Source organism: Eurosta solidaginis, chromosome 3, assembly GCF_040869045.1.
Source record: "Eurosta solidaginis isolate ZX-2024a chromosome 3, ASM4086904v1, whole genome shotgun sequence".
NCBI classification, from domain to species: domain Eukaryota; kingdom Metazoa; phylum Arthropoda; class Insecta; order Diptera; family Tephritidae; genus Eurosta; species Eurosta solidaginis.
Window position 1 is genome coordinate 224,650,613 of NC_090321.1, and position 72,089 is coordinate 224,722,701.

The 72,089-nt window shown below is 36.5% G+C and overlaps 1 protein-coding gene across 1 annotated transcript; it reads left to right on the forward strand.

Annotated features, from left to right (window-relative positions):
• The first annotated feature begins 13,953 nt into the window (after window positions 1-13,953).
• Act57B (Actin 57B) lies at window positions 13,954-17,401 on the forward strand. Its single transcript, XM_067775286.1, has 2 exons — window positions 13,954-14,110; window positions 16,221-17,401. Exons 1-2 carry the CDS (start codon window positions 14,071-14,073, stop codon window positions 17,309-17,311), a joined length of 1,131 nt encoding a protein of 376 aa, XP_067631387.1. The 5' UTR covers window positions 13,954-14,070; the 3' UTR covers window positions 17,312-17,401.
• The last annotated feature ends 54,688 nt before the right edge of the window (window positions 17,402-72,089 follow it).

Below are 72,089 nucleotides of genomic sequence, written 5' to 3' on the forward strand. Positions count from 1 at the left end.
CAATCGCAAGCAATTTTTATGTGTATGTTTATATGTATATTTATATGTAGCTTGTCGCCGTGACATAAGGACAGAAGAATCATGCAAATATTCAAACGCATGGAGTTTTCATATTTGCCTTTTCATTCCGATGAATTTAACCGCGGTTGAGCCAAACAAACAAACGCCTGAATTGATTATATTCACGCATGCAATAAGTTGGTTGATTTTAAATCAATGGCGATTATGTTCGTTTAAGCAAGTTGGATCATTGAACACGATCATGTTGCCGAATGTAATCGAACGTTGTTGTGTTCGATTTTTGCAGTTCATTGATACAACCATACAAATATACAAGAATTGCTCGTTTAAAGCTATAAGATTAGAGTCTGAATAAAGACTACTCCGTAAGCTACAGCAATCCAAAAACAAATTTAGCGAGAAGAGTAAAACTGCAAATGCTTGACCGAGGGTCATACATCAACTTCCCAAAGTGAAAGTTAAGTATGGAGCCTAAAAAATTATTATGTTTTTTTTAGCATTAGTGAAGGTTCTGTATTCATTATTTACAGCATCAACAATTAAAACTAACTCTTAATATAAGACAATGAAATACCCTTGTCTAGATCTACTCGTGCAGCTGATTTTCTACATCATGTTGTGATGATTTTGATGACTAAGCGAGTTATTGTATTAGGTTCGTTTCACAGATTTGTTAAATAAAATGCCAGCAAAAAATGTGTACCAATTGTTAGCTTTATTTACCACTATAAATAATAGTAGTATAATTACAAATTTATCGACTTTAAATGAAAATGGGCATCCTGCGTTGGTTTAATCATGCTTAAATGCCCTGCGAGTTTTTTCATTATTTCTACAAGGTTCTGGCCCTTGCGTGTATCACAGTCTCGTATAATTTCGTCTAGTTATCTCATATTCAACTTTTACTCATATCCGTGTTGCAGGCCTGTTTACGTATCTTATATCCGATCCTTCAATACGTCGTTAGAAAACTATGGTGAGATGAGTTCGGAACGGCAAAGCGAATTTTGTGTTGAACACAGAACAAATCACTTATGCCAAGTGAGGATACAACAGCTACAACGAGAAAACACTTGATAATTTTGTTTTATATTAAATTAACACTTTATCCCGTAGATATTTATACTAATTTTGTGTACTCGCACTTACGCTCTCATATGAAATACTTTTTCGACCTCGTATAGACAAGAATAAGAACAAAAGGCGCAGTATCGAAGAAGAACAGTAAGTGCTTTTATAGGAGATTTATCTCGTTTGTTACGGAGCAGCTTCTTCTTCTATCCAAGCTTGGTCGAAATTACCTTGACAATTGGCAATCACATCTTGGTTAGTTCACTGCTATGGAAACGTTATTTTCAGCCTCCTCAGTAGTGGTTGTAGTTGTCGGTTCATCTGCGATCTCATTTGCTTAGGTATTGCCGTGCCCTGTTGTGCAAATATGCGTATGTTTTAAGGTGACCGATGATGTTCACCATAATTTCAGATTTTATTACTGCTCATTCTAAGGACTTCAGGCACCCTGGCTATCATTAGAGATCGTTATGTTGATGAGGAAAATAGAAAATGAAATGAAGTACAATGTGTTATAAATAAATAACAAGCAGATTTCACAGATATCAGCTTCTAGATGTGAAGAGTCTCACTCTGCCAGAATATAAAAATAGTGCACGAGTGATGGAGCATTTTCTCGTTATTAAAGCTTTGCATTATGAGTAAATTTATTAAAATTGCTATTCATGTGGATATAATGTAGTTATGTATAACGATTAAACGATCATAGTATATCACAGTGACAACTTTGAAGAAATTATTGTAACTCACTGGTTACAACGACCTCTTGCTCTCAATCGTAATCAAGTTTACAAATAGTAGCATTCACAGATTCAATCGCAGCACGCGGTACAGAAGAAATTAACTTCTGTAATATATCTAACCAGCCTGTGATTTTTTCTGCAAATAAGGCCCGGTTTTTCAGTACAATTTCAACTCAGTTTGTCAGTTAAACTAAGCTTAAACTTATTCTGCCGTTTTCTGTTTACTTTAACTGAACTTTAAGCTGAGCTTAAGTAGCCGATCAAGCATTTGGGCTTGGGTACTATAAGAGCTCATGTTGATAACTAGCTTGTTGTTACAAAACAGTGGCTCAACTTGAGAATCATAGTATACTCAGAAAAGAGGGAATTTTTTATAAACCAAAAATGCCAATGCCAAAGTTGGAAAATGATAGTTCCCAACTTGTGGTTCTTTGACTGGACTCAAGTGTAAGATTCCAATACTACTGTATTTTCACGAAAACAAAATAAAATATTTATGATTTATTTTTGATAAATTACCCTTTTTTCTGTTATCAATCAGTCGTTTATTTTTCACAATAAATATGTAGTTGTTGGCTTTGGTGGTACCACCTTGGACATTTTTTTTTTCAACTTCACCTCAATTCGATATCCAATGTAGGATATCAACTGGAGAAACGTGTTGAATATTTATTTGAGAACTGTATATTTCTCAAAATCTATCGAAGGTTGGATAGTAATTTGAAAATGCTAATGTCTATAAATTTTCCAAAATTTCTCAAAGGTTGGATAGTGATTGGAGAAATAAGTTGGATATCAACTTGATAACTATCTGGTTTAAGAATAACTAGATAATGATATTGGATATCACCTCCGGAACTAGATATATATTTCGCTGGAGAAATATCTTTTAAATGTTTGTTGGATAAGCAAAATACAGCTGTTGTCGTATCTACAAATTATCTAGATAATAAAAAACCAATGTTGCCATACAAAAAAGCCTACCCCAAAAGCGGTCTTCACAGTTTGTGACTGAAAACTGCTCAGTAGTTTAACTGGAGCTTAAATTTGAGTACAGTTTAAGTAAACTTAATTTAAGCTTAGCTTCAACAACTACAGAAAACCCGGGCGTAAGTAGTACTAGGTGTCGAAGTAAACTGTAACTTGCCCATATATCTACTACCTTTTGCGACATCTAGCAGTATATACCAGTACAAATCACTGCTTCATTTACTCACATTTTTCGCAGCCAAATATGTTTGCTCTAACGAGATCTGTAAATGAGTTATTGTGATCTGCATTCTATATCATATTGCGTTTCTGTCAGTGTTCAGTCACAGTGAAGAATAAAAATCGTTTTGACTGGGAAGTCAGAAATCACTGTCACGATCACGTTGTTTCTCAAAATTCACGAGATCTGCCAACTGTAAAGCTAACATGAAGTTACATTCAGCTTGGAAGTTGTGCTAATATTTTATGAAGTGATTAAAAGTTATTTTTGTGCATGCATTATCGAGGAATTATCAAAATCGTCACAGTAGCAAAATTCGTGGCCCTAGGAAAGTGTTGCAGCAAATCGAGTAGGTTGAACTGGCCGGTCCATGAGGACCTCACATAGACTGAATGAATTCGTAGTGTTCAGCAAATCGAGTAGTTTCTGCAAATTTCTACATCACCTTTTGTTTACAAACAATTAAAAGAAACGAATCTCCCTATTTGAGCACTGGCTGATCTGCAAATATTTGAAGAAAAAATCCGGAAAATGTATACTCGTTGATGTGAATCTGAAAAACATCAATGCAGTTTGGCATGTTGGGAAATCATTCTCTTCTCTGTTTTAATCATTTATATGAATGTATGGATATATATGTTGGTATCCCAGCAAACACAGTTTCTAACGTTAGAGAAATATTGTAATTTTACATTAGAATTCTAATGTAGTTCTCTAATGCAATTCAAACCAAAAACTAGGTTAGAGAACTAGGTTAGAATTCGACTGTGAAACGATTCGAATAACACTATAAATGCGATTTTATGATTATTGTCACAGTTATCGATTATTTGCACGACATGATCACTCATTCTTAGTGTCATACAAACAAAATAAAAATAGTGGAAATATTAAAAGTTGCGAAATAAGTTTTTTTATTTATTATAATAAATACTAGTAAGTGAAAATGAATCAAAAAAGGTTAAAAAAGGAAAGCGAGCAGACTATTGAAGGGCTACTTGAATGGCATGAAGAAAACGCTTCCTCATCCGTACCTCAAACCAACGCTGAGCTCAATCTTTAAGTACGTTTTTAATTTATTATAATAGAAAAAGCCTTTGAAATATGTTCATTCTTAATACATAAGATTATAACCAAATAAACTTATTTGATACAATCACCCTTATTGTCATTGACGTCGTCGTTTTTTTTCAGTCGACGTCACATCGTATCGACGTCGTCGTCACTTCGACACCAAGTCGGTATTGGCTAAGCTTGTTGAGACGACGACGACAATTAATCGTTAAAACGAAAGGAAGATATACCATCTCTGCCATTTCTGGATCAGCTGTTCGATTTTTTTTACTATTTCTGTATCTTTTTTCGCGATTTGAGATTTGTTTAAATATTTCATTTCAAGATTTTACAAAAACGTTTTATTATGAGCTCTAGTGACGAAAATAATAAAGAGAAGCTTAGACTTAATAGAAAAAAATCAGAAATAACTCCGACTTTTTCTATCCCAGCTGCAAGAACCTCGAATTGTTGCGCACTCGTTATTTTCATTTTGATTATCTAAAAAAACAATGCAAATTACATATTTATATATTTAGTGAATTAAAAAAGAAATGTTTTACTTTAAATTTTCCTTCTGTCGGCAGTAAAAACAGCTTCGATACAAATGGCGTCGTGTGAGGGCGGCGACGACAGCAAATTTGCTTAGCCAATACAAACATGTGTCGACAGTCGTCAATAGTTATCGAAAACGACGATGGCAATACCGAATTTAACACGTCGTCGTGAGTCGTCGTCGTTCAGTGACGACGACGACAATGACAATAAGGGTGAATGAAACAATGAAAATTTCTCTGATTTTAAATAATTGAATTTAATTTCGCATCACTTGAAAATTCTCATTAGAAACTCATTAGAATTTGACGTTAGAAATCGATTAGAATTCTAACCCTTTTCTCGATATCGAGAACGAAGTCCCCTTTTTGTCGAGAATGCTATAATTCGCGATAGTTTCGCAAATCGTCCTCTAACCGTCTACCTTAGCGAAATACATTAGAATTCGATTCGTCTTCTAATCGTTTTCTAACCTAAATGTTTGTTGGGATATTTGTATGAATGTATGTAGTATGCACCCTCGCCTATTTCGGCAATTTAGCTATAGTAACGCGGTTTTCATCACTTCATTTTTTGATTTCAAAGGTATTTTTATTAAGTTGCCATTTATGTACTTTATTTTGCTGCACTTCATCACCAATTGTGTAAACTCTTTTATGTGTGAATATGTATCCATGTGAACGAGCTTTACATTTTGTTTAGCCTGTGTCAGGGATTAAACAATTCAATTGTGGCTAATTGGCGGTGAGAACAGAGATTTTCATTGGAATTTAGGAAAATCTATAAATAAGGATTGACTCATTTTTGAGAAGAAACAACGAAAAATGTGTGAATGTGGAGGAAGGGTGTGATACGTATGAAGGAACATATATGAAAACGAAATATAATTTATTTTCCGGATTTACACGAATATTTTGACTATATTCTGTTTTTCTTTAGTACTTTAACTAATGAGGTTTTAGGTCACTGATTCCACATACAGGGTGTTCTAAATTTACGTTTCAATACTATTATGATAGCCATACACCTCAAGAAACTATAAAGGACTGCAACGAGTAGGGCCTTTATTGTTAGGCAGTTTGTCCCCTTCTACCCGTTTATTGTTACACCTATAACCATCTCTTGCTCTCTCGATTTAAGACTGCCAAAATCCATTGCCACCTTGCCTACTCCTGACGTGTTACAATTGCTTTCCTTTAGACTTCTCTTCCAGGTGCGCAGCTAAAAACTGTCTATGCACCCTGATATTTCCCTAATTCCGTTCCATTATCTTTCACCTGCTTTATATTAGGAGGATGTACTGCTAACCCACATTCGTAGAATGAGAAACTTGACCTCCCATCCAATCCTGCAGTGTTACACTCACAGACAGCTCACAAGCAGAGCCCACCGACTCCACTATTCCATCCCTATTAAGACCCTAGCCATCGTCTTCAGCGCTCTCTTCACTCTCTGCTTGTAAAGCTATTTTCCGACTACATCACTTCGACCGTCCACTACAATAGCACTTTATTAAAATTGTATTGAATAGGAAGAAAAATGACCACCCTCCATTGGACCCTTTTGTGATAAGGCAATAGTTGCTGCCGTAGGAAGCCCGGTATTGGCAAGCCTCTGCTAAAATACATCAAATATATCCCTTGGCTGCAAGTCATTCAATAGGCTCGGTCCGCATGAAACCCTGAATAAGTAGAGTTGAGAGTTCACCGACATCCCACCGCCCTCCTATGACACGGACAAGCATAGATACCGGATTTCAAGCCGCTCAGCCACAAAGTCGGACGATATGGATTTCGCTAAATACGCACAGCGCCGACAAGGTGCCTACCCTAGTGAGGAATGTGCCTGCTTAAGTAAGGGGTAAATTTATTTCGAACAAAAACAACTTCCCCCCAGCTTTACTATATTCATCAAAATCTCATTGCACAAATTTATTGGATTTCCTTTTCAAATGACCCGTGCCTATCCAAATATTTTCAAAAATTTCAAATGATCGCATTCAAATATCCACAACAACATAAAGCAATTAACAACGCAAACAAATTGAAATAAACGAAAATTCAATTGAAAGTAGTTTCCCAACCAATATTCAACAATTCAGTCCAATATAGAACAATAGAAATTAAATCCGTTTCACAAATCACTAAAATATTTTCAAAGGCAACGGTCAACTATTCTCCCAAGCAAAATAAATAAAACAAGTAAGGAAGGCTAAGTTCGGGTGTAACCGAACATTGCATACTCAGCTGAGAGCTTTGCAGACAAAATAAGGGAAATCGCCATTTAGCAAAATGAACCTAGGGTAACGCTGGAATGTGTTTGTATGACATGGGTTTCAAATGAAAGGTATTAAAGAGTATTTTAAGAGGGGGAGTGGGCCATAGTTCTATAGGTGGACGCCTTTTCGAGATATCGCAATAAGGGTGGACCAGGGGTGACTCTAGAATGTGTTTGTACGATATGGGTATCAAACTAAAAGTATTAATGAGGGTTTTAAAAGGGAGTAGCCCTTAGTTGTATATGTGAAGGCGTTTTCGAGATATCGACCAAAATGTGGACCAGGGTGACCCAGAACATCTTCTGTCGGGTACCGCTAATTTATTTATATATGTCATGCCACGAACAGTATTCGTGCCAAGATTCCAAGGGCTTTTGATTTCGTCCTGCATAACTTTTTCATAATCTTTTTACTTAATATGGTAGGTGTCACACCCATTTTACAAATTTTTTTCTAAAGTTATATTTTGTGTCAATAAACCAATCCAATTACCATGTTTCATCTCTTTTTTCATATTTGGTACAGAATTATGGCATTTTTTTCATTTTTCGTATTTTTCAATATCGAAAAAGTGGGCGTGGTCATAGACGCATTTCGGTCATTTTTTATACCAAGATAAGTTTTGTAAAGATATATCGATTTTGGCTCAAGTTATCGTGTTAACAGCCGAGCGGAAGGACAGACGGTCGATTGTGTATAAAAACTGGGCGTGGCTTCAACCGATTCCGCCCATTTTCACAGAAAATAGGTATCGTCATAGAATCTATGTCCCTGCTAAATTTCACATGGATTGGTAAATTTTTGTTCGATTTATGGCATTAAAAGTATTCTAGACGAATTAAATGAAAAAGGGCGGAGTTACGACCATTTTGATATTTTCTTTTATCTTTGTATTTTGTTGCACCATATCATTACTGGATTCGAATGTTGACATAATTTACTTTATACTGTAAAGATATTAAATTTTTTGTTAAAATTTGACTTAAAAAAAAATTTTTTTTAAAAGTGGGCATGTTCGTCATCCGATTTCGCTCATTTTTATTTAGCACATATATAGTAATACGAGTAACGTGCCTACCAAATTTCATCATGATATCTTCAACGACTGCCAAATTACAGCTTGCAAAACTTTTAAATTACCTTCTTTAAAACTTTTCTAATTCTCTATTTTGAGTCATAAGGTCAACGCACCTACCAAGTTTCATCGCTTTATCCGTCTTTGGTAATGCATTATCGCACTTTTGCGGTTTTTCGATATCGAAAAAGTGGGCGTGGTTATAGTCCGATATCGTTCATTTTAAATAGCGATCTGAGATGAGTGCTCAGGAACCTACATACCAAATTTCATCAAGATACCTCAAAATTTACTCAAGTTATCGTGTTAACGGACGGACCGAAGGACGGGCATGGCTAAATGAATTTCTTTTTTCACCCAGATCATTTTGATATATAGAAGTCTATATCTATCTCGATTAGTTTACGCCGTTGCGGATTACCGTTATGCGAACAAAGTTAATATACTCTGTGAGCTCTGCTCAGCTGAGTATAAAAAAACTCTGAATTGGAAAAAGTAACTCTTTTGGATCAACCCCATCACAGCCTCAACACAAAAGTACGTAAATGCTAAATAACAGTAGCAGCCTCACATTACCAACAACAAAAGCTGGGAAAATTTCAAATTCGATTGAAATATCACCCACTCATTATTGGCATGATTAGGCGACAAATTGGCAAAAGGGGTAAAGTGAATGGCACATCTGAAACGATTGAAAAGTGCAAATACAAAGTGAAAATTCATTGAAAGGCTAAGCGGCTAATAAGCCTACTAACATTCAACACAATTCAACATTCAGTGGCTTTTGCATATTTTTGTTGTAGAGCGGTGATTATTTGAACTAATTTGGTTGATTGACCATCATTGACCATTAGTGACCACAAATTATTAGGAATTATGGTTTAGTTTCACACCTTTTGTTGCTACTGTAATAGGAGATAAATAGTGTTGAGGAAAGAAGGCAGCTGAAAAATTTTATATTTTATGCATATTTACTTTTATTGGGTTGCCCTTTATTTATGGAAACTTTGTTTAGAGTCAGCCCTCTCAGGACTGTAGCAACGAAATGGAATTATTTCAGAAAGCTGAGCAATCAGATAAGCCGATGAAATATAATATAAAACAAGAATTTAAGAGTAGCTGAACATTTGCCAAACGGAGGTATTGAAAAAGGGAAAAATTGGTCTAAAAGCTATCTCCTTTTCATTAGAATGCATTTTAGTAAAATAATATACGTTTGGCCATTCTCAGTAATCAGTTGAAAACTAAATAACGAATGCAGAGATAAACCGTTTTCCTTCAGTGGCTATAGCCAATGCAATTCCCGCAAGCCGGTTACACCTGAAAAACATTATTAAAAATACAACTGCCTTATTATAGATTAACAGTCCCAAAGTAATCCAAAAAACTCTCGAATCGGTACTTCGCCGGAGCGTCATCTTTCATTCGCATAACATGGCTAGCCAGCGCAGCATCCGCGATCAATTATTAAAACTTTAACTTGTAGCTTCATAAGCGGGTTCCGATTAGAAGATATTTTTGGCCTGATTACCATCGTTCATTAGCATAACATGACCCATCCAGTGTGTTCGATGTGTTTTCATTCGATGGACTATGTTGATTTCTGCATTAAGCTTGTACAGTTCATCATTAAATCTTCTACGGTACTAGCTGTCACTAACTATTCTATCGAATACTTCCAGAGATTCCTCACCTAATGTTGTCATTGTCTATGCTTCTGCATCCGTACGGTACGATAAATGATTGGTGGAGAATGATCTTTGTTTTTGCCGAGAGAGGACTTTAACATTCATTCGCCTACTTAGTCCAAAGTAGCATTAGACACATATTATGTGGGGACAGCTCCTGAGTTATCGTTTATGAAAAAGTCAAAAACACAGATTCGACTTTTATTTTTAATTTTTATAATAAAAGTCAACCGTTAACTATTATTTTTGACTTTTATTGTAAGAGTCAACTTCTAAAAGTTATTTTTCGACTTTGTTCAAAAAGTCTAAATATATAAATAATTGCTGATGTGAAATTTTGAAAATATCTATTTAAAACTTTTCCTGGTTTATTATACGGTAAATTTGCCATGCTAACAAGCATCGTTGCTGCCGTATTTATTTATAACTTGCAATCCCTTATACGATTTTTGCTGGCAATATACAAATTTACAATGTTCCATTTTATCGATTACAGAATTAAAATAAACCAAAAGTATGTAAACATGCCCCACTTAGTTATCCAAAAATATATGTACTCTAAATATATGTATGTACAAACATTAATATAGCGCATATGTATGTATGTTTATCCGTATACAATGCGTGCGTGCTCTATAAACTAGGTGTATGCAGTTTTTTTATAGTTTGTATGTATGTATTTAGGGCTGTATGCATAAGCATCTGTTGAACATATTTCCAGAAAATTAAGCGCATGAGAATCACGAGCGATTGCCAACTAAAAAAAGTTTATTTTGAAGCTATAAGCGGTATTGCCTAAAGCACGGCTTATGCGCCTAATTGTAGGCAAGACTACACCTTAGAATGTCATCTTAAAATGATTGATAGTGGAATGAATTTCAAAGCCTAATGAGATGAGGGATGAGTATTCTCGCTTTGCCATTATTGGCAGCAACAACACACTTTTAAACAAAAACAAAAAAATAAAATATTTGACCAGATTATTTGAAATAGAAGCGGAGCGCACGCTTCGTGTATCCTTTCAAGTTTGCGCTTAAATTATTGTAAAAGGATCTCTTTCTGAGAATAAAGTTGAATTAGATTTTTGAAAAATTTAATATTTTATTATGAATCTCCTTAGAATTTGCCGATGCCACAACATGCGACTGTGTAAACAAATTTGCGATTCACTACCAGCAAATCGTGGGTTAAGCAGAATAAAAAAATATCACATAAAAAAGGTTGATGGAAATCAATAAACAAGAAAGCTAACAGACACAACAACAATATTGTTAACTAGCTATTATTCAAAATTGGCAACACTAAAACTCAAAAAATGCGCATAGATGGTAACACTGTCATGACCAAAAATAGCAGTGTTTAGCATACAAAAAATCAGCGCCAACAACAAAGCAACATCATCATAAATTAAGGTGCTGAGCGCCTAACACAAACACACGCACACATGTATACATATACATAATATGAAAATATTTCCTGCATACGGCAAATACAACACAATTGTAAAATAAAGCACAACAGTGCGTGAGGGTAGCTAAAACTGAGCGAGAGAAAGCATGCAAAATGAGAGCATCACAAAATAAAATTTTTATTAAACATTATTTGAAAATTTTAAATATTCGAAAATAGATCATTGAAAATATTTTTGTTTAGAAAGCGACCGAACTAACCGTGAAGCAAAGCGCTTATGAACGCGCAGAAAAGAGATAGCGTCTGAGTCATAAATTGCACTATATGCCCCCGCATGTTCCACACACAGAATCCACACAAAAAGAGAAAAAAAACTTTTATGCGCAAAATAAAACTATTTCAAAACGAGTAAGGAAAGCTAAGTTCGGGTGTAACCGAACATTACATACTCAGCTGAGAGCTTTGGAGGCAAAATAAGGGAAAATCACCATGTAGGAAAATTAACCTAGGGTAACCCTGGAATGTGTTTGTATGACATGGGTATCAAATGAAAGGTGTTAATGAGTATTTTAAAAGGGAGTGGGCCTTATTTCTATGGGTGGACGCCTTTCGAGATAAGGCCATAAAGGTGGATCGGGGGTGACTCTAGAATGCGTTTGTATAATATGGGTATCTAATTAAAAGTATTAATGAGGGTTGTAAAAGGGAGTGGCCCTTAGTTGTACATGTGAAGGCGTTTTCGAGATATCGACCAAAATGTGGACCAGGGTGACCCAGAACATCATCTGTCGGGGGCCGCTAATTTATTTATATATGCAATACCACGAACAGTATTCCTGCCAAGATTCCAAGGGCTTTTGATTTCGCCCTGCAGAAATTTTTCATTTTATTTTAGTTAATATAGTAAGTGTCACATCCATTTTACAAAGTTTTTTCTAAAGTTAAATTTTGCGTCAATAAACCAATCCAATTACCATGTTTCATCCCTTTTTCCATATTTAGTAAAGAATTGTGGCATTCTTTTAATTTTTCGTAATTTTCGATATCGAAAAAGTGGGCGTGGTCATAGTCGGATTTCGGTCATTTTCTATACCAAGATAAAGTGAGTTCAGATAAGTATGTGAACTAAGTTTAGTAAAGATATATCGATTTTTCCTAAGGTTATCGTGTTAACGGCAGAACGGAAGGAAAGACGGTTGACTGTGTATAAAAACTGGGCGTGGCTTCAACATGATTCGCCCATTTTCACAGAAAGCAGTTACCTCTCTATGCCTCTACCAAATTTCACGAGTATTGGTAAATTTTTGTTCGACTTATGGCATTAAAAGTATTCTAGACAAATTAAATGAAAAAGGGCGGAGCCACTCCCATTTTGAAATTTTTTTTTTATTTTTGTATTTTGTTGCACCATATCATTATTGGAGTTGAATGTTGACATAATTCACTTATATACTGTAAATATATTAAATTTTATGTTAAAGTTTGACATATAAAATTTTTTTTTTAAAAAGGTGGGCGTGGTCGTCATCCGGTTTTGCAAATTTTTATTTAGCTCACATATAGTAATAGGAGTAACGTTCCTGCTAAATTTCATCATGATATCTTCAACGGCTGCCAAATTACAGCTCGCAAAACTTTTAAATTACCTTCTTTTAAAAGTGGGCGGTGCCACGCCCATTGTCCAAAATTTTACTAATTTTCTATTTTACGTCATAAGGTGAATCCACCTACCAATTTTCATCGCTATATCCGTCTTTGGTAATGAATTATCGCACTTTTTCTGTTTTTCGAAATTTTAAATATCGAAAATTGGGCGTGGTTTTAGTCCGATTTCGTTCATTTTAAATAGCGATCTGAGATGAGTGTCCAGGAACCTACATACCAAATTTCATCAAGATACCTCAAATTTTACTCAAGTTATCGTGTTAACGGACAGACGGACGGACGGACGGACGGACGGACATGGCTCAATAAAATTTGTTTTCGATAATGATGATTTTGATATATGGAATGCTAAACTGAGTATAAAAATTGTTAGAAAAAGCAAAAACAATTACGCTGGCGATTGAGAAGAAATTTGTAAAAGAATTTGCCACAAACTTTAACACATACACATGTAGACAACAACTCCCAGCACAAGGCGCTCTCTGGAGAGCAATTGATGATGCGCTAGCCTTACCTTATACGGCGCTTTCGGAGCTCCTATAGTGGGGAGTCAAAACAAATAGCATGGAATGTGTGTATATGTATATGTGGGTGTGCGTATGTATGCACTCAATGATGCCGAACTAATAATGGGAGCAAAATTTGTGAGCGATCGCTACATAACAACAAAAACAAACGAGATCGAATAAAAAGCAATCATAATCATTCGCCGGAGTATTTATCCGATTGTTAAGAGTATTTGATATATGATTGTGTGTATGTGTTTGTATGCCGAGTGGGTGCTTTATCGCGCAGGAGCACAATCGTACGTCGTTATTGACTCAAAAGCGGAGGCGATGACGTTGTTGAGCGCGCAAGGCGATCAATCTATTTTTAGGCGTCTTCGTTTTGTAGAAAATTCATGTAAACACAACGAAGAGGAATTTTTTTATAATTGCACAGGTATTGGTGTTGCTGCTTTACAAGTGAGTATGTGTATGTGTATGCTTGTACGTTATTTGTTTAATTTGCGTTGGTGGCGAAATCTTCGTACCCGTAGGAGCTTTGCGGGTGTTAGTGACGTGTTTCTTTGCTGCGCTTCGGTTTTGTTTTTGCTTATTTTTTGTATGCCGAAGAATTTTTTGGATTTCTTAGATGATCAACTATGAAATGTATAGTTTTTAGTTGATTGGTATAAAATCGGCTGGCCATAGCCAAGGCACTTTAGTCAGTCAGTTGTGTTCCAAGGCGTACACATTTGCCATATTCCTTTGATTATTTCTTCTTGCTCGTGCTTTTAAAAACACAAAAACTCAGACAAAATGTGTGACGATGAGGTTGCTGCTTTGGTCGTTGATAATGGTGCGTGAAACAACAACAACATACAATAAGCAAATTTTGGATAGCAGTTTTCGAAAGGACTAACGCGTTTGCAGCAGGATGTGACGAAGGAGGTTGGAAGTGTAGTGAAAAGTGAAATTTGAAAAAAAAAAAACTAAAATTAAAATCAAAAGGGATTTTGATAGCGAATAAAAAAAATTGATGAGACCAATTTGGATGATCTAGATATGAGAAAGAATGCAGCTACTCGCTAGAAAATAGGGCGTTGGCAATGGTCAACATTGCATAATATTTTTATTTTTTTGGAGTGACCTCATTTTCTAGGAATTTGGAATAATAAAGAGTTTTCCCAATACCGTAAAATTTGATGTGGAAGGTTGCAAGGCCAAAAGTATTTGAAAGATATTTCAACAGTTTTTTTAAAAAAAGAATTAAAAGTAAAAAAGCTTGTACGAAAAGGAAATAATAAAATTGTTTTAAAATACATTTTTTGAAAATTTATGCAGAAGCCGCCAAATTTAATGTGGTACGATGAAAACACAAAGAATTAAAAAAAAAAGTTAAAATTAAAAAAAAATTACGATAGTTTAAGAAATATCAAATTTTTTTTTATAACTTTTGCAAACCAAACACATTCTAAAAAAAAAAATGTATAGTTGAGTTAAAATATTAAAAAAAAAATTCCAAACAAAATAATTTTTTTTTAAACACACATAGTTAATTTCTTCATATCTTAAAATGAAAACAGTTTTAGAAAAAAAAAATAATTTTGAAGCAATTAAACGTTGAAAAAAAATCTAAAATTAGATTTACGAAAATCATAAAAATTTAATAAAAATTTGAATACCGGTTATAAAAGGTGCGAGATTTAAAAAATTAAATTCTGAACAAAATAGAAAAAATAAAAAGAAAAATAGTCGGAAATATTTGATAGCATTAAATGAAAATTCTTTTCTCTAAAACTTGAAATTTTAAATTTTTTATTTACAATTACGTAATTAATACAACTTTATTAATAGATTCGAAAATTTTGAAATCAAAATAAATAATTTTCGAAAAAAGATATATACAAAAAAAATAAAATCGCATATTTTTGATAAAATTGAAAAACAAAAATTAATTATTTTTCTCCAAAATTTCTCTCATTTTGAAAAATTACCAAAAAACAGTTTTTGTAAAATAATTTGCATATTTGCTTGATTGAGGAGAGTAATACTCTGAAAACAAAAATACTTCGGAAAATAAGTGGAGGTCACAAGAATGAGAAAGAAATAAAAAAGTATTGAAAAGAAATTTATAAAAATTTGTAAATACATATTAATGCATTCTTAGTAAAACAAAAAGCTGAAAATAATTAGCCAAGTTGATCAATTTTGACGAATAATTAAAAAACGGAAAGCAATCTTTTATTTGAAAAAAAAACAAATTCTTCAAAAAAAAATTAGTTTGAAAAATGTGAATTAATTTGAGTGTGTTATTTTTTCTTTTCAAAATCAAAAAATTTCCCTAAAAAATAACGGAATAGTTTTGCAAAAAACTTAGGGTGGAACGAATTTTAGTTTTTATCTTGATAGCCTTATGAAAAACAGAAAATATTTAAACTAGAATCTCAAGTTAGGGGGGCCCAAAAACAAAAAAAAGACAGTATTTTAAAGAACTTAGTTTTCCTAAAATCATATTTTCCAAGAACAGTATTTTCGAAAATCCTTACTTCTGAAACGCCAAATTTCGGAAAAAAATATCGATATTGACCATAACATGAAGATGGAAAAGTCAAAAAGAAAAGCAAAGTAAATTCCATATAAAAATCATAGATATGGTTTGCGAAAATAATCCTATAGGTGGCATTCAAGAAAAACTAAAGTTTTAAGAGATGAAATTTTTTTTTTGGAAAAGTTAAAAGTAGGGCGATTTTTAATTTTACGTTATGTTAGTGCGCGCAATTCGCTTCGCAAACGGATATCTTCCATTTACCAAATTTCGCAAAACACACTTTTCACTGCACCGAAAAAATCTACGCCACGTCACCCCTGCACCAAAAAATGCTTAACAATCAATCGCACGTCGACTTTTTTTTCACATAAACTGAATTAACGCACGCTATTGTTTTCTCTTTCCGTTTCATTTACAGGCTCCGGCATGTGCAAAGCTGGTTTCGCCGGTGATGATGCGCCCCGTGCCGTCTTCCCCTCAATTGTAGGTCGCCCACGTCATCAAGGTGTGATGGTCGGTATGGGACAGAAGGATTCATATGTCGGTGATGAGGCACAATCTAAAAGAGGTATCTTGACTTTGAAATACCCCATTGAACACGGTATCATCACTAACTGGGATGATATGGAAAAAATCTGGCATCACACTTTCTACAATGAATTGCGTGTTGCCCCAGAGGAGCACCCAGTCTTGTTGACTGAAGCCCCATTGAATCCAAAGGCCAATCGTGAGAAGATGACCCAAATCATGTTCGAAACCTTCAACTCACCAGCTATGTATGTTGCCATCCAAGCTGTACTTTCCTTGTACGCTTCCGGTCGTACCACCGGTATTGTATTGGATTCTGGTGATGGTGTCTCACACACTGTACCAATCTATGAAGGTTATGCTTTGCCTCATGCTATCCTCCGTTTGGATTTGGCTGGTCGTGATTTGACCGACTATCTGATGAAGATCTTAACTGAACGTGGTTACTCATTCACCACCACTGCTGAGCGTGAAATCGTACGTGATATTAAGGAGAAATTGTGCTATGTTGCTTTGGACTTTGAACAAGAAATGGCTACTGCTGCTGCATCCACCTCATTGGAGAAATCCTATGAATTACCCGATGGTCAAGTGATCACCATTGGTAATGAACGTTTCCGTTGCCCAGAATCCCTCTTCCAACCTTCATTCTTGGGTATGGAATCTAGCGGTATTCACGAAACTGTCTACAACTCCATCATGAAGTGTGATGTTGATATCCGTAAGGACTTGTACGCTAACATTGTTATGTCCGGTGGTACCACCATGTACCCAGGTATTGCTGATCGTATGCAAAAGGAAATCACTGCGTTGGCTCCATCAACCATCAAAATCAAGATCATTGCCCCACCAGAACGTAAATACTCCGTATGGATCGGTGGTTCCATCTTGGCTTCCCTCTCCACTTTCCAACAGATGTGGATCTCAAAAGAAGAATACGACGAATCCGGCCCTGGCATTGTTCACCGCAAGTGTTTCTAAGCAGTTACTACAACAACAACAACTACTATTATCATCATTTAGTACTCACCGTAGTAATAGTACACTTTTCGTACTATGTGTTCATGCTAATGTGGTTAGTGCTGTTGCTGAAGATGAGGTCATAATTTTATTGTTCTGGCTAATAACGATGAAGCTGCAGTATCAAGCCATATGGGCTGCCAACAACACATGCCATCAGAGATGCCCGCCCATACGTTTAATTTAATGTATTTTTGTATATTTGTTTTTAAATGTTTATCAACTAAGATCGAGCAACGAAGATATCTGGTTCCAGATCAAAGATTCATACTGACTGATGAAAAGGAATTAATACTAAAAAAAAAAGAAAAAAATAATTGAGAACTAGTTTTTATGTTTTATGTTCATTTATGTAATTTAACTAAATATTTATCGAGACTTTTATGTTTCATTTCGATTAAGCATTTTATTTGTGTTTAAAGTTTTATGTGAAAGCATAATGAACGCGTTATTGTTTTTAATGGTATTTTTGCCACATGTAAAATAATATAATGATTTCTTATGTAATTTAATTAAAACAAACTATAATTATTTATAAATAAAAAATGACTTTTTTAGATTAAATTTTTTGTTTATGTCAAAGTAATGGCAAAACAAAGGGAGGGTAATTTTGGGGTATTCAACGTTGGATCGTATACAAGCGCGTTGAGGTAAGATCACGAAAGAGCTTGCGCAAAAAAAGCTTAAAAAGCTTTTAAAAGCTTATGCAAGAATCCAAACATTTGATATGTTTAGTTCACTTCCAAGCAAATTCCAAAAAAAAGCGCTGATCATATTTCCAAATAAAAGCTCCATACATTCTTAAACGCTTTCACTCATCGTTCGAATAAACAATCACTACGTTGATTGCGTAACATCTGCCTGAAAATTTGTTTTCGAAATCTTACACAAATACACTAACACATGTACTCACAAATCATCTACCCGCCTGACTATTTTTGGAAGCCAAAAAATTTCTGAAACATGGGAATGCAATTTGAAAAGCGAATGCGGTCGGCAGGTGTGAGTTGAGGCCGAAATATAAAAAAAGCTCCTGCTTTGTATGTATTGGTTGCTGGTATTTCTTAGTTTTTAATGGAAATGACATAATTACTGTACTATATTTAACCTTACTAGTTGTTTATGGATCATTTACCACATAGACATACTCGTTCATACCTGAAGCGTTTCGTTTGCTCGAAGATTTGAAAAACGAAATATTTTTAATATAATCTTTTTGGTTTATTTTTGAAATTTGTTATTTCACAAGTTTGTATGTATTGTAAATGGATGCTCATATTTCTATTTGAAATGTGTATATATCTTCTTCTATTTTTAAGTTCTTTTCTAAAGTGTTTGTTTTGGTGTTTATATTTTTGTGAAACAAAAGTTCTGATATTTTTTTTTTTGGATTTTGTGAAATATTTCTTTAGTTATTCCTCAATTGCGCAGTATCCGTAAAGCATAGAAAATCTTGTTCATAACAGAGATACGCTATCACACTTTCAAGTTCCTTCATAAGACAGGGTGAAGGACGCATGATAGATCATGCATGCAAAACCAAAAATAGATTTTTGCTAACCTTGGTCCAGCATTTTGAAGGTTCTTCACTTTAAAAACTATCACTTACAACTACATATAGGGCAGTTTTCCTCCGGTTAGTGGAATGAAAAAAGTATAGCGAACAACTCAGATCTTAAAATGGGGAATCTTAGTATCATTGATAGAACGTTTTAGTGCCATTTTCTGAAGATAATTTTAAGGTTTATATCTCCGATAAAAACATGTATAATTAACAATAACTTATTTTTGTACGACAGATAAATTTTGAAGTTAATATGAACAAACTGAGTTTGGAGTTTTAGATCCCATAACAATAAAGTACAATCTTGTTGACCCTTCGCCAATGCATTTACTACAGATCGTTTTTACCAGGGGTCTGCATTCAATAGCACACCTGTGCTCTCTTTGCGCATACGAAAGTGCAATCACATTTAATTTTTGGAGAGCCATGTCATATACTATGACATTCCAGGCACAGAGAGTAATTTGGCAAAAAAAAGTAGGTCTTGCGGTAAATGAGGATAAGGCGAAGTACTTTCTGTCATCTAAGATAGAATCGGCACGTTTGCGCCGTGGCACTAAAGTTGCTGCTGACGCATATAAATTTGGATCTGTGAAGGACTTCGTCTATCTGGCAACCAACATTAACCGCGAAAACAATATCAGCTTAAAGATCAAACGGAGAGTAGCTGTGGCCCAAAAAAAGCTAGTTTTCCTCTCGACGAAAAAAAATCAGGCTCTAAAAGTCGCTCATCATATATGTGCTGATTTATGGCTCGGAATTATAGAGTAATCTGAATAGTCTTGTCTGCTGTTGTAAACCTCGGGCGAGAAAGTGATTAGATGACCCTTCCTCTTTGCCATCCGGATAGCTTCCGCAGAAATAGCTTGGTATACGACCATCGTCGCGCCGTCGGCACTCGTAAATGCTCTCACTTCAAATTTTTTTTAGTTTGAAAAGGAGTCACGTTTATTTCCTATGAAAACATGAGATCTCACCATCATCCTGGTTAAACCAAAACCTGTTCGCCGCTCTTATAGCGTACGTTTTAATACATATATGTATATCCCAGATGTGGTCGTAAGGAGCTGCGCATCCCGTGTATATCCATTTCAGCATTGATCGGGTCATCTCATAAGCAAATTCATAAAATATTTCTGTGCCACAGGCTCAGCAAAGGCAGGCATTAGATGCCCTATGGACACCAATACTCGATCTTATGTAGTTGTCAAACAAAAAGTTCGAGGTTATTTAGTTATTTATTTGGAAAATTGGAGTGTGAGTAGGCATAGGAGTGATGGTGGGAGTAAGAGTGAGAAAGGGAGGGAGACGAAAGAGGTGAAATAGGGAATGAGTGGGGGAATAAAATAAAATTAAATATCGTTAGCTTAATGTGAAAATGTGCTAAGTCACTTTTTTTGAAAAACTGTATTTTAATGCAGTTTTAAAACTGAATTCAAAATACATCGATCACAACAAAAAATTTTTTTAATTTTTAATTTTTACGTGCTGTTTGCAATGATGTGTAAATGTGCTAAGTCGTCAACTGTTCCAAAAAAAAATGTGCTAAGTCAACCAGTCAATAATATCAATCTGAATTACTAGTAATTTCTATGTGCGCACAATTTATTTACTTGTTTACTTCATTCAGTCTAAAAGTACATGCTTTGTTGTTGTTGTTATTGCATTAACGATAAAGACACTCCCCGAAGGCTTTGATGGTCCTTTGCCGGATATAGATCCAGTACGTTCCGGTAACAAAGCACTATTAAGGTACTATTCTGACCGTCCTCCCCACCCCCTAGTTCCATGACGAACTTGGGGTCGGCAGAGCTTTGGCTGTCAATGAAACAGCATTCGCCATGGGTAGGTGAGGTTGACAATTGGGTTGGAGAAGCTATATATTGCGCTGGCAACCACTTGAGAGGGTTGCCTACACAACTCCTTGAAATTGGATTCACACAATTCACATGCCTTTGGTGTTTGATAATTGCTTTGCGCTGACCATAATCTACTTCAATTCTTACATGTCGATAACTACATGCTTTGTTACAGACTAGTTGAAAATAGAAAACAATTCAAGCTTAAACTTATATAAGCTGTTACTGAATCGATTTGCTATATGTATAGTCCTTGATATAGGTTCATTCATAGCATAATTCGTTGTATGAGTTATTTCGATAAATAATCTATTATGCCGAAGATCGCGCAGTGGAATATATGGAATGAACAAATTAGATAAATCAGAGCAATTCGTGCTGAAGTTAATTACATTATAGGCAAGCATAAGTGAGATAAAAGTTCTTCTGTCATGCGAAGCCTGAAGACCAGGCAATTTGCGCCTGCTGGTATATGATAGGAGGCCGTCTGGCCAGTGAAGCATACGTAAAGTAATTGTTTGTAAAATTGTTTTTTTACTCTCTCAATTTTATAGGAGTTAGATTCATAGAAAGGATTCCATATTATTGAGCAATATTTCAGACTACTTCTGACCTAGGATATATAAAGTGCCTTCAACGTCATAGGGTCCTTAAAGTCACTGGTGTTACGTCTACTGAACCCAACCATTGCAACAAATTATGAAAAAACCAAGTTAGTGGTACTATAAAAAGAGAGTTTGGAGTTAAAAATTACACCCAAGTCCTTACTCTCCTAACAAGAGATTTAGTATTTAGTTTGTAGATAAAGTATGTGGCAGTTGTCTTTTTGGAATAAGACACGACACAGCATTTGTTTGAATTTAAATATAAATTATTATCTGCGCACCATCCGGCAAAAGAGTCCAGATCAGAACCGTTAGAAATAGTTTGACAAGTAAATAGTATTTTTTGTGAGATATATAGTTTTAGTGTTTTGCATTAATCATTAAAGGTGAAGTGTGATGGGAAAACATATTAAGTAAAAAGTGCTAAGTCAGGAGAAAAAATTTGTTTTGAGTGCGGAAATTGTGCTAAGTCATAAAATAGCTGCTGGGTTGGCATATATCATATTTATTTATCTTTTTCAAAGCTTCTGCACTCAAAAGCATTGCAATTAAGGTATCCTCATTCACAGTTTTCAAAAAAGAAGTTTATTTCAAAAATTATTCATTTTTTTCGTCTCCTGTAAAATTCGTAAAAGTTGGCTTACCACATTTTCACATTAAGCTAACAATATACGAAAGTCAAAGTTCAGATAAACGCATGGTACTTAAAAGTTTAGGACTATGCATACACCCCAATTATGAGCCAAAATGTACTTCCAAGGTCAACCGGATATTCATGCTTATATCTGAATTCATTCGTTACTTATATAGTAATATTTTCCAGTTAATGGTTAAACTTTTTTTAATATTTAACAGCACGAAGCTTTCTAAAGTTATGTTTACTGCTGTAGGTGCATCGATATCTGAGGGAATCCCTTCGATGGAATGTAACAGAATCCCATTTTGCTTGGATGACTTGATGATTTAAATTCTTAATTCATACCTTAATTCAAAATGACTTGCCAATATAGATTTAAGTACGATCTGTCTGATTTTGCTTGCAAGAATTTTGAAGCGCATAATTAATAATAGAAAACGAAAATCGACATTGATGATGGCACAACGCCGAAACCGGTTTGTCTGGAAACCAAATTTGACAAGGTATGACGGGAATTCGTTCCAAACTACATAATAATAGAACTTTTTTGGCGATATCTCAAATGCTTGACCTGCTTGCCTTGGACCAAAATATTTTGTATCTTGTATTTGTTTTTTTTTTACCTGCAACTACTAACAACTTCAGCAATTTTGCTCATTTCATTTAAAACAATATTTTGTTTTGATACCCACATTGAAGATATTCTTTTTCTTAAGTAATTGATACCTGTATGTATATGTGCATACAGTACTATTGTATTGTTACGAACGTTAGCAACACTTAGGGGGTACTGCCATCTCTATGCCGATGCTAAGCAGTGACGTGAATGCACATCAATAATTTAATCATTTTGTCTACAGCGGAGAAGAGAAGCACAAACACATGCAGATATCTTATCTGAGATGCTCCTAAAGGTATGCAATTATAATTGTGCAAATGTTATCACACATACAAGCGCATGGGGTATGAGAGAAGCTATAGAAATTATACATATTTAGTTGTAGATGAGAAATTTATAACTAACTAGTAAGTTCTGGAATTAGAAAAGCCCGGAAATATGCAACGAGGAAATCAAACAGTATAAAAAGGCGACAACAGTAGAGGCGAAGATCAGTTTCATTTGAGCTATCAATCAGTTTGGTTATTAAACAAGCTATTCGTTGCAAAGTATAAGGTTTTTTGTGAAGTACTATAATAAAGGCCATTTTTTCATTATTCAATATTGGAGTTATTTATTCAACAGTTTAGCGATACGAACGTTGGCAGAAGATTGCAAATAAGGGGAATTGCAATAAATTCGTTATAGTATTTTTGAAATATAGTAGTATAAATCTGTATGAGACTACTTTATTTTATGCTAAATTAAAAAGTATTTAATCTCTTTCGCTCACTTATGTAATTAGTTAGCACTTATTTGTAGCTTTCAGAATGATCACTTGTAAAAGTTTTTCCCAACCAATTAGTCATTCGATGCATTTTTAACACAGAATTACAAATGCACAAGAAAACCTTAAGCGAAAAACAGAATATGTGCAAAAGCTAAAATATTGATGCGAGTAATATATTCGTCCAAATCATTAACAATATTTGTGCTTAAAGGCAAGCAGAGTGGAGAGAGGAACTCAGGGCATTTTAATCTAATGACGACGAAGGGTGACATATTTGTTGATTTAATTTTCTTGACAGATAAGCATTCTGTGCGTTTTTTGGCGGCAAGCCAGTTGATATAGTAAATTATATTTAAAAATTTTTGTTGAGTTTATTTAAAACATTGTAACGCGTTAATTGAGCAAATAATTCGAAATATCCACAAGAAGATGCAAATTCAGTAGCGTAGTGAGGTTTTCTTGCGCCTAGGCCAAACATTTTTTTTGGCGAGAGTGTCTCGAATTTCGGAGAGTTCAGTCGCTAATGATTTAAGATCATGATACGCTTCTCTAAAGTTCATCCCCGGATCTTGTAATCTGAGCTGCATACGATCTATCCTACTTAAGATATCATACCAGAAATGAACTAATGTTATTAAACTAAAATTTAGTATATTTTGCAACAGAATTGTAGCTTCGCTTCTGGTGTCACTTGTGGTGTTAGTGTCCTCTGCTAATTGTTCTAAGTATTCTACTATATTCTCTAGCTCATCGACGACAACGCCACCCGCTTGTATTCTGGCGCTCCATCGTGTTTCAGAGTTACATTTGACAGTTTTTGTTAAAGCATTTTTTAAAAAATCTCATTTTAACGGTGAACGTGAGGAAAAAAGATACATATATGCTTTCAATTTTTCCACAACCTGTCGCAAGTTTTCCGGATATATGCAGCATTTTTTAGTATGGAAAATGTTTTACAGAAATCAGTTATAATAAAAATACAAATTATCCATAAAGTTCTGCTTTGCGAACCATTTGGTGCCCCCGTATAAGATGTCCTGTAAGAAAAACAACTCACACAAACCTTTTATCTTTTACAGAAATGCGGCAAAAACTAAATTTTAATCTTTTTTAGCTTTTTTTTTAATTTTTCGGAACTTATTGAAAATAATTTTTTTTGGATTGTCATTTGTTTCATTGACAATAAAATCCGAACCATTAAGCAAAGTGTACAGGCATTGCGGATAACACAACTGTGATAATTCTGCATAGAAGTCAAAATTACGAGAAAAACCGATCACCTGATTCTTAATTGACTATCGTGGTCTCATTCTGTATCTCATTCTATCACCTGCTGAAGATATCCGGCTCTATGCGCAGCCATATTGAGCACCCAGTCAAAAGTCCAGTTCAAACATAGCCGAAAAAGTGAAGTAAAATAAGAAAATTACAAACAAAAACGGGGCGATTTCAGGATCAGTTCTGGACTATGTTCACTTCAGGATTGTTTTAGGTTCCATTTCTGAACAACTTTGGAATCATTTCGAGACTATTTTATTTTTATGTTTAGAACAATTTCGGAAACATTTGGTGAAAATTTCAAGTCCTGAAGCTGTCCCGAAGTGATACTTGAAATAGTCCCGTAATGAGTCTGTATCAGTTCTGATATGGTTTGGAAATAGTCTCGAAATTATCTAAAAGTTGTTCCGAAATTATATCTTAAGAATCCCGAATTGATCCTGAAATTATTTCGAAAATAACTCAGAAATATTCCGGAAGTAATCGCGAAGTTTTCTTGAAGTCATCCCGATATGTTCACGAAACATTCCCGAAATAGTCTGGCTTATGATGAACGAGTTCTTGAAATGCTGTTTACATACTTAGTACCGCTTGCCATTTCGAGCATTTTGTTGATCCCAATATAAGGCTTAGTTTAACAAATCAATTTCTTTTAGAGTTAGTTAATCTCGTATTGGTTCTGTAAACGAGGGTTGACAACATGTTCTTAGTTAGGTTTGTAAGACGATAATACCTCTTTAAAATCAGACATGAACATTATTTTTATATATCCATGAACTTTAAACTTACTTTTAATTTAAGGATCTAGAATAACTAAAATTTTTAAAATTTTTCCGCAGATTAGATATTACGTTTTCATACCCAAATGTGTCGTTTATCCACAAGAATTCTACAATTTAGTATGCTATAAGATGAAAATATAAATGAAATTTTTTGAAACTTCCTTCAGCTGCCCTGGTGTTACAAAAGTTCTACAAAATATACGTTACAAATCGAAACTTAAATATCTCATATTTTTGTAGAGAAAGGAAAATTACAAAGTAGCACATCGCGAATGAGAGGAGAAACTCGGAACCTTTATCCTCATTACCGAAATAGCTCTGCAGAAATCCTGCCAAGCTTTGTGTGTAAAACGGAAAGTTAACAAAAAATAATGATTAAATCGCAAATATCTGAGTAAAAAAGTAGTGCACTTGAATTGCAAAGACCCTGCAGGCCGATTCTAAGGACCTCAGATCCAATGAATTACAGTTTTTGATTGTTTTTTCAAGTAATTGTGACATCATTATGATCAATCGAAGTTCGGTGGAGAATTCACAGAAACGGTATATTGATTAATTTCGCAAAACCTTTGTGTTTGTTTGTATTTCGCAAATTTTATAGAAGTTTTGTTCCTACACAGGACAGTTTTCCAAATAATCTTGAATAAGGGCATTAAAAGTACATAACTGGAAAAATGCTCCATCCGTGATCCAAACCTTATTAAAACATTCATGTGGAAACCAACACAAGCTAGAAAGTTTCTATTTATATTTTGGTAATACCTTTCAGAATATAGAAATTAAGTACATAATTATTTAGACTTAAAAAATAATAATAGATCCCGAATAAAACGTAGTGGGGAAGTAGATTTTGCATTTTTTCCGAAAAACATAGAAAAATCTATAACAACCGTACTAAGGGTCTAACCGGGGAACTAACTCTTACCTCAAAACGTGTACTTAAGCTCTCAAATGCATGATACTTCTCAAATCGAGAAATTTCATATTCTCAAACCCATCATAAACATAAGCGGAACTACCCTCTCGAATATTTTCCGTGGTCTTTTTTAAGAATCAAACAAATCTCGATGATGTACAATGCCTTAAAGTCATTGTCGAATTCATTGCTTTGCCCGCGCCCAGACTTACTGAGCGACCTCCGTTCATTTCTAATTCATCGATTTACGCTTTTGCAACGGCATATGGTCAATTAGTGTTGTCGCAGTTGACGGAATATAAAGGACTTCGACAACACTCATACTTGCTTTAAACTTTTATGCAGCAAAATGTGTGTATGAATGTCCTCGCACACACACTCCCATAAATTTGAGCTGAATTGTTAGAAATCAGTCTGACTATTGTTTTCACATCAATTATAATCGATGAAGTGATTGTCGCTTGAATGCTTAAGCTTCAAATTTGGCAAATTGGCGGGCACACACATTAACATATATACCCATAAAAGAATTATGTAAGCATGTAGAAGGAATAAGGAATACAGCGAAGAGGGTGATAGCTTCTTTGATCATTCAAAAGGAAAAGTAATCTTTATTCATAGAGTCGACAACTGAAGAGAAGCCAAACTGGACTCTACGGCAAACGGTTTACTGGACATTTGATACTGTATAATATTCACCTATGCTTCCCTAGTTTGGTGACATAAGGCCACGCAAAGAACGGCAACAGCAAAACTAAACAAACTGCATCCAACTTTGAAGTTTCCATTGTGAACAGAACCCACTGTGAGGCAGGGAATCCTTATGATTACCGTGACTCGGAGGTCTGGTTCACGGATGGATCGAAATTCGATGACGGAAGAACGGCACTGGCATATATGGGCCGAACTTCAAGAAATCGATACCAATGGGATGCTACCCTACCATATTTCAGGCAGAAATCTTTGCAATAGAAATTTGCGATAGAGATTGTCTACGGAGGGGCTCATCCTCGAAGAGCATCGACATTATGTCGGACAGCCAGGCGGCCCTGCGTGCCTTGTAATCCTACACAGTTACATCTAAGCTAGTGGATGACTGCATTGAAATCCTTAATGACCTGCGAGTCAAAAACAAGATGTTGTTAGGATGTTATCCCGAAAATCAGGAACATAAGGTAATGAACATGCAGATTACCTAGCAAAGCAGGGTGCTACAGCAGCATTCTATGGTCCATAGCCCTTTTCTGGACTCACAAAAGCTCCACCAGGGAAACCACAGGTAACTGGGAAACAAAACAATTCATAAGCCACTGGAATGACTGCCTAGAGCAAATACAGGCCAAACTGTTTATAGTTCCGGCAGCGAAAGTATTAGCCAAACTCATCAATCTAAGCAGGGAGGGCCTACGAACTCTCACTGGGTACTTTACGGGACACTATGGACTACGATATCACCTAAGTTAGTTAAATCTATCCGATACTCAAATTTGTCGTTTCTGAGGATGAAACGCCGGTTCACATTCTCTGTGAATGCGTCGCTCTGGCAAGGTAGATACTCTCCTATCTAGGTGGTGTGACTCTTAGTACCTATGTGATATGGAGTGAAAAGCCTGAAGAGGTACTTAGATACATAAAGGCCTTCACATACACAATTAGGCTGAAAGGTCACAATAGATCTACATAAAGGTCCAAGTGCTTCCAGTCTAATAATAATAATAATCTTTATTCATTCCACTTCTCATAGTAATGTATTACGTAATTCCTACTTTATATATCCTATCGTCATGTATATAAGGTTGCAACTCAGAGTGAGTGTGTTATGCCATAAGCTCAATAAAATAAGGTGTAAATTGTCTTCAAATTTTCTGCAGCACTGAACTACTGTATCTTCGGTACTGATGTATTTCCATAGCACCAATTATACCCAAGGTCTGCTCAGGAATAAAGAGTGTTGCATAACTCCTCACAAGCTTCAATTCAATCCTTTTTTTCAATAAAGTAAGTCCTTAACAAATAACATTTTTTTGACGGGTACTTCATATTTTCGAAAATACACAGTTTTGCATATAAATATTTATGTAAATACGCTTTCTTGTGCTTTGTTAAGAAAAAACTCTTTGTCTTCGATTTTTTAGGCACATGAGCACGGATGAAAAAGAAATTTAATTGAATTTCTTTGGTTGGTTTTAATTCATTACTTGAATTGAATTGATTAAAGTGGGTTATGATTCAATATTATTTTTTAACAGGTTTTGGAATACAAAAAAAGTCACGATTATGCAAATGCCGATGGGTATTCAGAGCACTTGAAAATTTAATGAAATAATGGTAGCAATTAATTAATCGTTATAATAATATTACACAATATGCAACCGATGCGCCTTAAGAGAAGCTTATCTTAGATTTGCAGAATGCAATCCTCACCGATTGCAGATGTTTTTTCCAACAACACCACCCAAGGTAAGGCTTACATACTTTTAATCTACTCGAGTTGGACCGCTTCTATTAGAAGATCCTTCGCTGCAGACACGCTGAATCTTTCCGCACTTTCAAAATTTGGTTGTGAAAGTATACACTTATTAAAGATTACGTTGTTGTTATTGGTTAAACCGAAATAATACTTTTTGAAGACTTAGAAAATATTAAGGATATGAGCTCCTTTTTCAAATACAAATACTGTATGATGAAATACCAACACTTTCTGGTACTAACCCCATTGCTTTTGGCCCCTTAAATTTTTGATTCCTCCAACCTTCAAGTCTGTCTATAAAGACATTGCTATCATGGCAATGGTCTAAGCTTCTTAAACAGCTAAGATCGGTCTCCTCGACATAAGTGACGCTACAGTAAATATTTCATATGGACTCAGGGAGTTAAACCTGTAAAGGGAGTTAAACCTATGAAATAAAGATTTTAGCGCCCACTCGATTTTGGTGATAGTCGCCAGGGCACGTGTCGCTCATACTCCTCTAATTCTTTCACATCTTCTTATCCAATTATTTCCTATCCAAAGATACATTTCCAATATGTTGTTCTAGGGTTCCTTAAGCTGTTGTCTTCTCTTTACCCTCTTAAGGAGGATGTCGAGGCTGATGTATGAATGGTCTACGAAACATTACTTATTGATGGCTCTCCAGTCATACCTTCTTAAATTATGATCAAAACCCCACCTCAAATCTAGCACATTACTGCTAGTTAGATCAACATATAAAGGAACACAACCACTGTTGGCTATTTGCCAATTCCTTAGCAGTATATTACACCTATATCTTATGTAACTACTTCCCCCTTCTCTTTCAACCAGTCCCTTCGAATATGCATGTAGCGTTACCACACTATGAAGTCAAATAACGGAAGGCTTGTACAAGAGTACAGCTCTTTCTCTCTCAACTTGTCTTTTGATTTCGTGTAGTAAAAGCCGCTGTGTGATAGTGTGCTTGCCGGCTGCACTGTATGTCTCATGTTCAAGTCACATTCAAAGCTCGACCCCTTGGTAGCGAAAATAATTTTAAAGTAATAAGAACTTTTGAATGGTTTATTCCAGTCCCACGACGTCTTTTTACCATACTTTTCTTTTTAGTCTATTAATTACTCTTGCTCTTCTTTTCCGCCAACGTTCATACTTCTTAATTCCCATCTATTTGTCAATTTCTCTTCCAGTTTATAATTCCTTTTCCGTTTTGTTGATTTTCCGACAGGGTGGATAAATGATGTATATTGGAACGATTTTCCGTCACCCTTTGTCAAATTTTGTTTTGAGGTAAACCGTTTTCGGCGTTGTGCCATCATCAGTGCCGATTTTCGTTCTGATCTGTTGTTGCCGTTTGTCCTGTATTTATAGTTCGTAGGTACATGAGCAGGTATTATCAAAATTGATGCTTGTGTATATTTAGTTATGTTTATGTGCTGTGTGTCCATTCAGAACCGAGGGTGGTTTATACTGATCGATTTGTGTGGCTGACTGGGGCAGGTAAAAATTTAATACATAATACCTCAAATCACCTCCAACAGCATAAAAATACAGCATTAAGGCACTTGGTACATAGACTTGAAAGAACACCTCTTTCACAAGAGGCATATAAGAGAGAACTTGAGGTCATATATAACAACGCTGCAAACAACGGATATAAAAAAGCATTAGTAGATAAGCTCAGAAGGACAAATGGAGAACCCAAAAAAATAATGAAAAGGAAAATAATAGCTGGACGACTATGACATATACTGGAAAAGCAACATATAAATTAGCAAACTTCTTTAAAAAATACAACTTTAACACAGCATTCAAAACATCGAACAATCTAGGGCGAAAACTAAGAACTAAGACTAACTCAGAGGATCCATTTAGCAGCCACGGCGTATACAAGCTTACATGCGGATTCCAACATAGATACATAGGACAAACAGGCTGGCAAATAAGAACGAGGTTCAGAGAATATATTAGAGATTACAACAAAAAAATATGGAATCCAAACATTATACCCGAGTCTAACTTCGCGAATCACATGGTCGAGAATGAATGTTCCCCAGCAAACATCAATAAAACTGTTAGGGTTCTTCACATACAAGCAAAACGCTGACGTCTCAACGTACTCGAAAACATGGAAATCTACAAACAGAAAACATTCGACGGTAGAATAATAGACGAACAGATAAACACAATTTCTGACACAATATTCGAGCCTTTAAAATTTGTTTACAAGAAACAAAGTAATCACACAGGTACAACAGACAAACACACAACAACAAATAAAAAAAAAACAATTAACGCACCAAAACAACAAACCCAAGAAGAAGGTCAAACGAATAAAATTACGGATTTTTACCTGCGCCAGTGAGCCACACAAATCGATCAGTAAAAACCACCCTCGATTCTGAATGGACACACAGCACTCACACATAACTAAATATACACAAGCATCAATTTTGATAATACCTGCTCATATACCTACGATCTATAAATACAGGACAAACGACAACAACAGATCAGAACGAAGATCGACACTGATGATGGCACAACGCCGAAACCGGCTTGTCTCAAAACCAAATTTGACAAGGGATGACGGAGAATCGTTCCAATATACATCAATTCCTTTGAATATGACAAAAATAATACTTGCCCGATTTATCTCCGAGGGTACTTGAACCGAGCTTCTTTTCCAATTTTCGTCGTGCTTCTTTTTAATTTTTCCCACAAATTGGCGGGAAGGGTCCAACTTTTTTTTTTGTTAACTCTGAACGGCAGCTGCAAGGCAGGTGAATTTTCATTGAGAAGAAGAAGGAAATTCAGGAATAACAAGTTAATTCAGAGATAAACCTCCCATTTAATTTTTACTCGCACACAATGAAAAAAAAACCACAGTTAAGTAACTTTATTTTCATTGATTTCAATATCTGACAGGCGTTTTATCCGTGCAATTAAAATGCACACACTGTCTATAAAAACAAATTCATATGAATAAGCAATATGCATTAACAACAACAACAACAAACGACTGCTTGCTTACAACCCTTACAAATTCGATTACATTGGGGTGAATTTTGTCTTTAAATTGGTTTTTACATAAATGTAAGGGTTAAGTATTTATTGGAAAATTATGCAATTTATGTGCAAATTTTCATGCACAATTATGATAAATAACAACAACAAAGCCTGAAATATAATAAAATTAAGATAATCGCCAACTAATTGAATCAAATCGATAATTTGACGAACCCTGCATCGCAACTTTTTAAGGGTGGTTGAATTATTTACTTACGCATACCATCAATACGTAAAGAAAAAAAGCCTTGCAGGGAAGATTTTTAATTTGGGTGGGCCATATGAATTAAGATACGTCGCTCCAAAAAGTATCCTTATGTGTATTCACCGAATCAATTGTAGAATGTTTGCATATCCCTTGGCGTCCTTAAATTGAAGCCAGTAGGCACAATGAAAAAGTTACTTGCGGTTAAAGACCACGCCCAATTTTATATAAAAGAAATTTAAAAGGGTCGTAGACTAGAATAATAATCTATATCTGTGTTCAAGGCCCGGGAAAATAAGCATCTTAAGCGCTTAACTTTTCGGCAGTGATTTGGCAAACCTTCCGAATGGAGTTCCACCATGAAAATCTTCTCAGGAAAAATGCATTTGCCTTGCGTATGCCGTTCGAAGCCGGCATTATAGATGTAGGTCCCGTTCCGCCAATTCTTAGGAAAAATAATAAAGTCTCAAGAAGCAAAATGGAAGAGAAACCCGATGTAAATCTCATCGGAGTTTTATCGCTTTTTTTATTTATTTGATTATTAGTGTATTGACCTAATATTGATAAAATTATATTGAGTATGTTAAAGTCACATGTGTTGGGGTATAACATAATTTGGAAAATTGGCCAGTGCCACTCCTTCTTCATAGGAACAATTTTTTTAAATAGCTTTAACTCTGAGACTGTTCCACTTAGACCAATCATATAAATTGTATACGTTACGTAGATGGAGGTCCCAGCAATTGTGGAAAACTGACCATTGACACTCTTGTCATTAACCTGCTTCTAGGATCCAATTTTACAAAATTCTTATAGCTATCAGTATATTTATATATACCTATACCAATGGTACTTGGTTCATGAATCATAAAGATTGCGATCATCATATCGAGTTGTTTGATTCGAACGGAATTCTTTCGGGATCATTTCGCTATAGTCTCGAAATTATTTTCGGCATCATTTCGCATTACTTCTGAATAATTTCCGAGTTGTTTCGAAAATCAAATTACTACAATCTCTTAATAACCTCTCGAACGTTACTGGATAATTTCGATTATTGTTGCGTCCTTTCGGAATTTTTTACAGGATCTTTTCGGAATTGATTTTTATCACTTTTTTGAATGACTATATTGTTTTCTTGAATATTATTAGACCAGGGAAGAAGGAGTTGTTGTCCTTTCCGCAATACCTTGTGATTGTTTCGGAGATCATTTTGTTACAATCTTCTTAAGATCTCTCGAATGTTTCGATGCACAAATACAGGATTATTTCTACAACATTCTACAATATTTCGGAATTGCTTCCAGTATAATTTCGGGATTGTTTAAAGGTCATTCGGATTTTTAATATGATCATTTCAGTATTATTTTCAAATCTATTAGGGGATCATTTTTTGGTAGTTTTGGGACTGTTATCGTTATTAATTTGGGACAAGTTCGTAATCATTTCATAACAATCAATGAATCATATCATTCAAGATTTTTTCCAAAAAAAAATTCTACACTCTTTTGTGGACCATATTGTGAAGGTTTCTGGATAATTCCCTATTTTTTTCGGATAATAACTAATAATTAATAATTCGCTTTTCGCCTTCACTTAGGGATCCTGCAGGATTAGCATCTAATCATATCGGAACCTTTTCTGGATAATTTCGGAAGCATTTCGATATTTTTTATGGGCCCTATCGAAACTATATAAGAAGTATATTGAGGATAAACCTCGGAATTATTTGTTCGGTGTTTGTGATTTAGGTTAGTTCGAAATTGTTTCCTAAACATTGCGGTGTTTTTCGGTGTATTTCAAGATAATTTCGGATTTATTATTTATTATATTTCTGATCATTTTGGAGCAGTTACGTGGTCTTTGTGATTAATTTCTAGACCACTATCCTCTTTATTTTTCAATGGTTCTCATACAGTTTCAGGACAATTTGTGTTTCGTTTCTGATTAGTTTGATTACACTACGAGATCGTATCAGGATTGTTTTCAAATAATTTCAAGACCTTATCTTGATTGTTTCAATGCACTGAGTTAGAGATAACTTCTAGGCTTTTGTTGAGCCTGCTTTAAAACTATTTCTGGATAACAAAACTAAACATTTCTTCGTTTAAAATTTCATAGTGACGAAGTTTTTGATTTCCACAACCAATGAAAATGGGATAGTGGCTTCCACTATTCAGTATTGCAATATGGTCTTTATTTAGATTACTTTGGGAGTAGTACTTCACAATTCCACTTCACAACTAATAGCGTGTTTAAGTCAAACTGACTGACTATCGCTTGCATCACGCTGCTTTCATAGTGTCAGCTAGACTCGTTCACCTATTTCTCCTGAAGTATAGAGTTTTCATGAACACCTGGAACAGTTGTATTTCGTATTTGGTTATTTAGCTATATGCATGTGTATGTGTGAGTAATACCTTCTGCTCTTAGCTGATGACTACACATGTGTATGTGAGATAATCTCCTCACTTCGAGCTGCTGGTCATGTGTGTGGAATATTCTTCGTTACCTTGTACATAAGTGTGGCTGCTTGCTTTTTTTGTTATTATGATTATTTACTAACAACATAGTGATGCTAAAATTCGCCACAATATTCACAAATATTTAAACACTGACTAAAATCATGCCCTTAGGTCTGGTTTTTCAGTGCGAGTTTAAAGTTTTATCTCAAGGTTAAAATCCTGCCACTTACTTTTATTACCTACAATTTAAATACTCATTTCAGTGCCCAATGTTACAGCGTTAAACTTTAGTTAACTTAAATTTGCACTGAAAACCCGGCCTTAAACATGCACTTGAAACTTGCTCGCGGTCACAAGGTCTTATAGAAATGTTACCAGCTCTGAAAATAATGAGAACCCCCTGTTTAAACATTGAGGTCATGGGTTCTTCAAGGGTTATAATTATCTAGTTCGCTATGGTTATAAACCCCTGATTCAAACTTGACAGCATAATTCCGAGTTGTTTCCTAACATACTTAGTACGATACCTAGAGAAATTTTTAAGCTGTCAGATCCCGAACTAAGTTCGTTGCATGGTTCAATTATGTACAGGTTGGCTCATCTCATCAGCTGATTTTATTTATGTCATTGCATGGTCGAAGGGATTGTCAAAAGGAAATGGCAAACTCAAAATGAAACCAACACATTGGCAACATTTTACTTACACATACAAAAACTGCTAAGTTTTATGTTTCCATTCCATACCATTCGCATCAACACCAATACACAGATTTTGACAATTTGAACAGACATATTTTGTTGCTTTACAGATGAGCCAACCTGTATATAGTTGAACCATGGTTCGTTGACTATGGATATCCTTTGACACACACACACGCTCACCTAACCTAATCTTCTCGTACACTCCACTCAAAGTTATTAAGCACGCGCTTAAGAGGATCCATTACTGGCTAAATGAGAGGTCATTCAAATATCCAACAAAAGAACATTATGCTGAGGTGATCGAGCCGTACTTAGTTGAACATGTCTTCATACAAATGTAAGTACTTACAAAAAGTAAACCATTGAAAAATAAAAAGTAACAAAAACCAAGTAATTCGTAAGCATACTTGAAATTTATTCATTCATTTAATAAAAATATTCAAGTATGTCACACTTGAAAAAACCCAACAAAAAAAACAATAAAAATATTAAAAACTCAACAGAAAAAAAAAAACAAAAATTATATACTCATAAAACCGAAAATAGGCTCAGTGTTCATAAAAAGAAGGTAACAGCAAATAGTGGGAGAACGTTGTGTACGGATGGACTTTGAAAGGGAAATGGGAATGGAATTTATGCTGAAGCCAGCGGCAGAGTTAAAAGAGGTTGGTATGAGAAAAAAAAAATTATGCACACGCATTCACTCTAGGCATGCATAGATTTTTTTGTGTACCAAATTAGCAAGCATTTGAAAATTAAATCAGCAATATAATTTGTTATTTTGTTGGCAACTGAGCTGGGTCTTATGTGAATATAAATGCTCATAATTGCAACCAAATAAATCCTCATATTGTGTGTAAAGGTTAGAAGAACCGGTATACTCCGTAGAAAATGTTACACTATGTTGGAATGAGAAATCAAAGGAAATTGTATGAAGAAGCGCTACATTTGTCACTTGAAGTAACACCTTGCCTCACAAGGACTACACACACCCACACACATACAACTAAATGAGAACATATGAGTAAATCTACAGAAATTTTAATGTGAATACATTCAATTGGAATTCAACAACCATTATATGCTTTTGTTGTGAATATTTGTTGTTGCTTGCTTCTCGTTTGTAGTAGCTCATTAATGAGCATTTAAGTAACCTCTAAATAGCCGCATTATACCACTAATTTAAAGGCAAATGAGTTTTGACTCACTTTCACCAGAGTGCGTGCTTCCTTGAATAGGCACATAAAATTGAACTGTATTGAAGAAAGAAATTTTTCTGAAAGCAAAGAATCAATTGTCATGACAATGAATACAAGTGCGTAAATGTTAATGATAATAGCTTTGAAGTGAGATTTTTCACACAAATTTGATTGGAATTTGCAGAAAGGTTAGTAGTCTTAAAACTTTTAGGCAAACATCCTGGAATAATGAAGAGAGAGTGGGTCTAACTGAGATACCTACTTACACTGAAAGAAAAAGACTGGTAAAATCAACCGAAATACGGGTCAATTCAACCGAAATATCTGTCAATTTTTATCCACCGCAACAAGATGTTGAATCAACTGCGCACAAATTGTTGATTCGTAATTGACCGTTTTAGTCGTCAAATGAGCAAAAAAAGTTGTTGCGACAGCTTTGTATGAAAGTACCTATTTTGCCATATAAATAAATAAATGTAAGGCGCGATAACCTCCGAAGAGATTTTAGGCCGAACTTCTCTTCCAATTTGCGTCGTGCTCCTTTTTAATTTTTCTTACAAATTGGCGGGATGCGACCTACTTGTTTTATGCCGACTCCGAACGGCATCTGCGAGGCAGATGAGTTTTCACTGAGAGCTTTTCATGGCAGAAATACACTCGGAGTGCTTGCCAAACACTGCCGAGGGGCGAATTTTCTTCTAGTTGAAAAACCTTATTTCTAAAATGTTGATGTTGCTTTTCCCGGTGTGTGAACCCAGGGCTTCGGTGTGGTAGGCGGAGCACGCTACCAGCAAACCACGGCGGCCGCCATATAAATACGTAAATATGTGAATACATAAATACGCATGCATATACATACATATTAGGGCGGGTCGATTTAAAAATCGCTCATTGCTCTGTGAAAATCGTATTTTAGGGATCAAAATAAGAAACTTTGCCGAAGGAACCATACCTCTAAAACGAATTCTGATGTCCCCCCTTTGGGTCGATTTTTGGGCAGGACAATTTCAATTCTACCTGCTGTGTCTTGTGGTGGCTTAAAAAAAAACAACACAAGCAATTTTACGATCTGTTATTGTGTCACAGTGATACCTTCATTTTTTAAAACGGTTGAATAAAAAACCAACACAACTATGTTTACGACATGCAAATGCATCACAGTGATGCCTTGGTTTTAAAAGGGGGTTGTAAAAACGCTAATTTCTAATAATTTGTTTAATTTCTTTTCTATTACTAGGTTAAATTCATTTTTTCATTTACATATGTTCTGATTAAATAAATTTCTAAAGAGAAAAATAAACTCCAAAAAGAAACAAGTAAGGAAGGCTAAGTTCGGGTGTAACCGAACATAACATACTCAGTTGAGAGCTATGGAGACAAAATAAGGAAAATCAATCTGGGGTAACCCTGGAATGTGGTTGTATAACATGTGTATCAAATGAAAGGTATTAAAGAGTATTTTAAGAGAGAGTAGGCCATAGTTCTATGGATGAACGCCATTTAGGGATATCGCCATAAAGGTAGACCAGGGCTGACTCTAGAATTTGTTTGTACGATATGGGTATCAAATGAAAGGTGTTACTGAGCATTTTAAGAGGGAGTGGGCCTTAGGTCTATCGGTGGACGCCTTTCGAGATGTCCCCATTAAGGTGGACCAGGGGTGATTCTATAATGTGTTTGTACGATATGGGTATCAAATTAAAGGTATTAATGAGGGTTTTAAAAGCGAGTGGCCCTTAGATGTATATGTGAAGGCGTTCTCGCGATATCGACCAAAATGTGGACCAGGTGATCCAGAAAATCATCTGTCGGGTACTGCTAATTTATTTATATATGCAATACCACTAACAGTATTCCTGCCAAGATTCCAAGGGCTGTTGATTTCGCCTTGTAGAACTTTTTCATTTTCTTCTACTTAATATGGTAGGTGTCACACCCATTTTACAAAGTTTTTTCCAAAGTTATATTTTGCGTCAATAAACCAATCCAGTTACCATGTTTCATCACTTTTTTCGTATTTGGTATAGAATTATGGCATTTTTTTCATTTTTCGTAATTTTCGATATCGATAAAGTGGGCGTGGTTATGGTCAGATTTCGCCCATTTTTTATACCAAGAAAAAGTGAGCTCAGGTAAGTACGTGGGCTAAGTTTAGTAAAGATATATCGGATTTTGCTCAAGTTATTGTGTTAATGGCCGAGCGGAAGGACAGACGGTGGACTGTGTATAAAAACTGGGCGTGGCTTCCACCGATTTCGCCCATTTTCGCAGAGAACAGTTACCGTCATAGAATCTATGCTCCTACCAAATTTGAGAAGGATTGGTAAATTTTTGTTCGACTTATGGCAATAAAAGTATTCTAGACAAACTAAATGAAAATGGGCGGAGCCACGCCCATTTTGAAATTTTCTTTTATTTTTGTATTTTATTGCATCATATCATTACTGGAGTTGAATTTTGACTTAATTTACTTATATACAGTAAAGATATTAAATTTTTTGTTAAAATTTGGATTTAAAAAATTTTTTTTTTAAAAAGTGGGCGTTTTCTTCATCCAATTTTGCTAATTTTTATTTAGCACATATAGAGTAATAGTAGTAACGTTCCTGCCAAATTTCATCATGATATCTTCAACGACTGCCAAATTACAGCTTGCAAAACTTTTAAATTACCTTCTTGTAAAAGTGGGCGGTGCCACGCCCATTGTCCACAATCTTACTAATTTTCTATTCTGCGTTATAACATCAACCCATCTACCAAGTTTCGTCGCTTTATCTGTCTTTTGTAATGAGTTATCGCACTTTTTCGGTTTTTCGAAATTTTCGATATCGAAAAAGTGGGCGTGGTTATAGTCCGATATCGTTCATTTTAAATAGCGATCTGAGATGAGTGTTCAGGAACCTACATACCAAATTTCATCAATATACCTCAAAATTTACTCAAGTTATCGTGTTAACGGACGGACGGACGGACGGACGGACGGACGGACGGACGGACGGACGGACATGGCTCAATCAAATTTTTTTTCGATCCTGATTATTTTGATATATGGAAGTCTATATCTATCTCGATTCCTTTATATATGTACAACCAACCGTTATCCAATCAAACTTAATATACTCTGTGAGCTCTGCTCAACTGAGTATAAAAACATAAGCATTTCAAAGTGGGATTTTTTAAAATTTTCCCCTACGACCTAAAGGGGGGACATCAGAATTCGTTTTAGAGGTATGGTTCCTTCGACAAAGTTTCTTACTTTGATCTCTAGAATATGATTTTCACAGAGCAATGGGCGATTTTTTTGCCTCACCACAAATCGACCCGGCCTAATACATATGAATAAAGAAATGAAAATAGTAGTCACAAAACTGATTCTCAATTCTTTCAGTTGCAGCTCAGCTCATTCTCAATTTCTTTTCTCGCATGTCGTTGCCACACTTGATTGTTTCGAACAAAACTTATAGTATATAGGTATGTCTGACGTAACATTTTAAAAAGAGAACTTGTAAGTTTAGAAAAGTAAAGAATCAAATCGCAGGATGGTAATTCACCACTGGAGTAACTTTGCATGTAATTGTTTAATTGCATGTGTTGTTTAATTTTCGTAACACTTTAAGTTGAAACGATTCCAAAACAACTCGAACTGTTATTTTGTCGGAAACATCAATATTAAAAAAGGACGTTTTTTTTATTATCTTATTAGATTCGTTCGCGTGAATCAAAATTCATAAAAACTTGAACAAAATGTTACTAACTTTGGAAAAATCCTGTCGCAATTTTGCATTTCGCTTGTACGAGAAGTTGTTTATCGTTTGAGCCAACAAGTTTTCTCAAACCTTTCTCCAGCGTCCAATCAACTTGTTTCCAAGCTACCGTTTTTCATTCAAGCCACATTTTAAATTGTAAAAGTAAAAAAATCCAATATTGGAAGTGTGATCGGAATCACCAGCTATTTGAGATAGATTTGAAAACTTATGTTTGTTATTTGAGAATAAGGTTTTTTTTTTGCAAGGAGTGTAGATAAATCGAAATTTTTTATTTCAGTAATTTCAGTAGGCATATCAAGGCAGGGGCAGCATAGGAGATTGGCAGTGATGAAGTGTCTTACCGCATACGTATTGAATATCCTGACCTTACTATGAAGACATAGCTTTGGTCGGTATTATAATTTTGGAAATAGAAATGAGGCAGTGCCTCGGTCCCACTTTGCACTGAGTGATGAACATATGAGTTAAAGACCATTTATTGAACCAAGTGCTTTTGAATAAAAGCCAACTGATTGAATTATGTTTAAAGAGAGTGATTCAGAACATTTAAATACTTCGCCAACGTATTTCCGTGACCAAAAAAAAATCTTTATATAAATTTTGTTGAGGTACATAGAAATCTTTCGAGAAATCGGTTTCCATAGCTATAAAATCAGCCGTTCTTCACTCATTAGGTTTCAGTCTCAGTTAGCGCGGATGTAGCCAGTTCTAATCTATGTATTTTGATCCCGTTTCGTTTTTGGCTTTGATTTGATATTGTTATTGAGGTTGCCAACTTTTGAGAAACAGTGAATTGCTAAATTTATGGTTTGGAGAATAGTTTTTTTTTTTTTTTTTTTGGTTTGTAGAGTTCAAGTCTGATTTTGAATTTTTTAGGATATAACTCGTTTCCTGACTAATCAGCACTTGAGCGCTAATTGATGGTATTTCCTCTAGGCAGCTTTACTTTTGTTATCAAGTATTGCACATCGCTATGCAATTCGAACTCCCGCAACTAATAAACAACTTTCGCTTCAACAATAACTCCATGCTGTTGTTGTTATATCTATAAGGTAATTTCGTGAAGGTTTTGGAAGCGTTGTTTATATACCTCTGCCGGATATAGTTTCGGTACATTCCGGCAAGAAGCACCGTTAAGATACTAGTTCGAGCATTTCGGGAACAATATAATATGACCACAATGAAACTTCTAAGCCCTACCGCCTCTCCACCCTCTAGTGCCATGAGGAACTTGTGGTCGCCAGAGCCTCTATTGCTAACAGGATTCGCCTCGCCTAGGTGGGGTTGACAATTGGTTTGCGGAAACTATGAATTGCGCTTATCAACCCCCTAAATCCTCACAACAATAACTCCATCGGAAGTGAGTATGAGGTAAAGAGGTCGTGTTATTCGAACCCCTCAAAAAAATATAAGAAAAAAGACCAAAACACAGGTACAGTTGCAGAACAAAATCAAAAATAAAGGTAGCAACATGCTTAAACCGGTTCGTCTACAAGCCAAATTTTGAACTAGTTTTAACTTTTACCCTGTGGGATATATCAACAACAGAGGATGTTAAGTAAAGATCTTTAAGTTAAGTTAACCATGCTTAAGAGGATGGCGTTCAAGGAAACCGAAAATTACCCTAACTTTTTATATACTCTTACAAACCAATTGTTACCTATATAATAAATCATTTTATTTCTTTTAAACGCATAAACATGTTATTCATTAAAAATGCAATATAAATTTTTATTCTTCATATCGGATTACCAATCTAACCTCAATAGCGCCTGAATATAATTCTTAGATTACTATAATTAACATAATATGCATTATGATACCGCGATAAGCACCTTTTGTGCTAACCATGAAGCTAGAATTTACAGTCAAACAGAATCATCGTCACAAAAAATGATGCAAAGCAGATTGAATATCATTTACCAAACTAATCCACATTCATAACTCAAAATTGAGTTGATGTTAACAAATTTAATAAAAGGTTAAATAATTTGCATATGAATAAACATAGGATAAATGTGTAAATAGGATACCGACATATGAATGTGTCTCATGGTAACAGTAATACAACAACAAACGGTATTTTTACCTTTAAAAGGAAATTTGATACTATAATTTATATAAGTACGTATTCGAAACAATTTAACAGTACAAAAACACCAATATAGTATATTTTTTATTAATTTAGATGAAGTTTTCATTATTAAAAAATTTCATTGCAGTCATATTTGTATCGGATTTAGAGTGGTCTCTACGATAACAAGCGTCATTGGACTGTACGGAACTAAAGCCTTCTGCATACGACTCCGCCTGGTCATCGTATCCTACTAAAATTTTTTCATTTACGTGAGCTGCGTCTTACACAATTCATTTCGTTTCATGTGAAACAAATTGCAGAAATATTTTTAATTGTATATGCCCCATTTTAGCAACGATGGCGGGACGCTTAATGATCCACAAACAATGCTACAAACGATCAGCAAGTTACAATTTGTCAAAATTTAAAAAGATGAAGAATTTGTGCTGATTAAATGTCTTGTTCTTCGTCACCATTAATTGGCGCTTAACTGCCTAAGCAATTTTGGCCATTTCGTAAAAAGTCACGCCAGCTATCCCTGTTTCACGATAACTCTCGCCAAGGGAGGTCAAGTCTCCCTCCACCTGCCTCTCCCAACTCAGTGGATTTCTTCCCTTTCCTCTGCTTCCAAACTGCGGTGTCGACTGAAATATTAAGAGGTTTTATTCGCTGCACTATTACCATATCTGCGTAAAGCCCATACAGATCATCATTATACCTCCATCGAATCTCGCCGTCAGCATCACGGACATCACCATAAATTTTCCGGAGAACTTTTCTCTCAAGCACTCTAACACATCTTCTCTCGACAGCGATCATTCCGAGCCATACGTCAAGACAGGTATGATGTGCGACTTGTAGAGCCTGTTTTTTTTTGTCGCGAGAGGAGTTTACTTTTCAATTTTCTACTCAGTCCAAAGAGGCACTTGTTAACAAGAGCTATTTTCCTTTTGACTTTTAAGCCGATATTGTTTCAGCTGTTAAAGCTGGTTCCGAAATAGACGAAATTGTTTTCAGTTTCGAATTTATGTTCGTCAACAGTGACTTTGCTGCCAAGGCGTGGATGCACCCATTATTTTTTGGATGACAGCAAGTCCTTCGTCTTGTACTCGTTTACCGCAAAACCCACCTTTTTTGCTTCTTTATCTAATCCCAAGAAGACAGAACTCACACCGCGTTTGTTCAGGACAATAATATCAATACCATCAGCATACGCCAGTAATTGTACGCTCTTATAATAGATTGTACCATCACGGTTAAGTTCTGCTGCTAGAATTATCTTCTCCAGCGTTATGTTAAAGAAATCACATGAAACACAGTCCCCTTGTCTGAAGCCTCGCTTGGTTTCGGGTGGCTCGGAGAGGTCATTCCCAATCCTTAAGGAGCCGATGGTGTAGCCCACCATCATTTGGCATAGCATTATTAACTTTGCAGGAACCATAAATTCTTCTCCAGAATCTGACGCATCGTGAAGACGTGCTCAGTAGTAGATTTACCAGTGCATCCGCGCATTCACATTAGAATGGAAGATATGGCTTTTGTCATAAGGGTAAACTACACTTCCAGGACAAATATTGTGTATGTCGCGATTAAGTGTTTAAAATCATATGTACAACTGTTACACATCCAAATCAAAAAATAAGATCGACACGCGACTCTACGGGAAAGTTTTATTTCCCCTTTTACAATACTTGATGCTGCGTCAAATCGTATGTCACTTGGGATATATCAACTTACCACATTCAAAATTTCATTAGAAATTTCCTTTTCAGTTTGCCAACGCACCCCAGGGATCATAAGGAGGTGTGGCGTGGAAATTCTGAGTGCGGGGTTTTTCAGGCCTAAGGCTTTATCCAATGTATAACAAATAACTGGCGACGCTTATCACTTGAAAGGATGGCCAAATGCATCAAACAAGCGATATGTTGCGGCTATGTTCTTTCGGTACTCTTGAGGCTGTATGCGAATAGAAGCAAAGACTATCATCGAATGCCAAACTAAAGATTCAAGGAGGAAATTTTGATATGTAGGAAATAAATTAAAGTTCGGCGGTTTTAGTGTTTCCTCCACTGGCTAAAGAAGTTATGACTCTTCTTCATTGGATAATTTCCGATTCTTTAGTAGCGATACCTACCTAGCCTATTGCCATAATGTAGGAATGGCGATTAGAAGAAGTTGGGAACCTAACTGTCTAACGGAATCCCTCATCACCAAGATCGTATTAAATTGGTAGTTGGCCTACGGGAGCAAAGGTATTAGAATCGGTGGCCTTTTCGACACATATTACTTTTATTGGTGTGCGCTTGCCAGACGACTTGTCGTCTGACCATGTTTGCCGGAAGACACATCACAAATTTTCGGTAGAAAGCGACCAACAACCTCTCGGATCCCATATAACTTCACCGCCAAAAGAGATCAATGTTTTGTGATTGTAGTTTTAAGGACTTCGAAAGGACTACGCGGTGGCCCAACCAGTTGTCTTATGTTGATCAACCGGTCGTCCGATATCCATGTGCAGATTTTGTTTTGGGTTTGTATTGAAGTATGCTCTAACGCTATGATTTCAGCTAGATATAAGAAATTCGAGGATATTTCCGATATTTATCGGTTGCTGCAAGACGAGTCGTAGCCGAATTAGAACGTCCGTCTGAATGCAGAGCGCACTTCAGTAATGCTCTGAGGTCTCGATACTTTGTTTACTTTTTTTATGTTTATACATTTTCGGTATTTATATGAGGGAAAAATTAGAGAGTTGAAAACGCCCCTTTAGGTACTCCACACAATTATAAATAAAACATAACTTATATAACAAAAACAATTTTATAAAGCAATATGAGCACGTCTAGCTAATTAAATACAGATTTGTAAATATCCATTTGAAAGCTGTAAGGAATCCGGCTGAACGATCAATTGAGAGAACTATAGGTAGGTGGTCAAACGTTTGTGAAGGCATCGTCGCCAGTGACACGGCCCTTACTCTCTTATCTCTGCACTGACGATGGATTTATCTGGCGAGCTGTGACAATTTCAAACCACTCATGTTGGGATACCTTTACCTCTATGCTAAATATATCGCTTTGCTTTTGATGTATGTTAAGCTGTCGCAAAAGATTCAATTTTTGCTCTGAGCAAAAGGCTAATATCAGCGCGGAACTGCTTGGCAACAAGATATAACGGGGATATGCTCATGTTTATAATTTCAAGGTCAGCATCGGACAGATAAACCATTATACTGAAAAAACGTTACTGTGACCGTTATTATGCGTGCATACTGGTTTTCGGGATTTATTTAATTTTAATTGCTCTGACGGCCTATTTTTCGGAAACGCCAAGATTCTCCTCAATCTATATGCACGTCTAGGAATAACTTCTAGGAATAAATGTAACCTTTGTTAAATTCAAGAGCATTTTTTTATTAAATCATTTTCCTACATTTCCAATCTTTGAACAGAACAAACAATAAATGAGCAATCATACTTGCTGTACGATAGTCGTAGTGAAGAAAAAATATTTTTACGTTTACGCAAGCATACGAGACCTATGAGGTCTCTATTTAAAATTTGTGTGTGGCGCTTAAGGGTATCCTACCTGACGTCTTTTACAAGTACGATACGATGACAAGTGGAAGGCCTTATCCTTCTGCATCCTTCAGTGCATAACGTTGTTGATTGCTATTCCCTTTTATTCAGATTATGATTTATATCAGCCCAAGAGCTGTCAAGGAAAATTTGAAAGACTTTTATAAAGACCTTTTTTTTCAGGAAAGGTTTAGATATGGAAACTGCGTGACCGTACTTAGAACGGCACAACTTAACTTTGCCTCAGAGTTTCTATAGCTTTGCTATAGACCTTTTGTACAAATATATGGCGTATTCCATCCCATTTCGACCAATTTTGAACACGACCCCTTTAGAATTGGCTGAAAGTTTTTCTTCTTTTTCTAGCTTACGAAAGAGTTTTTCAGAATTTTTTCATCCAACTCAAAAAAAGTTATGAATTTCTAAAAAAAACACCGTTTTTGTTTTCAAAATGCTATAACTTTTTCAAAAGTTGACCGTTTAGGAACTTTTTTTTTTAATTAGATTTTAAATTTACTTTTCGGAAAAAATACAAAAAAAATTTTAAAGTTTTTTTTTCAATTAAAAAAAATATCGGCCCAATCCGGGATTAGTGGGGATGATTGCAGAATTGATTGAAGTTTTTTATGAAAAAAAAAATTTCGAAATTCGAAAAATCTCGAAAAACTGAAAAATTAGAAAAAAAAGCTTTAAAAATTTTTTTGAATTTTTTCCGAAAAGTGCATTTAAAAACAAATTAAAAAAAAAAAGATCCCAAACGGTCAATTTTTTAAAAGTTATGGCATTTTGAAAACAAAAACGGTGTTTTTTTTTTAAATTCATAACTTTTTTTGAGTTGGATGAAAAAATTTGAAAAAATTCTGAAAAACTCTTTCGTAAGCTAGAAAAAGAAGAAAAACTTTCAGCCAATTCTAAAGGGGTCGTGTTCAAAATTGGTGGAAATGGGATAGAATACGCCATATATATATATATATATATATATATATATATATATATATATATATATATATATATATATATATATATAATTTTTGGCGTTTGAAATGATTAAGAGGAGAGTTTTGTGAAAAATTGTATTGAGGTTTTTTTATCCAAAAAATTATAAAGGGATAATGTGAAATACGACAAAAATAGTAAAAGCGTATTGTAAAAAATCCGCACCAAAAAGTTTATGCCGACTTTCCATAAATTTTTAAAAATAATATCCATTGTGTTAATTAAATTATTAAGTAAGCATACTTTTTGCACATTAACTGTGAATTCTAACAGCTGCTTAAGAGACACACTTCTAATGCATTAAGTAAATCATTTTCTTGTTATTTGTTATTTATCTTCATAACTACATTTAACAAATAAATAAAATAATATTTATATTAACATTTGCATATGCAGTTAAAAACTCAGGGTCATAACTCACATTTCGGGAAATACAAAAACAGGCGCATGCAAAGCAACAATAAAACTGAAACAAATGGCATGGCGAAGGAGAATATCGCACCTGGCTGTCATGTCAGTTAGTCATGCAATTAAACGGCGCTCGCACAATTCTGGCCCAACCTTCAACCCTGTTTTATGAACATTAGTAAATAATATGTTTGTATCTAAGGATATACAAATAGTTTTGCATTAGCATACTTATGTTGATATGTAACTATATCGCCTGCTGGTGTTTTTGCTTTACTCACAGGTATTTGATTTTAATTTAATTTCCTTAACTTTGTCTCAATTTGTTTGCATTTAAATTCCTGTCATTTTGGGGGCGGAAATAACTACCACGCAAGCATGAAGAATCAAATTGTTTATATTGTAGGTTATCAGAATATATGTATGTAGTCCATTTAACATAGCTATGACGATACCCTGCAGTGCAACTTTGGAATAGCCAAAAAAATACTAGTTTACAATTCGAGAGACAGAACCACCAAGCTTAATTGCTGAGTGATGTGTTTATTTCTGTATACAAAAGAAGCAGCACAGCATCCTTAACCACTATTGCTTACACCTAGCTTTATGTGACCGGTATACCAAATATCAATGGCCGAAATATGATTTGAAAAAAAAAAATTGGGAGATGGTTGGCTTTCCTCTCTTTTTCAAAACTGCTTAGGCTGACGACAGAGCGCTCGCTCCCCTAGCGGGTCAGGGGGTCAGAATATACCTGCGGTAGGTATGTCTGTCGTAAGAGGCGACTAAAATACCAGATTCAAGCGGCTGTGTAGCGCAACCCTTCAGGTTGCCAGCGCAATATATAGCTTCTCCAAACCGAATTGTCAACCTCACCTATCCGCGGCGAATCCTGTTTCACTAACAGACGAGGCTCTGGCGACCCGAAGCTCGTCATGGAATATGGGATGGGGAGGGAGCGATGGCCTGAAGGTTTAATGTGGCCACATAAATCGTTTCCGAGATGGTAGGGTTAGCACCTTAATGGTGCTGTGTTACCGGAGCGTACCGGATCTGTATCCGGCAAAGGACCATCACATCGATAACACTCCCCAAAGCCTTCGGGGAGCAACCTTATCGCTACAACAACAATAACAAGAGAGCGCTCGCTATAAGCTTTCATATTATTTTACAAGATTGAAACGCTTGTGGCACTCTGACGTCTTCTACAATTTTCCGTCTTTTACAATAATGTGTATTCCATCCCATTTCGACCAATTTTGATCCCGACCCCTCTAGAATTGGCTGAAAGTTTTTCTTCTTTTTCTAGCTTACGAAAAACGTTTTTCATAATTTTTTCAAATTTTTTCATCCAACTCAAAAAAATTATGAATTTTTAAAAAAACACCGTTTTTGTTTTCAAAATGCTATAACTTTTTCAAAAATTTACCGTTTGTGATCTTTTTTTTTAACATTTGTTTTTAAATGTACTCTTCGGAAAAAATACAAAAAAATTTTTTAATTTTTTTTTTTGTAATTTTTCAGTTTTTCGAGATTTTTCGCATTTCGCCATTTTTTTTTTTTTTTTTTTCGTAAGCTAGAAAATGAAGAAAACCTTTCAGCCAATTCTAAAGGGGTCGGGTTCAAAATTGGTCGAAATGGGATGGAATACCCCATATACATTTTTTTTTTGCCGAGTCTTTGAGGGGAAGCGGTTTGTCAAGCGGCGAGATTTGAGACTGCTCAGCTATAGAAGAGATATCATCTGCCAAACGTAATGCTTAAAGGGAACAGAAGCAATCGTCTTATACATTAATTATTAAGAGTGGTGAGAACAGTATTTTTTATAGAAAAACGGGAGTCCGGGATATCAAATGTGTGAGAGTTATAATCTTGGCATAACACCAAAAAGGTTCATTTAGTTCGAAATTCTTTCTACATTGTTTCAGCAGGAGAGGTCTGAAGTATCTCAAATTCCGAGAGGGAACACAAAACTCACTTCATTCAGAAGGAAGGGGCTTGAAATTGATCAATTTAAAAGTTTTGCCATAAATATTACACCAAAGTGTCTCTTCCACTAGCAAGAGTTGGAAGATTGATAAGCTTTAATCGATTAGTATACATTTTTTAGTACTAAATAGTCATGTCGTTCAAGTAGGCTTTTGAAGACGACGCTGCTGCTGTGATAACAGCACGAAGCTGCGAGCAGCTGCCATAGCTAAAACTAAACCAGTAGCGGAATTCACTAACTTATAACGATGCTATTTGTCGAGATTTTAATTGACGAATTTGTCGTTTGCCTTATCGATTGTGCTATTCACTAACTTAGTGATAAAACGTACGCCAAGTACTCAAATGCCATTTGATTTATAAATAAAGCAGTTTTTCGTGTTTGAAAGTATTTAATTAAAGTTCCGATTTTCTTTTTTAACTAAAATTGCCAGAAATATTAATATCGTGATTTTTAACGCAGCCAATTTACTTTCCGTTTATTTAACGACACAGCTGATCGTCAATAAACGAATATCGATACAAAATATTTACTGAATAACGAAATCGTTATAGTTATCGATTCGCAAATAAAGCGATGGCAAATGTCGTTAAAAAAGTTAGTGAATTCCACTACAGGTCAAACGCAGTGTAAACAGATGGATGGCTGATCACAATCTCCAGCTAGCAACAGAAAAAACTGACGTCATCATCCTCACAAAGAAGAGGATTCCTACTATGACGGTTGGGAGCCAGCAAATATAAATGCACGGGAGAAGCTGCTCTGGTCGTTGCGAGAACCATACCGATATATCTTCTCGCTGAGGAAAGAAAAGCAATATGCGACAGCGTATCGGGAGCGAGTAGAACTGTTGTTGCCATACAGGCGCGAGTAGAATCAGTCTGACGCCGGCAACAACAGACATTCAGCACCGCCAGAAAGTGGAGCAGGGAGCTAGCTCCTGAACTGAACCTATGGTTGAATGCCCGAATTCCTAACCAGATAAGGTTTCTTCCGCAAATATCGCCATATATTGGCTTGTCCACAACCGAATTGTCTGTACTGCGAATTTTCATTAATAACAAGAGGGATATATTTCTCGGAAAACAAGAATATCGCGGGCCGTGGGGAGAAGAGTGTCCTTCACTCGAAGAGTCTCGCAGTGAGACTTAAAATATTCCGGTGAGTGCATACAGCATTTCCTTTTTTCGTAAGTTAAAAAAAGAAAGTAGGCAAGGTTGTAATCAAAAAACTAATAAAATTTTAATGCTCCTAGGGAGATTGGAACAGCCACTTTTTCCCCAAAGAAAAAAAAACAAAGTCTGTAGATCCTTCCACACTTTTGACATTCCGTGCGCAAAATTTCATCGAAATCCATCCAGCGGTTGCGGTGAAAAATGTGTATAGTAGCACTACCTCTCTTTCTCACTCCATTCTAATCACTATTTCACTTAGGTGCACAGTTTCTCTTCCACTCCCACTTCAGTACACAATTTTAAACACCACTTAATCAATTTTCAGACTTCTTCCATGAATGCTTGTAGAGATGTTCAGGATGAAAAGTTCCACGCCTCCTCTACCATCTTATCACATTTATCAGGTAGTATTCAAGATAAACCTCAAAGATTTTTTAACAGAATTTCAACGCTATAGCATGAATACTTTAGTACGAAAGATTCAATTGGTATGAGGGACACCACTTGATATACATATGTATATTTTGAAAAGATTTTTACCTCACAACCGTCCTTGGATTTTCAGTTGGTTATGCATAGTCAATCAATATAAAACATGGGTCGTCTTGTCATTGTGAAACTTGATTCGCACAGATTGCTTCGATATTTCGTTTATTGAATTTTTTACAGACTGAACAAGCGGGGAAGCAGCAGCGGAGGAGCCTATATTTTAGTTACGCATTTCAAAATAACATGAGGATTATTTAAGATGTTTAACCCTTTCGATCTGAAACGCCTCCGAGGTAAACGGAACTTGTTAAAGGTGTTCAATCGTTACAATGGGCAAAGTAAAAACATTATATCACAAAGGGGCGGTGGGAGGGGCTGGGACACATACGTCCCTTCAGTATGGGATTTGTTTGTCCCGATTAGTATTTTATGATGCCTTACTTGAAATATAATTGCATTTGGTTTTTATACGAAAATTTAATTTATTTCAAATTCAATGAATAATTTCAGTCGAGAATAAAACAAAAAGTAATAGAGAAGCAATACTGTATAAAAAGTGGGTTTTTATTACTGATAAGGTGCGACGAAATCCTTGCAGAGAGGAAGTTCGCATCCTTCGCATATCGTCTTGGTTCTCCTCTCATTCTTTTATTCCGCACAGCCTGTGCAACGCCTTCGCTTAGGGATTGGAATAGGTAGGTGACCTGTGGCTAATTTCCTTCTTCTCCCAGGCATGCCACTTCGACGAACTCCTGCTCTCTCCTTCCCTTGAGCTATCATGTTTTCCGCCAGAACTATCGTGAATTCTATGGGTGGATTTTGTATCCCTCCAAGTTGAGAACTGATTACCCAACAATTGCCAATTAACATCAATAGTCTGTAAAAGATTTGTTTTGACGAATTGACGAATAGTGTCTTACAGATGGCAAATGATTAGATGGCATAATTATAATGCAACCAATTACTATTTTTTTCTCCAATATATATATAAGCTTTATATTTTTGTACTTTACTTTGGAGTTTCGCGGAAGGCTCAAAGTTAGCGCTACTGCCGTCTGCAAAATCGGCATCCTAACTAGGTGACTCCAAAATATTAGCAGTTTCATCTTAAACAAGTTTTTTTCGCGTTTTAAGTCTTTGCAGAAGTAAATAATAATATCAACACACTCTGGTACATTTCTAAGAAATGGGCATGTTCAGTCCTGACTGGGACACTTTGAGCCCATCATGAATACTGATGGGACACATATATCCCAGTAATATATGACGAAAACACTAGCTCAATGAATTAATATACTTTTGGTTGATTTTAAATCTCAATAAACACGAAAACTCGTAAAAACAGCGTCACTTAGAAAATTCTCGTCCAAACTTGCGTTCTTATTTTAACTAAAGAGTACGTGTTTACCATCAAATTTCAAATAACGGTAGGAAATATTGTTGAGAATACCATAAACTACGAATTGGGATCAGCTAAACCCATTTTAGTCACTTAATTTCCAGACTAGACATCCTCAAACATATACCGGGACACATAGGTCCCTTTCGGATCGAAAGTGTTAAAGTAAGCAATATATTTTATTTTAATTCTTTGCTACTCTAATGTAATAAAATACTATTTACATAGCATATTTACGAAATATTTTTTGAATGTTAGCTAACAATGCGCTGATCTACGACTAAACGCCTACCACTACCATCATTTTACTCTCACCAACATAGTTACGGTTTCCATTTTTAGAGATCCTTGCTTTAAAATGCCACTTAATCTATACCAAAACCCACACATACAAATGTTTCAATTTCGTTTAGATCACAGATACAATTTTTGGTAACCAATCAAGCCGTATCAGATAAGTCGTAATTTTTAGGTTTCATACTGGGTTAAAACATAGTTGTTTTTACTGCACGGTACATGCATGTATGTCACTGCATATCACATCAACACCTTCCAGTCGCTTTTATTTTAACCTTTTAGTTTGCTTCTGTAGCTTTGCCTGCATTTATATGTTTGTTATTGTTTTAACATTGCGTGCTTCCTATTGTATTTCATTATCGAGTTTATTGATTTAATTACCAAACTCAAACATATAAAGCGCCGGCATACATATATACATAAATACGTACATACATATATAGATGCCGACAGGTGTTGCAGTACTTATTTATGTTGCTAATGTAAATTAATTTCTTTTATTGCAGTTTAATAATATTCTTGCAGGCCGAAATAGCCGTTGTTATGGTCATAATTGTTTTTTTTTTTTTTTGTTTGTTCGTATATATTAACAAATGTTCACATGAGATTTTAAAAAGAAAGGAAGGGGTTGACAGATGATCACGCTCGGTCATGTCAAATATCAAATAAATCGATGTTGCATTTTATGATGTGACCATAATATCAATAAAGTATTGCCATAACATGGCGACTTGCCTAAATTGAATTTAATTTGTTTAATGATGTCTGTCTTATTTTGGTTTGAAAAAAGGAAGCCTAGAAAGTCACCATAAACCATTAGGTGTAATAAAAATAAAAAAATAAATGTAAGGCGCGATAACCTCCGAAGAGATCTAATGCCGAGCATCTCTTCAAATTTGCGTCGTGCTCCTCTTGATTTTCCCTACAAATTGGCCGGACGGGACCTACATGTTTTATACCGACTCCGAACGGCATCTGCAAGGCAGATGAGTTTTCACTGAGAGCTTTTCATGGCAGAAATACACCCGGAGCGCTTGCCAAACACTGCCGAGGGGCGACCCCGTAATAGAAGTTTCAAATTCCTATACCCCCAATATGACGAAAGAATCACCTTTAAGAGAGAACAATTGACCGTTCATGAAAAGACAATGATTGACCGCAAGTAAAGTTCTTATTAACTGGTATAGAATCCACCAATTCTAAATCTTATATATATGTTCATTAACCTGGGTCGATTTTTATGGATGAACGTTAACCGATATCGCGCCATTGATTTTTCGATAGGATTTGGGCTCAGGAAAAAAATTCCACTTCCCAAAACTCAAAAAAATACAGTTATTGAGAAAAAAAATATTTTATGTGTTTTGGGGAGTGTTTTGATGGAAAAATTTACCCTTTGGCCATTTTTTCCCAGGCTCGAAAATTATTTTTTTGGGCATGCGTGGTGGAAGTTTTTTTCCTGAGCCCAAATCCTATCGAAAAATCGATGGCGCGATTACTTGATGCCGCTTTTATCACATCAATTGACAACGTATTCATCACATCGTATTACATTATCAAATGACATCACATCACAAACATGCTTATAGACGCCCCATATGACGAAGAAATCACGTATATGAGATATCAATTGATCGATCATGTTATCATATGACATCACATCACATCACATCACAATGGGCATATCGAAGGACAGCGGTAATAAAAGTACAGCGATTCATATCATTTCGAACCTGCAACATATTACCATCGTACAGTATTTAATACTTGTTCAGCGAAGTAAAAGAAGCTGCTCCTTCTGGCTAAGTCCAAATACAAAAAAAATTCTATACTTGCTACAAAAAAAACAAAAAAATGACCCGCCCCCAGCGGGTTAGGGGGCTTAGAATATACCCGCAGCAGGTATGCCTGTCGACAGAGGCGACTTAAATGGGCAAATGATTAAAATGGGTTACCATCGCAATTTATAGCTTCTCCAACCCAATTGTCAACCCCATAGCCGTGGCGAACCCTGTTTCTTTGGTTTTTATCGCCACAACAACAACAACAACAGGTAATACAATGAAGCCAGTAGTATAACTTGGGTCGGAATAAGCGCAATGAGCTTCTTCAATTGCGTTTTTATCTTGCGACACCGCTCAACTGTCTTAGTTCTACTTAAAACCGCTCAATAAGCCTAGAAGCCAGAATAAAAGTCTACATAAAGTAACGATCGATGGTATTTTCACCATCGACGGCATCCATTTTTTTTTTTTTTTCTGGGGTGAAATACGAAGTGTTATAGAGACATACTCTCATTGCTCATGCATTCCATCTGGCTGACTTATGCTCCCAGCGAGCTAATGTGCGCAAATTTTGGATCTGATCAGATAGTCATCCGAAGCGATGTTCGAGCCTCGAATCGTGTACATATTTAAATCACTTTATATATGTCGTCCATCCGCCGCAACTTGGTCGATCTTATGAAAATTTTTCGAGCAGGCATTGGATAAAGAGGCAAAAAAAGTGTGCCTTGCGCTGAATGAGGGAAAGATAAAGTACTTGCTGTCATTCAATAAAGAATCGGCGCATTTGCACCAGGCAGACACGTCTCTGTTAATGGATATTAATACTTTGAACGACTTCGTCTGTTTGGGAACCAGCATTAACGCATAAAACATATCTGCTTACAAATCAAATGGAGAATAACTCTTACAAAAAGTGCTACTCTGAAATGCCAACGGCGAGTGTCGAAGGAGGTATTATGAAAAGCTTTACGCAGATATGAAGAATGCATGAAGACACTTCGACCATTTTTATCGGAACAGACCTATGGAAGAAAAGGAAGAGGGCGGCCCCCACTCCGCTGGAAGGACCAGGTGGAAAACTATTTGAACTCCCTTGGTGTGATCAATTGCCAATTACCGCCAGTTGGCAGAGCGAAAAAGCGCCTGGCGCGTCTTGTTGGACGGCCATAACCGTTTGAACGCCAATTAAGTAAGTAAGCAAATACATATTAGCAGTGTTTTTTAAGCGGTTTTATTTAGCTTGACTTGACAGGCCGGCCGCACGGCCGCTGTGAACGAATTTTGTAATTAAAATTCAAGTAACTTCCCGATAAGCTACAAGCTTGAAACTTGGAATATAGTTCAGAACCCAATGACAATGCAATACTAAGAAAAAAACTCCGATAGGTAGCGCATGGATCGAAATATTTCAAAAAATCGTATTTGTGGCCCAATTTGGTTCATATTTGGAACACATAATACATACATGAATAGAAAGCGATATATAATGCCCGATTCGGCTCATATTTGGAACAAATATTACATACAGTCCGGTAGAAGTGACATCAAAATATTTTGGAGTTCGATGAGGGACAAGCATACGTGGCGCAGAGTCGAGTAAAGTCTTTGGGATGATTATGTATTGAGGACTTAGATTGTAACAAAGCACTGCTACAACAACAACAACAATTGTAACAAATTGTCAGGAAAAATTCCTTGTAATAATGAGTCACTAAATGAACTAAATAGAATGAAAAGATGAACGCCCTAGATTGGTGAGGAGTGTGATGACCCGTACCGAGCACCTACCCAATTATTTTCTAGCTTTCAGTATTATTATTACTTCATGTAAGTATTGTTTTCAATAAAACCGTTTAATTTAAATTTTTTTTTGTAATTATTTTATTTACAGATATACATTAAGCTGGGTTGATTTGCATGGACGAAAGTTAACCCATATCGCGCCATCGATTTTTCGATAGGTTTTGAGCTCAGGAAAAAAAGTTCCACTAAACATACCCAAAAAAATAATTTTCGAGCGTGAAAAATTTGTGTTTTTTGACTTTTTTTTTTTTGGTTTTTAAGTTTTTTTCATTACCTACTTAAAAAAATTTCATTTGATTTTAAAATTTTCATATATACCCTGCCCGACTCAAAATCCGCTAAAAACTTTGGCGATAACAGTTTTTTGAAAAAAAAAAATATTTTTTGGGTTTTGGTGAAAAAATGTATTTTTTCGCCATTTTTTATTAAGGGTTTCTTCAGAAACATGCAAAAGTGTTGCCAATGAAAACGAATTTGTCTCATAGTACCTATCCCACATAAAGTTATCCGATAAAAACGTTTGCATAAACAGTTAAAAAAAATTTTTTTTTGGTTTTTGGGACTTGTTTTGGTAGAAATCGATTTTTTTCATTTTCAAGGCTCCAAATCATTTTTTATGGGTATGTTTCCGTTATACCCACAATAAGTATACCAAAATTCTTTTTTGTTGTTTTTCGGCTTTCAATATTTAAATTATTAAATTTTTCGAGCTCAAGGCCACGCATAAATAAAAACCAAATATTTTATATCTTTCAATAAATATACTTGTTTAATGATTAATCGATATTTCGACCTCAATCTGAGATCATCCTCAGGAACCCTTGGCTGTGCCTGATCGATCAGATTGAGGTCGAAATATCGATTAATCATTAAACAAGTATATTTATTGAAAGATATAAAATATTTGGTTTTTATTTATGCGTGTCCTTGAGCTCGAAAAATTTAATAAGTATACCAAAATGATCAGGGAACGAGCTAAGTTGATTTAGCCATGTCCGTCTATCCGTCCGTCCGTCTGTCTGTCCGTCTGATCGTTTGTTTGAACGCAAACTAGTCCCTCAATTTTTGAGATATCTTGATGCAATTTGGTAAGCAAGCATATTTTGATGGGGGATTTGACATTTGTCGAAATCGACATCTCATATACCTCCCATACAATCGATTGTTCAATAAGAGGGTTTTCGCCATTTCTCCCCATTTCTGCCTCATTTTAACAGCTAGCAACATCAAATTTTTCCACAAGCTTACGTATTGGGCATTGATGGTTGTCTGAAAAAATCGTCAAGATCGGACATATTTATAATATATATCCCATACAACCGACTGCTCAGGTAAGAGGATTCGAAATCGATTTTTAGCCCTATCTTGACGATTTTTCAGACCACCATCTATACCCAATACGTAAGCTTGTGGTAAAATTTGATGTTGGTAGCTGTTAAAATGAGGCAGAAATGGGGCAGAAAGGGCGAAACCCCTCTTATTGAACAATCGATTATATGGGAGGTATATGCTATAGTGGTCCGATCCGGTCGATTCCGATAAATGTCAAATCCCCCATCAAAATATGCCTGCTTACAAAATTTCATCATATCTCAAAAATTGAGGAACTACTTTGCGTTCAAAAAAACGGACAGACGGACAGACGGACGGACGGACAGACGGACGGACGGACAGACGGACATGGCTAAATCAACTTAGCTCGTCCTGGTATACTTATTGTGGGTCTAACGGAAACATATACATAAAAAATGATTTGGAGCCTTGAAAATGCAAAAAATCGATTTCTACCAAAGCAAGTCCCAAAAACCAAAAAATATTTTTTTTTTTTAAACTGTTAATGCCTACTTTTTTATCGCAAAATTTTAAGTGGGATAGGAACTATGAGACAAATTCGTTTTCATCGGCAACACTTTTGCACGTTTCTGAAGAAACCCTTAAAAAAAAAGGCGAAAAATAAATTTTTTCACCAAAACATTCCTCAAAACCCAAAAAAAAAAAAAAAATATATATATATATATTTTTTTTTTCAAAAAACTGTTATCGCCAAAGCTTTTAACGGACAATTTTGAGTCGGACAGGGTATACATGAAAATTTTTTAAGTAGGTCACGAAAAAACCCTTAAAAATCAAAGAAAAACGAAGTCAAAAAACTCAAATTTTGCAGGCTCGAAAATTATTTTTTTGGGTATGCGTAGTGGGACTTTTTTCCTGAGCCCAAAACCTAACGAACAATCGATGGGGCGATATAGGTTAATAATTCGACCGAGCTTAATATACATCTACATTTGCGGGTAAAAAAAACGTTTATCATAACTTACGTCCTGTTTTGATAGCGATTTTTGGAAAGAAAATTATTTAAATAACTTAATGTAATTATTAAAACAAACACAAATACGTCACGAAAATATATGGAAGGCATTTTTATAAAAGTATCTGACAAAAAAAAAAAAACAGCGTCTACCTTGAGAAAACACCGAATAATTTGCCAAAGTTTCGAGTGACGGGTGTTAACAAATAAAAATTTCTTACCTATAGCTGAATCGGTCGTGATGAAACGTGCACACAAACACTTTTTCGCCCATAAGAGTGGAGAATATTGTAGAGCTAAAATGGAGAGACAAATTTCAGTTAAGACTGAGTGTATTGCATACGGAAGTTCAGCAGTACAAATTTTTTGCGCAACAATTTCATAAGTGTTGATAAAGTTATGCACTTAGCAGGTGTTATAAAGGTTAAGTGCATATGTATATGCATGTTTAAAAAATAGCTATTATATTGCTCAACACTAATTTTCAAGTACTTAATTTTATTTGTCAAAATACTTGGATGTCTCACCAAATATATTTCTTTTTCTTCAAAAAGAAAAACCTTTTCCCGAAGCAGTTATTTACTTTCCTTTTGCACTTTTTTACGTATACCAATCTTCACCTCTCTGTTCGCCTTCAGCCAGTTTTTTCCTTCTCACATATCTACGTTCAACGCATTTCGATTCTTCCTTTTGAACATCCATTTCAATACCATGCAACTGTCGCACTCTCTCTCTCTGCCTTAGCTTTAATATTCGCTGTCAATTATCTCGCTTGATTTAATAAACTCAATTGGCCTCTTAACCAAAATAGGTAAGTGCCAGCTAATCGTTCACTCCGCTTTTGTCAACAACAAGAAAAAAAACTCTCGCACAGCAATAGCAAGACCGATGTGCCATTACAAACACCAACGGTGGCTCAGGCTGCATGTTCAAGAACGACGGCTACTGCTCTACTTGGACGATTTTCAGCTTTTTGTCATTTCACTTAGCAACATTTATTTCCGTTTCTTTTTACGCTCGCCTATTATTGTTCAGCAAGTAAATGCGAAAGAAATGTTTTCACCAAACCTATTGTGAAATCAATAAAAAAAAAAACAAGACAAAAAAATTAATACTAAAGAATAGAATCAGCAATATGAGCTGGGAATTTAAGAAAATCGGAGAGAGATGTAACAATTGAAAACCATTCGACTTCGTTATGGCACACACACAACCAAACATAACCCCACTACTATCAAAACCCTGCCAATTTCAAGTATTTGAAGTGTTGAAGACTCGTTGCAAGGTTGGCGGTTGCGCGCCTCATTGTCATCGGCCGGAAAAAGGAAGCGCACAGAAAATTGCAAAGTTTGAGCAATGAATTTTATTTCAATTTACTTTATTTCATTTATTTCCCTCCTTAGTTTATTCCATTCGTTGTGCATTTAATGTGGCAAATTAATTGATTGAATACGCCGCTAGTGTAATGAGCGGAAGATAATTTGAGAGAAAAACTTCTGTTCGACTTGGAGGTGAGTGGTTGAGCCTGAAAATACGATGAAAGTGTCGTAAAGCTCTGCAAGTTTTGTCAGCTTTTACGAGCCGATTAAAATAAATGCGAATTTCCGTCGACCCGAATTGGATGCTGACAATTGGTGGAATGCGCCGGTAAAGTACGATTCTGTTTTTTGTTATTTTCTTTATTTTCAATTTTATTTGTTTCCTTAAGATTTTTGCTGGAATGATCTATTTTTATTGATTGTAATTTTATTTGATGAAAATTGCTTTGAAAAGATTTTGATAATGCAAATGATTGCATAAATTAGCGGATTTGTAGGGGAAATGTCGCTATCTCTCGTAAATTAGATACGTGCGCGAAAATAATTGAGAAGTATCATTTTATTTTACCTTTATTTGCAATTTCGTCTGTTTAATTTCTCTGGCGATGTAATACTGAAATCGCATACTTGTGATACTCGAGCGGTTAGATACAGGAATAACGTGGATTAATTAAAATGGAATTAGTGATTAGCAGGGCAAGAAGATTGACATCTAATTCAGCATATCGATGGATCCAAACTCTTTCCCCCAACTGTTTAGGGGGCTTAGAATATACCCGCGGCAGGTACGCCTGTGCAATTCAAGAGGTTGTGTGGCGCAACCCGTTCAAGGGGTAGCCAGCGCAATTTTTAACTTCTCCAACCCAATTGTCAACCTTATCTTCCCCTGGCGAAGTCTGTTCCTCATGAAATTAGAGGGTAGGGGCGGGATGGCCTAGAAGGCTCAATTATTTTTTGAAAAGGGGGTAGGTCCCCGCACCCTAGCAACAGTTAAAATATAATTATTGTATTTTTTCGTCTTTGTGACTGAATCACGCGAGAACGGCTAGACGGAGTTTGATGAAATTTGGGACAGAGATAATAGTCTACTAGCGAAATTTTTTTCGAACATGGAAAGGGGCGAGGGGGTCCCACGGCCCCTTCGAACAATTACTTTTTAATAATTTTTACACATTATAACTTTACTTATACTGGCCTTCACCAATATTACAGACTCAATGGGTCAAATAAGTCGAGGGCTTACAAAGTGAGCAGTGATACCCTCCGTCTCCTCACCCCCGCCCCCCCCCCTTCCGCTATGGTGCAAAATCTATAAATTGTTATAACTCAATATAAATTTTCTCACAAATCAATAGTTTTTGGTATCTGGCACATACAGATATAGTTCTAAACAATTTTGGAAAAACGATCAGTGGTCCTCTCCTTCTCCTCCCGCCATCCGCCCTCCTTCAATTGTTTTTATTAGCACGCTTTTATTATTTTTACCTGTATGTTTCTATGTAACTCTTCATGCGCTCCAACGCGCAGCATTAACATGGTTTTATAATTAGCTTCACCTTATTAGTAATCCCGTTAGGTTCATATCAAAACCCTTCCGGGATAATTTCTGGACGGATCCCGTCCCCCTAATCCAACCCCCTAATCCAGGGTGTTATGCGGACCGTGCCTATTGGACGATTTGCAGCCAGGGGATAAATTTGGCTGTATTCGAACGGAGCCTTCCCGATACCGGGCCATCTCGGGAAGTATTTATGGCCTTACCGCAGTAAGGGGCGCTGCTGTGGCGGACGGTTCTTTCCCCGTATATAATACTGGACCGCTGAGCCCGCCTTGTCGGGCAGGTGGTCGTACGACCAAGATGAACAACTCATTACCTGAATGTAATAAGGAGGATGTAAAGAGGAGGACTGAGTCGCAATCCAAGGACGACAAATACGAATTAAGCGATGCGTCGGACTCGGGGAGCGAGAGTAGTGCTGATTCAATGAACTCCGTGTTGGAGAAGCACACAAATGAAAACGGAGTAGAAGAGTGGAGAAGGGTACGGAGCAGAGGAAGTAAAAGAGCTCTCTCGCAGTACCGTGCAGCACTAAGAATTGTACAACGCTTGGGAGCAGTGGTCGACCCAACAGAAGTGGAGATCGAGCGCTTGGAATGGGCCCATGAAGCGGTAGAAGTAGGTCGAAGGCAGTTCAAAAGGTTTGCTGCGAGAAATCCTCGGTTCTGCAACCGGTACGAGGAGGAAGAAGCGTCGAATGGCAGAATGAAGAGGCAACGTTCGGCAGAAGGCGACAAGCCTGCTTTCAAGAGGCAGAAAGGACCCAGTCCTAGAGCCGCGAGGCAGGGCAGTCGCATGGACAAGACAAGTAGGCCCAAAGCTGTAAGACAGATGGGTTCCAATAGCGAGGTAGCAACTACCTCGAAAGCTGCCAGTCAGAGGGAAGTTCCAACTACGGAAGTAGGAGATAAGCCAAAGGGAGATAACGCTAAGACTCCGGCTTTCTCGGAGGCGCTAAAGGGAGTTAACGCGAAGACTCCGGTGTTCTCGGAGGTTCTAAAGGGAGATAACACTAAGACTCCTGCTTTTCCCGAGAAGATGAGTGATGTGGCAAAGCAGTCACTGATTGTGGCGCTGGTTGATCGTAGCAGTCCGTTCGGACAAATGACTACTGAAAGGTGGAGATCTGTGGAAAGGGAGCTTATTAGCTTAATGCTTAAGATGATGCGGGAACAACCAAGTAAGCCCCTTCCAACCTTTGATTCGGGGGGATGGTATAATGGTGTGAAGATGATAGCGTGCGACAACATCGCGAGCTTGCGGTGGCTGGAGGAAGTCGTTCCAAACCTCCAAAGGCAAGGCACGAACGCGCGGTTTGAGGTGGTGGATAAAGCGCAAATCCCCACGGTACCAAAAGTTAAGGTATGGATACCATGCGTGATGAAGTCGGAGGATACACTGCGACTTCTGCAGAATCAGAATCCGAACATACCGACACAGGATTGGAAGGTACTTACTGTATCTCGGCCTACCGAGGATGGTCAGTTCTACATCTTCCAAATAAACAAGCAGGCGGAGGATATTTTGTACACGCAGCTTGGCAAAATGTCCTTTGGCACTGGCAAAATTTACATGCGACTCAGGAAAAGAAGTCCCGAGGATAAAAATCCTAACACGCTGGAAGTGGGCGAAGTCGAAAAGGACCTCAGAAGCCTAAGGGAAAAAAGACAGGTGGAGGTCCCCGACGTCACCACGAACGTGCTAGAAGAGGACCAACCGCTAAATGGTGCTGTGACTCGCACAGAGGAACACACGGCACAACATTCACGAGGGGCTGAAGGGGGCCTCGAATACTCTAAACCAAAAGGGCAAGAGGAGGACGACGACGTCAAGACGAAGGTGCTGGAGGGGGACAAACAGCCCAATGGTGCTGCGAGTCCTACAGATAAACCTCCAACACAGTAAAGTGGCGTCGAGCGAACTCCTCCTAACCCTTGAGGAGGGTTCGTTTGAATTGGCGCTGATCCAGGAGCCGTGGCTCTCATCGGGAGGAAAGGTTTCTGGACTTAGCGCGCGCAAACGGAAGGACGGGTGCGAGCTGTAGTAATGGTAAGGAAACAGCTGCATTCATATATGCTGCCTAATTACACCACCGAGGATCTCGTAGCGGTGGCCGTTGAGCAAAAGAATAAGCAGGCATTTATCCTGGCGTCCTGCTACATGGCCCATGCTGCGGAGGTTCCACCGATGGAGTGCAAAAGGCTAGTACAGGAGGAAGGGCGCAAAGGGCGGTTGGTCATAGGCGCAGATGCAAATGCGCACCACAATGCGTGGGGAGGAGCAGATACGAACGAGAGAGGCGAATCTCTATTTTGTTACATCCTGCAAACCAATTTGCAGATAGCCAACAGGGGAAATGTTCCTACATACATTGGTCCAACATCCAGCAATGTTCTGGATATTACATTGAGCTCCGAGCGTGATATATCAAGGTATGATTGGATGGTTCTCGATAGACCATCCTTCTCCGACCATGCGTATATAAGCTTCAGCATCCCACTAAAGAGGGTAGAGAAGGGAGGAACCTTTAGAAACCCTAGGGCAACGAATTGGACTAAATTCCAGAAACATGTAGAAACGAAACTGGGACAACCCAAAGAGGTTGCTAATGTAGAGGAACTGGAGGAGTCGAATGAATTCCTAACAAGGACGCTTATGACTGCGTATAACAAAGCTTGCCCTCTAAGAAGATTCAGAGGAAAAGCAAAGCCGCCATGGTGGAGCAATGAGCTGAGTCTTCTAAGAAGACAGGTAAAAGAAATGTTTAAACTCGCAAAGACCGCGGAAAGCGAAGCGTGTCGGGACGAGTACAGGGATCTACTGAGGATCTACAAGCGTGAAATTACCAGGGCGAAGAAAAACTCATGGAAAAGTTTCTGTACGGACATAGAGTGCTCCAGTGAAACAGCACGGTTGAAAAAAGTCCTAGCAAAGGGAAACATAGTCCAGGGACTAATAAAGAAAGAGAACGGGGAATGGTCACGTGATAGTGAGGAATCCCTTGAGGTGCTTCTCGATACACATTTCCCATCGGGAGACGGTTTAGAAGAACCAGCAGACATCACTCACACTTCGATCACGGAGCTAGTGGTGCCGGGCTTGGTGACCGATACCAAGATCGAGTGGGCAGTGAAGACGTTTTCTAAGTTTAAATCGCCGGGCCCAGATGGTATATTCCCGGCCATGCTACAATTCTCAAGCAGGGTGGTCGTGGAATGGCTTAAAATAATATTCGATGGGTGCATAAGACTGAATCATGTTCCGCACTCTTGGAGAACTGCTCGTGTAGCTTTTCTACCAAAGGCGGGGAAGATCGGTCACGTGTATCCCAAAGACTATAGACCCATTAGCTTAACATCATTTCTGCTCAAAACCTTTGAGAGGCTGATAGATGTGTACATAAAGTCCAACGTGGATGGAAAGCTGCTCTCCACAACACAGCATGCGTACACCAAAGGCAAGTCGGTAGACACCGCATTGCATAGGGTGGTAATAAGCATAGAGAAATCCCTGGAATATAAGGAGTATGCTCTAGGAGTATTCTTGGACATTGCCGGGGCTTTCAATAATGTTGCAAAATGGGCGATTATGGATGGTCTTAATTACATTAAAGTACATCCTGCCTTAATCAGATGGATCGGCTGCATGTTAAATTGCAGAAAGATTACATCACAATGGGGATTGTACGAGGCCACGAAATCAGTGGACAGGGGCACGCCGCAGGGAGGGGTGCTATCACCTCTGCTGTGGACACTGGTCATCAACCAACTGCTCAGGCAATTCGATGAGGGACCCGTAAAACTTACGGCTTACGCAGATGACGTTGCAATTGTCATAAGTGGAAAATGCCTTCCAACGATTAGTTCTTTGATGGATCGGGCGCTTCGGGATATTCATACCTGGGCATCTAATGTCGGGCTGAAAGTCAATGCGGAGAAGACGGATATGGTCTTGTTTACAAAGAGGTACAAGGTCCCAAATTGGACCAGGCCTAAGTTAGGAGCGGTGACCTTACAGGAGAAACCTTGCACAAAATATCTAGGAATCATCCTAGACAGTAAGCTGCCATGGAAGCTCAACGTGGAGGAGAGGGTCAAGAAGGCCTCAACGGCACTCTATGCATGTAAAAGAATGCTGGGGTGTACGTGGGGCCTATCGCCCTCTCTTTCTCATTGGGTTTTTACAGCGATTGTAAGCCCTATTCTATACTATGGAGTTCTTGTTTGGTGGAAAGCCACACAAAAAACAACATACCTCAAAAAATTAGAGGGGGTATGCAGACTATCGATGCTTTGCATTACGAGAGCCCTGAAAACAACCCCGACGGCTGCACTGTATGCCATTCTGCACATTCCACCTGTAGACCTGGTAGCAAAGAACAAAGCATTAACGACCGCAACCAGGCTCGGTGCTTCGGGGCAGCTTGAGCGCCGACCATATGGCCATAGTAGTATAGCGTCCTCAGTCACAAGACGAACAGACTACATGATTCCCTACCTGCACTTTGAGGGAGATCTTAAGGCCACAATAGAGGTGGACGGTTGGCGCAAGGGTGCGCAAATGGCGGACGAGGCGATACATGTGTACACCGATGGTTCCAAAATAGTGGAAGGAGTAGGGTCTGCGGTATACTGCGCTGATCCGGAATTAAGCAGATCCTACAGGCTGCCGGATTACTGTAGCGTTTTCCAAGCGGAAATATTAGCCGTAACCAAAGCAGTAGAAACCCTGGAAGAGAATAGCTTAAGCTGCAACCGTGTTAACTTTTATATTGACAGTCAAGCAGCAATTAAGGCAATAATCTCGCATAGCACAGCATCTAAATGCGTGTTAGAGTGTAAGCAGTCTCTGGAGAGAATCGGGACAGGGAGAAGCATACATCTATATTGGATCCCAGGGCATATGGGAATAGATGGGAATGAAAAAGCGGACGAATTAGCTAAAAAGGGTGCATCCCTTGAAGCTTGCTCCGTAGACGTCCCAATTAGATTGGGCGAGATTAAGCGAAGGCGAGAGGTGCACATGATCGACCAAGCAGAAAAGGCGTGGGTTCAAGCGCGGGGCTGTACAGTGTCGAAGATTATGTGTAGGTCTTACAACCTTAGACTAACACAGTTGCTTCTATCATTAAAAAGAGAGGACTGTAGACTCATGACGGGTATTCTGACTGGACACTGCCTTCTGGCGTCACATGCCTTTAAATTAGGCTTGGTCAGTGATAGCAGGTGTAGGAAGTGCGGGTTGGAGGAGGAAACGATCGAGCACGTTCTGTGCTCGTGCCCTGCACTTGCCAGGCTAAGACTCCAGCTATTAGGAGTGATACAGCTGTCAGATCTAGAAGCAGCAAGTGGCTTAAGTCCTAGGAAGCTTCTAGTATTTGCCAAGAGGACGGAGTTATTTTATAACATAGGTCCTGGTTTTTGATAGGGTTTTTCAGTTTGGTCGTTAAAACAAACTTCTGGTAACACTACGGACTCAATCAGTCTATGTGAGGTCCTTATGGACCGGCCAGTTCAACCTACCAACCTACCTACCCGTCGGAGTTATTTTGGAAGTTTTTCGGGATCATTTTGGGACATTTTCGGCATCATTTCTGGATGTTTTTCGGTATCCGTCCGGGATCCCGTCGGGGTCATTTCGGAACTTCTTCGGTACTATTTCGTGATCATTTCTGGATGGTTTTCGGAATATATCCGGGATCCCGTCGGGATCATTTCGGGACTTTTTCGGGGCTAATACGGGATCAATCGGCGACCCTTCCGGCATCACTTCTGGATGGATTTCGGGATCTGTACAGGAACCCATCAGGGTAATTTCGGAACTTTTTCGGGACTACTTCGGGATCAATTGGGGACCCTTCAGGGGTCATTTCATGACTTTTCTGTGTTATTTCGGGATCATTTGGGGACCCTTCCGGTATCAGTTCTTGATGGTTTGCCGGATCCATCAGGGTCATTTCGTGACCATGTTGGGATCATTTGGGGACCCTTCCGAAGTCATTTCTGGATCCGTCCGGGATGTCGCTGGTAAAGGCTAGTTTACTAAATAAACAGGGTTTTTTGTGTTTCCCAAAATGTTATATATATAAAAAGTGGGCGTGGTTATCAGCCGATTTCGCTCATTTTCAATACCAATCTATTATGGGTCCAGATAAGCTCGTGTACCAAATTTGGTGAAGATATCTCGATATTTACTCAAGTTATCGTGTTAACGGACAGACGGACGGGCATGGCTCAATCAAATTTTTTTTTCGATACTGATGATTTTGATATATGGAAGTCTATATCTATCCCGATTCCTTTATACCTGTACAGATGACATATCTATTGCGAGCTCTAACACGCATCTTAAGCATGTTTTGTTATACTGTAAAGTGGAAACAGTCAAACGTAGAACAACTGCAAAATACTGGAAACCCACCTTTCACTACCAGGCTCCGTAAAATAAATTGTACTAACACCGCGCTAAATTCCAAAAAAACTGTCTTGCCGAAAGCTTTCATACGGTCAACCATGGACACTACACATAGGGGAATGGAAGACAGGCGTATGCCAGTAGATTCAAACTGCCCTTTCGATGTCTACTACAGCGAGATGGAAGTGCCTCCTTAAAAACTGCAAACCCATAGCAGTAGAAAAACGTATATTTCCCAAGGATTCCCGCGACACGCTGTCCCAATTGCTATTTGGGCATTGTAACAGGTTAAACTTTCACTTTTTCAGAATTACCCCTGTCACGCGTGATGAATGGAATGCGGAGTGTTCCCTTACGACACAAATCATCAAATTATAACTGGTGAAACTGCTGGTTTCCTTTAGAGAAGAGATATATACAATTTTTGAGTGGTCGTTTCCATCAACAAAGCTAAAAAAATGTACAACAACAATAGTAATTATAATGTGATTCATTTTAAAATGGAATTTGATATCTCTATAAAAAAGGTGCCGACATTCAAATTAAATCTAGCAGAAAAACCTTTCTCGCAATTAACTATTTGCCCTTTGTACGTAAAGTCCTTATTGAGGATATTTTTAAGCTGACCGCTTCGTTCTTAATTAAGGATATCAACTGCTATTTTTTTAAAGACAAGTCCAGCTTAATTTTCAAAAAGAGACAAAAGTTATGTAGTCAATAAAATAGAAATGAGGAGTCTTTTACAATAATATGATACATGAGATATATATATGTACGTATTTACAAATTCATTATCCAGATCAGCTGCTATTAAAATAGCAAGCAAAAACATAGCTTAACCCTCATCCGGTATTTTTCTTTGAAAGGAGTCCAGGAAGGGACCATTTTTAAAGGATATTCCGATTTGCTTTAAAATTAGTACATTTATAGTTTTTTACTTAGATTAACATACAGAATTTGGAGATAGCGACTTTTTATTGCCGAGGCATTAGCTACATCGGTGTTTTATCGACGGGTTACAGATGTGTTCATCGATTTTAAATTGAAGTTTTATCGGTATCACAAAGTTAACATCACGCCGAAAAAAATAAGTAAGATTCCGCTAACAAATTGATAACTCTCCGATGTGAAATCAACAACTTATCGATAATCGATGATTTTTCGAAGACAAATCATTAATTTATCAATTACAAATAGATAACATGCCGATAAGAAATTGATTACTTTTATATAACAAACCGATACATTTTCGATAGTACATCGATAACTTTCGGATAAATAACCGCTAGTTTTTCGATAACTAACCAATAATCTAGCGATAGCTTTTAAACTCACCGATAGTATTTTGATAACAAATCTAAAACTTTTTTATAAGAAATAAATTACTCGCGGGTAGCAATTTCGAGAGAAAATCGACATATAATAATAAATAATCGATTACTTTTCGAAAATAAACCTATAATTTTTCGATAATAAATCAATAACTTTTCGATAGCAAATCTATAAATTTTTTACAACAAATCCTCTTTACTACCTTTGTATTACTTTCGGTTGATGTTTTTCTGCAGATTTCCATACAAAGTTGGAGAATATTGCAATCTATTTTTGAGTAACTTCCCGGAGAGCTATAATTTTAAAACTTGGAACACACATCGGAACCCGATGACTATTTACGGTGACGAAAAGCAACAAAAGGAGAAAATCACAAGAGAAAAAATTTGTAAGTTCTTCCTTTATATAAATGTACCACAAGAAACCAAAAATGTATGTTTTAACAAGGGCATAATCTTGTTGAACTTTGATATTTAAATATCAGCATAACCACTAAAAAATTGTATGAGGAACAAAAATATAAAAGTGGAGTGCAATAAACATACTATCGATGTAATCTTTGCCTAAGTCCGGCAATGTGCACTCCACCTTAATATTTTTGTTCCTCGTAAAAAGTTTACAAGGTTTTGTTAAAACTTTAATATCAAAGTTCGAAAAGATTATGTCTTTGCTCAAACAGACATTTTTCATTTCTACTGGTACATTTATATAAAGGAAGGACTTAAAAATTGTTATATATTTTTTTTTTCATTTCCTTTGGTTACCTTACACTTACTTCCTGGATTCCGCGATATCATTTGCAGGGATGTTAACACGTCTACCAAAAATTTGAAACATTCTTTAAATAAGGCAATGGCGCAGAAGACCATAAAATGCGTCAAAAAATACACGAAGGCCATATGTGGGTTAATTGTGCAGAGATTTTCAGAAGGAGCACTTCATCGTACATAAATATGTACGCATGTATGTAATTTCAATTCACTTATTATCTCAGTTTTCCTTTACATAGACGCTTGTGCGCTTACCAATGATCGCGATAGGTAGCAAATCCACTCGAATCGGCATCTTTTGATTTTATGTACTTATTATGGCAAAGGTGCATATCGTCAAAGTATCAGTTTACACTACAAAGTCACGATGCGTCAAGTTGGAATTATTCATCTTGTACTCTGACGCATTTCTGCGGCTCAAACGGAAATCGACATTTGTCTCTTTTGTGTATTTTATTTCTGTTAAGTGTGTGTTTGACGGATTTCTTAAGTTGTTGTTTACCTATAGTCACTTTCGGAATTGTTGCAATTTTTAATTGAGTTTTGTGGTGCATCAACAATTGACAGACAATGTTTTTTTTTTTTTTTTTTTTTTTTTTTTTTTTTTTTTTTTTTTTTGAAATTTGGTTGATTTGTAATTTGTAGCATTTAAAAAATAATAATCGGTTTCACTTTCTTTCTTTTTTGTATAGATATTTAGTTAATGGGGAAATGATATTTGATATTTATTTTACTTGAAGAATAATGAGTGGTGTTTTACAAGAAGAATAACATTTATTTTTATTATTTTTTTGGTTGCCCTAATTGCATTGATTAAAGTATCAGATTGCCTTATTTCTAATCTACACTCGAGAATTTAATGAGGCTAAAATTATACTTCAACTTAAGAAGCTCATCAACTACACCGTGGGTCCTGAGTTCAAGTCTCGAGAAAAGCAATGAAAATACATCAGAGACTAATTTTTTTGTTGATTTTCTGCCAGGGTGGATAATTGAAGTTGCGGATCGCCCCTAATTTAGGTGTTCGTGATCGATTTCGCAATAACCCAGGCAAATACCCTTAACACATATCCAGGATTGTGCAGGCATGGGTAATATGGAACTGTCCACACCTCATGAATCAAGTTCCACAATCTCTCGCCTTAAATGCCATTGAAAATGTGTGGTCAATTTTGGAATCGGTTACACGGCAAAGGCAGATTAGTAATATTAGCGATTTTAAAACTACTCTTGTCGAAGAAAGGCAGAAGGTACCACCCGAAGCCGCTCAAAAAGAAATTGCATCAATGAAACATCATCTTGAAGATGTTGTTTAACAAAAAGGTGGTCATATGAGGTACTAAACTATATAAAAAGTAGTTTTTTTAAGGCAGGGCGCAGTGCACGAAATAAGCTGTGACCTTAGTTTTTGAGATAATTTTAGTTTTCATTAAATAATTAGTACAAACGAGTAAACACATGAAAATTAAGTATTTGTTCAAATAGAAGCATATTTTTATTAAAACTGTGCATTTGAATTTTTTTGACATCGTCACTAGTTTCCTTTCTATATAGCTCAATAATTTTGTTCTACAGCTGCACAAAATAAGCTGTGAGCCACTGTATATGAAAATAAAAGTTGCTTCTCACTTAGCATAGCTTATAGCGCGGTCGGCTCGCGGCAGTTGTTGGCTATCAGTCCGAGCAGTGCACGGACTGTACCACTTTATTGGTAGATCTACCAACTTTTTAGCCCATTTTCATTTTCTACCACTTCTACCACCAAAGCCCAAAAATCTACCAACATTTCAACATATTTGCATTGCAACCAAATACTACGATCATTAGGTAAACTTATTTAATTGCCGATCACACCAAAATAACATTAAGAGGTGACACTAACCAAACCAACCAATTTTGAAAAATTTGCGCACAAATTCAAACAAGAAATAAATTTGTTTATGAACATTGAGAATTCATACAAGTGAAAAATCTTTATATTCCTCCATTGCCATACCTAGCTGTCAAAGAATTGCTGACAAGGAGAACGGCTCTCGCGAATGGTTAGAGAATGGAAGAAAGGTTTGTTTTTTTTTTTTTTTAGCGATTAATAAATTGAAGTGCCGCGAACTGTCCATTCGTGTCTCAAACCAA

What these genes read in the sequence shown, in the direction of transcription:
- Act57B (XM_067775286.1), top strand. Translation starts at nt 14,071, where the DNA reads ATGTGTGACGATGAGGTTGCTGCTTTGGTCGTTGATAATG. An exon ending in TGCTTTGGTCGTTGATAATG is followed by an intron (nt 14,111 to 16,220) that starts GTGCGTGAAACA and finishes TTTCATTTACAG; the next exon opens with GCTCCGGCATGTGCAAAGCT.